This window comes from Copidosoma floridanum, unplaced genomic scaffold, assembly GCF_036245765.1.
Source record: "Copidosoma floridanum isolate Cflo_tuat_1 unplaced genomic scaffold, Cflo_Japanese_pri ptg000006l, whole genome shotgun sequence".
Classification (NCBI taxonomy): Eukaryota; Metazoa; Arthropoda; class Insecta; order Hymenoptera; family Encyrtidae; genus Copidosoma; species Copidosoma floridanum.
Window position 1 is genome coordinate 17,266,414 of NW_028321883.1, and position 72,089 is coordinate 17,338,502.

General features: G+C 30.3%; 4 protein-coding genes across 6 annotated transcripts; 3 read left to right on the forward strand and 1 right to left on the reverse strand.

Annotated features, from left to right (window-relative positions):
- The first annotated feature begins 1,094 nt into the window (after nucleotides 1-1,094).
- On the forward strand, nucleotides 1,095-13,089 carry LOC106639975 (myrosinase 1-like). The gene is made up of 13 exons (XM_089598751.1): nucleotides 1,095-1,099; nucleotides 2,652-2,755; nucleotides 2,904-3,037; nucleotides 3,196-3,543; nucleotides 3,655-3,986; nucleotides 4,137-4,287; nucleotides 4,671-4,912; nucleotides 4,986-5,123; nucleotides 10,941-11,283; nucleotides 11,354-11,486; nucleotides 11,703-11,920; nucleotides 12,701-12,788; nucleotides 12,887-13,089. The coding sequence occupies exons 1-13, from the start codon at nucleotides 1,095-1,097 to the stop codon at nucleotides 13,087-13,089; spliced, it is 2,439 nt and encodes an 812-aa protein (XP_089454877.1).
- A 1,877-nt stretch (nucleotides 13,090-14,966) lies between these two features.
- Nucleotides 14,967-17,689, forward strand: LOC106639977 (zinc carboxypeptidase-like). 2 transcript variants are annotated; one of them, XM_089598502.1, is made up of 8 exons: nucleotides 14,967-15,137; nucleotides 15,434-15,594; nucleotides 15,676-15,861; nucleotides 15,940-16,323; nucleotides 16,397-16,526; nucleotides 16,773-16,978; nucleotides 17,106-17,193; nucleotides 17,301-17,689. In XM_089598502.1, exons 2-8 carry the CDS (start codon nucleotides 15,439-15,441, stop codon nucleotides 17,510-17,512), a joined length of 1,362 nt encoding a protein of 453 aa, XP_089454628.1. In that variant the 5' UTR covers nucleotides 14,967-15,137; nucleotides 15,434-15,438; the 3' UTR covers nucleotides 17,513-17,689. The 2 variants fall into 2 exon arrangements, with proteins under 2 accessions (XP_089454628.1, XP_089454629.1); XM_089598503.1 differs by lacking the exon at nucleotides 14,967-15,137 and adding an exon at nucleotides 15,331-15,388.
- A 1,906-nt stretch (nucleotides 17,690-19,595) lies between these two features.
- On the forward strand, nucleotides 19,596-22,190 carry LOC149375561 (uncharacterized). The gene is made up of 8 exons (XM_089598752.1): nucleotides 19,596-19,827; nucleotides 20,310-20,361; nucleotides 20,520-20,568; nucleotides 20,656-20,757; nucleotides 20,934-21,035; nucleotides 21,117-21,386; nucleotides 21,564-21,728; nucleotides 21,881-22,190. Exons 1-8 carry the CDS (start codon nucleotides 19,596-19,598, stop codon nucleotides 22,109-22,111), a joined length of 1,203 nt encoding a protein of 400 aa, XP_089454878.1. The 3' UTR covers nucleotides 22,112-22,190.
- A 1,318-nt stretch (nucleotides 22,191-23,508) lies between these two features.
- Nucleotides 23,509-29,774, reverse strand: LOC106639981 (uncharacterized). 2 transcript variants are annotated; one of them, XM_089598308.1, is made up of 5 exons: nucleotides 29,114-29,774; nucleotides 26,353-26,810; nucleotides 25,233-25,676; nucleotides 24,628-25,081; nucleotides 23,509-24,532 (listed from the first exon to the last, which is right to left on the reverse strand). In XM_089598308.1, the coding sequence occupies exons 1-5, from the start codon at nucleotides 29,577-29,579 to the stop codon at nucleotides 23,538-23,540; spliced, it is 2,817 nt and encodes a 938-aa protein (XP_089454434.1). In that variant the 5' UTR covers nucleotides 29,580-29,774; the 3' UTR covers nucleotides 23,509-23,537. The 2 variants fall into 2 exon arrangements, with proteins under 2 accessions (XP_089454434.1, XP_089454435.1); XM_089598309.1 differs by lacking the exon at nucleotides 29,114-29,774 and adding an exon at nucleotides 27,240-27,297.
- Nucleotides 29,775-72,089: the final 42,315 nt, after the last annotated feature.

The window sequence follows — 72,089 nt, forward strand, 5'->3', positions numbered from 1 at the left end:
ATTGGCTTTCATAAATATTGATATATAATGCTGTACAAGATGTTCAATCAGATTATAGGAATGATCAGTTCAAGGAGCCTGCAGAGACAATTTTTTTCCTTATTCCTGTAGATTTCATACTGATTTAAGTATCCCTCTCAAAAATGTCCTTAATTTCGTCAAAAAATTTCCGAAACTGAGGGTATAAATTCTCATACTTTGTATTAAAATTATATTAAAGAATAGGTCCAAACTAGGAGAGCTGCAAGTTGTACGAAACAAAGTTATTAAAGAAAATGCACACATAAAATTTATAAAACAATGTAATTGATAAAAAAAATTAAATGTAAGCAAGGATGAATATTTTTTTAAAGATTTATTATTTATTGTACGTATGAAAAATATGAATTTTTTAAAAGTACAGAGTTAATGCAACTACAATGGAGTTGTTCTCAATGACACGACACACGAATGTCATGTAACACGTTACCGTCATTGTGAACACATGGCGTATCAATTATACGTAAGTCTAAGAATCAAATTTTAGGTCAATTGTCAATATTTATCAGATGACACGTATGATCTAAGATATTAAGATAACGAGAGGTCTCCAGTGGCTTTAACACGTGCTACCGCAATAAGTAGGGATATACAGTAAAATACTGTTCTAAGTATATTGTTTTATTCAACTTTATAGTATTCCCGTCATTTTTGATTAACCATGAAGAAACAAATAAGATATATACATCAGATTATCTGATTGTTCATACACCTAGTTTTTCATATTTTCATAGTACCTAATTATGATCTTAAGTGATAATTGTACATCACTTGACATCACTGGTGTAGAAAAGGTTCTAGAAGTAATTTAGAATGATAATTTTGGGTCGTAGGCATACCTCCACTATTATTTGTTCACATTTTTAATAACTTACAACAACTTGCTGGTTTGAAATTTCATTTGACTGCTATTCCGAGATGACTCATCAAATTTTTGGTATAATCTCTTTAATACTAGAGTTAAGTAAAAAGGATCAAAGAGTAGAATGTGATAAGCTTATCCATTTGTGAAGCCTGCAGCCTCTTCGATAATGATATTATCAACGACGAGTAAAATGCGGTGATCTGAGTAACTTTTTAATTATTTCTGGAAAATTCAGTAAACCTTCTCAGAATTTTTAACAAGTACCTTGTTGCATTGTTTAAAAATTTTGGGAATTATTTTTGGAAACCTTGTAAAGCTCACTTAAAAGTCCGTTGTAATGTGTTTACCTCATAACAAATACAAGTAAGGGTAATATTTTTAGTAAAGATATAGTAGAAACAAAGATACCTTTCAAAAATTATGAGCCCAGAATAATTAAGTGAAATAAAATATACATGGTTTTAATGAAAATCCATCGTATGAATTAAAAATAAAGTTAAAAAAAAAAAAAAATTTGACAGAATACAAATATAATCAAACGGATAAGTAAACTTTTTTATTTTGTGTTTTCAAAAATATATGACGTGTTTTATTACAGAAGCTATTTGAAATTTCACGAATATATCACGTGGGATATTAAAATGGAATTTTATTAATTTAGTTGGTTCAGGGAATCAACAAATAAAAATGTAAAATTAAAAATTGAATGATGCACAGAAGAAAAAAAATTACATAATAGTATCGTTTTTCCCTATGAGCCCTTTTTAAAATTAAATAAAATACTTATACGATCCTAAAGGACTTCTTATTTTATAAATATATTAAAAGTCTCTAAGAATTTACAAATCTAAAGAAATAGCATGTTGTAAAAATATCTCATATTTTTAAAACTTTTTCAAAAAGTTATATTTTGATTATGGGTTATCGAAACAAATGCAGGAAGCGAAAATTATTTTATTAACTTTAATCAACAGAAATGTTATTAGTATTGGTAATTCATAATCGTGAAATAAACCAGGGAAACACTGTAATTCCAAAGATTTCATAATGCAATCGATAATTTGCTAAGTGTCTCATGACGTAAGAACAGACTTGATATATTTATTATTATTTTCATCATTGTAATTGTTATTATAATCTGTTTTATCATCAAACGTCAAACTTATGATGGAGATATGTCATAAATATTGATATTATAATCAAGATATACCTTATCTATACGTCCATTTCACGTTTACATTAGTTTCAAAATTTTTGTGTTATCAATGGTAGAGTCGCTTAAAAGGGTAGGGGGCCTTTTTTAGACGTTGAACTTATAGGAGATAAAATATGATCCATAACGTATATAAACCACCTTGTAGTTGGCATACATCAGTTGCGGTATGAAAATTTTGCTCTTAAAAATAATTGTGTCTTGAAATTGTGAACTAGTTTATTAGTCAAAGATTTCTACTACTGGAAAATATTTTAATTAACAGTAGTTTTACTAGTGTACTTGAATTATGAGATCTCGTCGATCTACTAAGGCACTCAGCATTTTATTGTACATCAAGTAAGAATATTGGGTCATTTCATTACTGTATATAATTTATTTTTAAGCTGTACGATTAAAGTATACTTGAGAATAATTTTTAACCAACGCTGTTATTTTACTGTCATTTGTGCAACTAATAACCTTAAAGTACCAATTTAAAATTTTTTAAAATTACAACATTTAATAATACTAAACGTCATTTGTTGTCTTTAGTTTCGTGTCTGTATTCGCAGAAGTTGATCTATCGTTTCCAGATGGATTTTTAATTGGATGTTCAACAAGTGCCTATCAAATAGAAGGGGCATGGAATATATCAGGTACAGAGAGCTAGTGTTTACCTACTTCTAAAATTCAGAATTTTTCAATAAACGTCAAAATTAACTTAATCAAACTTTAAATCTTTAAGGGGGTAAATTTTATCGCTGGAACTAAAAAATAATTTTCAATGTATAAAAATATTTGTAGATAAAGGAGAAAATGCTTGGGATAGATTTACTCACAGTAAACCGTGGAAAATCGTAGATAATTCCAGTGGCGATGTTGCTTGTGACTCATACCATAAGTATAAAGAAGATGTCAAAGCATTAAAAAAATTAGGTGTAAGTACAAAACATTAAGTTTAAACATTTTTCAACACTATTTTTGTAGTTAAAACTATCGAGCAAAAGTAATTAAATTTAAACTATCCACCTCATTGAGTGTCAAAAAGTACATTATATTACTTGGTAGATTTTTGTAAATCTATTTTTTCGTTTAGATGGACTTTTACCGATTTTCCTTAAGCTGGACCAGAATACTACCAACTGGTCATTCAAATGTTGTCAGTGAAGATGGCATAGAATATTACAACAACTTAATTAATGAATTGTTGAAACATAACATCAAGCCATTTGTTACGATTTACCATTGGGATCACCCCCAAAAGTTTGAAGACATGGGTGGCTGGTCCAATGAAGCTATGGTCAATTGGTTTGGTGATTATGCTAGAGTTGTGTTTCGGGCGTTTGGTGATAGAGTTAAAATTTTTTCTACCATAAATGAGCCACACGATGTTTGCAGACAAGATATATTGCACAAAGGATCATTTTCACTTGGTGCGTATTTAATTATTTTATGAGAATACAATTTTGGATTACAGCTGACTTTGTAAAGTTTGCTATCTATTTTTTTTCTCTTATGAACAGCACTTGGTGCTACAAATAATAAAAATGTTTACTCTACAGAAACAGAATATCTTTGCACTCACAACATCATTAAAGCTCATGCTAGAGCATACCACATTTACAACGAAGAATTTAGGTCGAAACAAAATGGACACATAGGAATAGTGTTGAACACATTTTACTTCTATCCCGTGCACAAAAGTGACTCGATCTCTGATGAAGTAGCTTTCCAATTCGCATTCGATAGATATGCTCATCCAATTTATTCACAAGACGGTGATTATCCACCTCTTGTCAAACAAAGAGTCGCGGAAAATAGTAAATTTGAGGGATTAGAACGATCGAGGTTGCCAACTTTTTCAAAAAAATGGATTAAGTACATTAAGTGAGCATTATATTCATATACATGTATATTCAATGAGACTCTTTATTTGTCTTCATAAGAAAACAATTGATGAGTTCATACTAATTGAAACTCTTATTAATAATTCGAGGAATACATATTTATTTCGCCCTAATACGTAATTTTTACTAGAGGAACATTTGATTTCTTGGGGGTAAATCATTATACTAGTCGCTTAGTAGAGCCGGCTCCAAGAATAAATTATACTATTTACCCAAACGATGATGGAATAATATACAGTAAAGATCCTGCATGGCCTAATACCGCAAGTTCTTGGCTTCAAGTAAGTTTTTATTAATTGTATGGGTAGTACATTCAATGAAATAATAATTGGACTACGAAATATACCAGATAAACATTGACATGCTTCTCATATCATCATGAGCTTTTTTTATATTGACTATGTTAAAACTGGATTAAATAAATAATCTTATATTGATTATTGACACATAATAGTTATAATTACTAAGGGAAACAGATTTTCTTTTATGATTTAATTAAAAACTTTTTACGTTTGTTTAGCAAGAATAAATGATTAGTTTTATTGATGTATGAATAGTCATGAGGGAAAAAATTAATCTTGATGTTTATAATGACATTTATCAAGTTGGTAATGATGACTTGGTAAACATTTTTTTCAAGTACATTCTATGGAAATATTTTTAGGTTGTACCAGAAGGATTAGAAGATACTTTGATAAAAATAAAAAACAAATACGGAAATGTAGCGGTGTATGTTACTGAAAATGGAATATCTGATAATGGAATATTGGAAGATTATCAACGAATTCAATATCATTATTTGTACATGGCAAGTATGCTTAAAGCAATAAAAAATCATGGATGTAATGTTAAAGGTTACTCAGTCTGGAGTCTCTTAGATAATTTTGAATGGAAAGTTGGTTATACGTAAGTCAAAATATTCATTTTATACAATTTCCTAACCAAAAAGTTAAAAATAAGAAAAACAAAAATATTACAGTGAACGGTTTGGACTCTTCCAAGTCAATTTTACTGATCTGAACAGGACCAGAATAGCAAAAAAATCAGTGGATTGGTTCAAAGACGTGTTAAAAAATAAAAGAGTGATGCCACTGCCAATAAGCTATTCAATAATATCGTAATGGTTGACCATCACATGGCAGTATATATCTAACTAATTTAATTATGATTCATACACATATAATAGTATTTATTTTTATTTACTGTAAATGTGTCTTAAAGTGTATATGTATATGTGATAAAAATTGATTGTTTTGTAGTATTAATTTTTTTGTCTTTTTACTACAACACAAAACGATTTCATAAAGTACTCATTAAGTACTCGTTATTTTTGTATATTATGTTTTTTTATGAGAACCAGTTATTTTGGATGAAAATTAGAAATCTGTATTCAACAAGAAGCTTTTTTTAAATAAAATACATTAAAAAATCATATTCTAGACACTAACTATCTTTGACAAGATACCTGTGAGAGCACAAACAATTGGGTCTTAAAGAAATAATTTCGACTGACATATATCAAGTAGTGTGCTTATTGTTGCTATTATAATATTAGTCCTTATTAATAGTGAAATTAAAAAAAAACATTCTAAAAGTACTTTTTATTGTAAAAAGTATGAAAATTGTCTCTAATATTTTTGGATACGTTTCATGTAAAATTTACTGTAGATAAATGCAGTATTTTTGTAGCATAAAAATAATTCATCAAAAATAAAAATATATCAAAATGTGTCAAAATATATTCTAAATAAATGAATTTTATCTTTGCGCACTTATTTAAATTGCAATCGCTTAGTTTAATTAAAAAAATTTTTAATTTCAGTGCCAAAAAAATTAACTTACGTGTGCTATGTTAATTATTTTTAAGATGGTAATTTAATACAATTCTACTTAAAACGGTCGCTTGAACGGTTTAATGAAAATAGAAAAATCCTTCAAAAACTAACTGGGGGAGGAAGATAATTTTTTAGTATATTTATTTTACGAAAATAAAAATATTGGTCACGACACATTAGCTTGTACGAAAAAATTCAAAACCAAAGTCAAGCTAAACAATGTATCTTATCAAACACTTTAGATATTTTTATTTTAGATGGAAGTAATCTTTTTTTTAAAACTGCATTTTAAGTATTTTTAGACATGACAATTACACTGAATTGTTTCATGTTCACACCGAGTTAAAAATATGAGAAAATTTTTCCATAGATTCTTGGATCAATTTTACAGAGAATCGAATTTAATTTATAAAACGTCTCTTATATTTGATAATACTGGTAGCATCCCCTTTTTTAATAATTAGCCCAAAGTTGTTTTAATTAACTAATGTTTTAATTAGAAAAAAAAGTAGGGGTACGTAAGATTAATAGTTTTCAAATATCAGCTTCGTTATTTAAGAATGTGATATTCTAAAAAATTTACATATTATAACAATCATTTACCCTGTTTTTCTTCCATGTATGGAAATTGTAAAGAGTAAAAAATATTGTTAAAAGCTCTATTGCTTGCTAAAATTATGTGGGAAAAAATTCTAAGGATATGGAAAAACGAAAAATCCAAGTTAGCAAATAGTCGAAAAACAAACGTAGGGTGATATCTCTCAAATCAACCAAATCAAAGACCAATGAGTAAAATGATAGATTCGATTTTAGTCTTTATAATGAAGAATGAGATTTATTTTAAGTTCATTCGGGTGAACTTACCAAATATTTATAAAATCGCTAGATAAAATAAAAAAATATTTAGTGAAACAAAAAACACAAACTAGATTGTGTTTCGTCTCTTGGCATTTTATAAAAAGGGCTCATGATGATTTATAACCTCACGATAAATTCTGTTGTAGCGCCCTCTAACTGATGGAGCGTCTTCACCTTCACCTACTAATATATTTTTATTTACGCCCTGTAGAGCTGAAATTCACAATAAAAAATATTTATTTGATAAAAAATCTATTATTTTACTGAATCCATGTTCAGAAGGATTCAGTTAACGGATGACTTGATGACTCTAACAAAAATCATTTACGTATCCATGAGAATACATACAATTAAGTTGATTTTAAATGAGACGATTATCAGATTCATGGACTGTAAGGCTGGTATTTAAAATACAGAAGCCACATAGCATTTTTATTATATTTTCTTTGTATAAAATAAGTATCATGTAACTATCTGTTGTGTAATCAAGGGACGTCGTCTTTATGGGTCACAAAAATGCTTTTCAAACACAATTTATTTCCGCTGTTTTAGATAGTTTTTTTTTATCCTTAGCTTATTTAATGGTTCCAAACTATTGGGAAATATTATCAGCACCACTAATTTGAAATACCCAGATGAATTCGCGCAGCACATCCTGAAGAACAGTAACTGTGGAATAGCTTCTGAAAATTCTAGAAACTTTTTTGTTTGGATGGTGGGGATCGATCGTGCTCAAAATGAAGCAGAAGTGCACCTATAAAAGCCTGGGTGTTAGTTGCACCGCTTTGTCGTTCAATTTGGAGCAATCGAACAGTTTAATAGTGGTCTCTTAGCAAGCTGTTTCATTACAAGATCTTTTTTGTAAGAATTAGTTAACTATCATTCATTAATACCTTTTACATTTTATAATAATGTACTACTATAATAATAACAATTTTTTATTTACGGTATTTCTTTTCGATTGTTTACTTACCTTTTTTTTGTAGAACTAAATGTTATGTTGCTGTTTCAGTCTAATATTTTAAACTTTTAACCCTTATCATTGATTCAAGTCTATTTTTTTTAATTATTAACATTGAGGAAGTCAAAGGAAACGTTTATATAATTATGTTAAAAGCCCACAACGTTTAAAAAACATAAGAATGTAGAAAATATCCAGTGATCTTACTGACCAAAAATTACTTCTAAAATATTTATGGTTTAATTTGCATGTAATTGGTGGCAAAAATGGGCCATCTGAATGATATCACATGATTAAGTTAGGGGTTGAAATAATTTATAATAATTTTCAACAAAAATTAAATATCTTATTTATTCGCATAGTATTGAGATTACCGTAAATTAGATCAACCTCACATATGAGTTGCCGTCATTCAGATGGTAACCATAATAACGGCCAAAAATTACAAGAAAATTAATGTAAAACCAGTCTAGAAGTAATTTTTAGTTAGAAAAATCAGAGGACATTTGAAAACTATAAAACTGTAGGAATATCGTTTTTCAAATTGTCATTTACAATAATTGCACTAGGAGAACTTCTCTACAACAATTAACTTTGCGATTCAATTTTTTTAAGTGTATCGCTAAATTTCTCTAAAATTTTGATAATGTCACTTTTCCAATAACTGCGGCTTTAACCATTAACCAATGCTCATTTACAGCGTTTTCCTTGTCTCTAACATCACCATATTAGCATTCCTTAATACAATAAAATCAATTAATCAGTTTTGTTTTATCATTACCACTATTATTAACAAAAATTTTGTGGAAAACAATATGAAAATTAAATTTAGGAAGTGAATAACGAGAACTGCGGTTTTTTAGCTAATTAGAAATGACTGCATGTAGTCTAAGAACAGCAAAAAATATTTAGTTAGCTCAACCTGAAATAAATGAAAACAAGTAGTAACTTTCAATGCAGTACTAATAGGAGCTTAACTTTACATACCAAAACATTTTAACGGATTGTTTATAGTATATCGGAGTTTTTGAGAAATTTTACTCGTTTTAAATATATCAGAAACGCGATAACTAGTTAGAAGAGCGTATCAATTCAAAAAAAATTTTTTGGAAACATATTTCTTTAAATAATGTTAAAAATATACCATCTTATAATATTACTTTAAATAATTCGATTTTAAATTATTATTCCTAAAAAATATTTCAAAATTTTTTTAAACCTATTGTAAGATGATACAAAAAAAAGCGTAGATAAGTGGAAAAAATTTGTTGAATAATTTTTTTTGAACAAGTAGATCTTAAATACTTTGCTCTAAGTATTCATGCAGTACATTAATTATTATTAATTTGATGAATAAAACTAACAAACGTATGTATGTACAATGGTGTAGAAGAAACATAAAATTTCTGATATTTCAATAGTTCAAATACTATATTGTCAGGTAATAAATTGTTCCTCCATTAAAAAAAAAAAAAAAAAAAAAAAAACAATTGAAACAAAATAGAACTAGAAAATGCATATGTCAAACACTTTGTATTTTACCATATAATATTTGAAAATTTTTGACGATGTATAATGTTATGCTAAAATGTATCAATATGGCATAAAAAAACTATTTTTATAAGAACTTAGCGTTGCATGTTTAACATTGACTTTAATTGGGTTTTTTATGAACTCGTATCGCTCTGATAACTAATCGTAATGGAAATTGTATGTAAATTTTTGAGATTACGTAGTTTAAAAAAGAATTTAGAGATAGTATGCTATCATGCAGTCTTTTGTATAAGTCGAATCTTTGGTGAATACTTTACAACGTAAGCGATTGGTACGGAAGATTTTAATTTTAGTATCAGGTCTATAAAATGTGATAGTTTATGTTTAGTATATAGAAAGGTGGACTGCATTATAGTTTAAATAAGCAACTCTTACCATTATTGATCGGCCTATATATACATATGGAACAGGATTCGAGATGGGTCATTGAAACTTGAGTGATAATAGAAATGAAAAATAAGATATTTTGAATCATGAAGATCTTTTAAGAACTTGAGTACAATACAGTTATTAAAAATCTAAGATAAGGTCAAGCATTGTTTTTATTAAAATAAATAGAAAGTTGTGATATCGTAAAAAATAAATTTTGCGATAAGGAAAAAACGTGTTGTGCATTTCACAGATGTAACACATGTTTAATTTTACAAAAAATGGTCCTAATTGAGCTTATTTAATTAGATTATCTATAAAGGCATTTAAAAAAATAAAAGGAGAAGTTTTTTTTAAGTAATTTTATAGTCTAGTCTTACAGTTTAGCACCTAAATATGTTAAAATCACAAAGTGTTCTTGATTTCATAGATGAATTTTCGAGGAAGATCTAAAACCACATTTTTTTCGTTTTTTTTTTTTTTGTTTTTTTTTTTCAATATCTCGAAAACAAAGAATTAATATATTTTGCAAAGATACTTTTTCACAAAGAATCGAATTTTCCATAGAAATACGCTTTGAAAACAGTTTATTTTTTATTATTAGTGAGTAATATTTAGGAAAAGGTATTAACATGGAAAATTCCATCCTCTTCAAAAAAAGTATCCTTTCAATGTACCTTAATTTTGCTTTGTTTTCAAGTTATTTTGAAAAAGCTGAAAAAGAAGTCATTTTGGAAGATATCATCTTATGTGATAGCTCTTTAAATTGGCGATGACAACGTACAAACCTTAAAAACTGTGAAACTCTTGCTCAATAATTATTTTAAAATAAAAAAAGGTTGTAGTATAAAGCGACTAATCACAATAATTTAGTATGTTTATAAAATATATTATAAAATATGAAATTACTCACACATTTGACAAACTATATGAGAATAAACTATGTATAAATTTTACTCTTATGTCATGTTGATAATTTTTTATTCTAGTTGAGTGAACATGACGTCAACGGGTTTTTTATATCTGTGTCTCATAGTTATCTTCACAGGAGTAGTAAATAGCTCAAGTGACAATTCTGCACAAGTGTATCAAATTCATCCGAGGACCAATATTAGTCAACACGGAAATGTGCGTATGAAAAACTACTTTTAATTATTTTTCAGATTTTTAGAAGATTCAATAATCAAAATAAAAATAAATATTGTTCCACTGATATTTATTATTTTATAAGCTAAATAAAATAAGGGATTCTAGTCAAAGAATTTTATAATATTAACAACAAGAATAATTAACAATACTCACTTACATGAGATAAATTTTTTCCGCAATTCTACAATTTATTATTTCAAAAGCAGAGCAAATTTGGATGGTTGAGATTCCATACTCTGGACGAAATTTATGATTGGTTGGACGGATTGCAAAAAAAATTCCCTAAAAATGTACAAGTTATCGTTGCTGGTGTTTCCACGGAAAACCGCCCCATCAAAGGCGTCCATCTAAAATTTAGTGAAAATAAAAAGGCCGTTTTCATCGAGGGAGGAATCCACGCCCGAGAATGGCTATCGCATTCAACATCCACGTACCTAATAAATAAGCTTTTGACGAGCGAAAGACCAGACATTCGCCAACTCGCTGCATCATACGAGTGGTATATCTTCCCTAGTGTCAATCCGGATGGTTATGTTTATACGCATAAAAGTGTAAGTATCATAATTTATTATCAGAATGTTTTTAGAATAATTAATAAACCAAGATTAATGTTGTTTTTAGCCATTAATTTCATATCGATGGTGGGTAAAAAATAGATCAAAACAAACAAAGCACCTTTGCCCTGGATATTCCTGTCAACGAAATGATTGTGATGGAGTGAACCTTAATCGCAATTGGAACATTCAATGGGGAGGTATTGTTTTTGTTGAATCGATTTAATAAATTTTATTTACATAAAGTTTTTTAAATTTTAATTCTTACCAATGAAAAAATAAATTCAAGTCACGCAGTATGGAGCTCAAAGGCATCGTAGAAACAGCATTTTTTTCATTTTTATCATCTGTTTATATAAAAATATTGTTCAGTTTAAGCTATTCACTAAATTAAATAGTTTTGATTATTTTTGCAGGAAAATCAGAGAAGTTCAATGATCCATGTAGTCCATATTACGCTGGAGACTTTGCATTTTCCGAAGTTGAAACAAAGTCATTATCAGAATATATTGATACTATTGCACACGATCTTCTTGCTTATATAAGTTTCAATAGTCACAGTAAGAAGCTAATGTATCCATACGATTATCTCATACAAGATCAAAAAGAAATTTTAAAAAGAAAAAACGAACAGGTATTTTTTTCTAATGTACAGACTGAGATAAAATTGTTTTAAGTTTTAAGGTGGCTCCAGTGGCCTCAATGTTAAAATTATAAACAACCCAACCGAGGTTAATAAAATTGAATTATATTCTTTGGATTCCCATCTTTCTATTCGTATAAAAAAAAATTAAGGTTGACGATGAAAATTGTAAGAAATCATGCTTAGAAAATCGTAGTTTTAAGACGGGTTAGATATGAAATGCAAGCTTACGCGATATACAACCTACTGCTGCACTTATATAAATAACCCGTAAGGTGCAAAAAACATACTATCTTGCATATATTATTACGCAGTTTTCGATGACATGAGAAAAGTGTCTTGTTATGGAACAAAATCTTTAAATAATCGGAGACTAAGTATACAGGTGCGAGTGCAAGTCAGCTCTCAGCTGTTTGCATTCTGCAGAGTACATATATATAGGTATAACTACTCTTGAACTTACGAGCGTACCGTAACAGTTCATCAATTAGGGCACCATAAAACTTTTTTGTTTTTTTATATTTACTCACTAAAGTAACAGATAAAATGTAGAATATGGCTTACAACAGTCTCTACGATAATTTTATACCATATTTTAAAGAAAATAATGATTAATTTTTAGTCTCCCCATTTTGATACGGCACTAGGCGCTGGAGCCACCTTAAACACTATTTTTCAACAATTTATTATTGAATTCTTTTTCTAATGCTTGGATATTTTCACACAATCATGTTCATTTGGAAAAAAATTAATTTAAATTTTATTGTATAGCATTTTGCTGCTTTGGCTGCTGTAAAAAGTCTTTCAAAAGAATATGGCACTGAATTTCAAGTTGGAAGTATCGAAAAACTTATGAAAGGTTTGTGTAACAAATGTCGTATTTGGTTCTTTGAGTATACAATAAATAATAATAATATACTGAAAAATATAGCAATTTTTTTATTTCATATGTTTAAGATGCAAATGGAAGCTCCGTTTATTGGGTGAAGAATAAACATCATGTACCTTTCGTATACCTGTACCCAACACTTGACAACGCAACCGCACACAGTAAAGGATATGGCCTGGAAGTTTTACCAAGTGAAATCATTTCCGTCGGCAAAAGAGTCGTTAATTCGATTATTGCTCTTTTTAGTAGGGCAAACAAGAGGCATAGTTGATAACCAAAACAATAGTTCAGATTGACATAGTATATAAATATAAGCTCTACATAGAGATACAAAATAATGTGCAAAGTAAGAGATACACGTGTATTCATTTGAATATGTGAACGTTGAATTGAAATACAAATCTTGTTTATTAAAATCTGAAACCAAACTCGATGAGCTTTCACAAAGACGTTGAACAGTCATTCATAAATAAAATATATACGTTCATAGCGTATTTTCTATACCTATTTAAGCATTGTCAACCAAAAATATTGGTAGAATTAATAAATAAAAAAGTAAATGTTCAATCAAAATTTTTTTAGTTTACACGCTATGCAGTTATTTATAATAAAATTATGAATTAGCAGTTTGTCTTGTAAATTATCAACGAATCTCCGATAGTCACTTAAACTATAACAAATATAAATTTTAACTCCAAGAATTATCTGTGGCTTAATTTTATACAAGTGTAAAAAACCGATATTTATAAAAATCATAAAAATAGTTAAAAAAAAACAATTCTCAGATTTATTAAACGTTTCTTTGGTTTTCCATGTTTACAGCCGAGTGTAATGAATATTATGTCAAACAATAAAAAAGTAAAAAAGTTTTATGACTATGTCCTTAAAACCCACAACGCAGCAGAAGCATCTAGAACTTTTCGTATTTGGGTTAAATTTTCATCAACTATTCATCGTAAAATAAATAACCACGAGTCATTTCATTTATATCTCAATAGCATGTTTTGTACATCCAATCTAAACATATTCCAATTCGTAGAAACACTGAAAGTAGTTCAAGGATTGGTGTGTATTCAAACCCGTAGTATACCAAAATAAAGCTTAGGATCAATAGAGAAAAAGAATTTTTTTTTTTACAACGTGCAGTGATGGACAAAAATGGGTTTTCTACTAAATATAGACGTAAAATTTCGGATAAAAAAAATATTTTTTATCACCCTAATTTTCGTTATTTTTTGAGAATTTTGTTTTACTTATATTTTTTAAAATTATACTTATTTGACTTTCGATGACATATTTTATTTTCTCAAACACACCTAAGGTACTTTTACTTCCAATCTATAGCCTGGATAAAGTGTGATGAAAAAAAAATTTGTCGTTGGAAATATCGATATAGGGAAGCATTGTTTTTAAGAGCACACATTTACTATAATTCAATGTTTTGATTCTGATATTTATCGTCTATCGAGCATTGTTTTTTTACGTTTGGGAGGATAGTTGCATAATTAAACAGTACTGGAAGTCATGCGAACGAAAATATCATGACCGTACACTTTAATGATTCAACAGCAAATGTGTCATTTTTTTGTCGTGAAAGCAAATGTGACACCTCTCTTTTATTTTCTACGATCAATGAGTAATACGGAAAATTTTTTTCTAAATACTTAGCACAGTTTTTGTACTAATTCTGTAACTGTTTTGCATTTGCTTTTAAGTTTGAAACATGATAGAAACCTTAAAAATTTGTTGAAAAAATTATGCTCTTTCACTCAGTTAATAAATTTGTTGTTACGGTATATATCTAACACTAGACAATTTTAACCGAGGTTTTAACGTATTCGATATATATATATATATAACTTATTCAGAAAGTATGGATTAAAGAAAAGGGAAATCAGTTATATAACATTATATTTTTGACATTGAAGTTTATCAGATTGTGTAAACACGTGTAGTTTATTTACATGAGTATACCTTTCAACTTTAGAGCACCAACTAAATGATGATTGGGTACGTATCCTTCATCGGAATTATGTGTATTGACTTACGATAATTTAATGTGATTGTTTACCTCAGTCGCCAATGTCTTGTTACGGCAGAGTGAAACTTACTTCAATAATCATTCTGTTCAAGAAGATGCAAGGTTGATAAGAAATTATCCGACTAACTGTAAATGTGCGCGTTACTTGAAAATCAAAATCAAACGCTTGATTATACAAGGTCAAGAATTCTACATAACAAGTCTCTGCTGCAGCATTCTTGAAAACAGTGTATAGTTGTGGTTTTTTTGAATTGGTCACATTTTTTTTAGTCATAGTGGTAAGATAAAATTTGTTTGGAGTAATTTCAGTAACTCAAATTTTAACAACAATGATTTTAATAGTACAATAAAAAGTGTAAATAACGTAGTTTAGTTCGGCAATGTCAGTAATAAAAATATCAGTCATTCGCTTATTTTAATAATTTGAATAAAACCTTTTTTTTAAATAAAGCCAAAGTTATTGATGTAAATTATTATACCAGACAAAAAAAAAGGATTTAAATTTAATAAAGAATTTACAAAAGTTTGAGTATGAATGCAACACGAACTAATCCAAAAATTTTTATTTGTGTAGTCAAAATGTTATCACCCGTTTTTACAAGCCTATGCTTCATAGTCATCTTTATCGGAGTTAAAGATGTATCATGTAAAAATTCTGCATCGGTGTACCGAATCATACCTAGGACGAGTAAGCAACTGGACGTCTTATTTGAATTAGATGGAAAATTAGAAAATGTAAGTAGAAAATAAACTCTTAACGTTTATGATAGTTTTAAGATTTAAATAAAATAATTTTCTTATTTTAATATCTGACAGATTTCATTTTGGTCGCATCCTAAAAGAGTGAACGAAACAGTTGATTTGTTGGTTCATCAAAATGGGAATGAAGCATTCACGAAGTTAATGAGGGTTAATAGTCTACAATATCAAGTAAAGGTGCCAGATGTTGAGCGATTCTTGAACGATACGGAGAAAATTGATTTGAAATCAAAAGTGCATAGGGTACTGTAAAAAAAAAATTCTCACATCTTACCCACATGATTTGTAACATATGCTAAAATAAATTACATTTTTTAATAGCTCCCCTACTCACTATATTACTCACTATTTTGGATGCAGAAGACATTTGGGTGGACGAGGTTCCATACTCTGGACGAAATTTATGATTGGTTGGACGGATTGCAAAAAAAATTCCCTAAAAATGTACAAGTTATCGTTGCTGGTGTTTCCACGGAAAACCGCCCCATCAAAGGCGTCCATCTAAAATTTAGTGAAAATAAAAAGGCCGTTTTCATCGAGGGAGGAATCCACGCCCGAGAATGGCTATCGCATTCAACATCCACGTACCTTATAAATGAGCTCTTGACGAGCGAAAGACCAGACATTCGCCAACTCGCTGCATCATACGAGTGGTATATCTTCCCTAGTGTCAATCCCGATGGTTATGTTTATACGCATATACAGGTAGGTATTCTAAATTTAATCTAAAATTTTTTTAATTTGTAACATAGTAATTCGCAAATTTTACTATTTTTAGCCGACTTCGATGAATTATCGGTTGTGGCGTAAAAATCGATCAAAATCGTCAAGCTTAAGCTGTTATCAAGGTTTTTGTGGTTATTGCAACGGCGTGGATCTGAATCGTAACTGGGACTTCTACTGGGGAGGTGAGTTATAGACATTTATTCATCCTCTACTAGAAAAAAAACTTTTAAACGATAAAGTCCTCAAAATCCATGTAACATAATAATAAGCGTTAAATAATTACGATTCATATGCTATGATAAAAAAAAATTGTGTTACTTCAATTAAATGAGATTTGAATCGACGATATGCCGATGATTTGTTGTTTAAGTTATTCTAAAACTTTTTGCTCAGTGAAATAAAACTAAATATTTTTAATACTTGTTTAGGTAAACCGGGGACGTTTCATGATACGTGTAGTGAAATTTATCCAGGAACATCTGCTTTTTCAGAATCGGAAACAAAGTCACTATCTAAATATATTAATGGCATCGCACCCAATCTCTTTGCTTACATTAGTTTCCACAGTTACTCTCAGAAACTCATATTCCCTTATGGACACACCATAAATCGTGTGAATAACTATGATGAACAGGTAACCACTAAATTATTGAAAACCAAAAAAATTAAAGAAAAAAAAAAAAATCACATAGCAAAGTTCAAACTTATATATTTTTCATGAAACAACTAAATGTTTTATACATTTCACGTTTTCTGCTCAGTATTCTGTTGCTCTTGATGCTGTAAAAGCGCTTTCAAAGAGGCACCAAACTCAGTACGAAGTAGGAAGCATTGGAGAACTTATGGGAGGTTCGTTGAAATTGTGAAATTCGTCTATTACTTATAATATTAATTAAATAATGTTTCACACAAAAAAAAAGACATACATTGATTTTTTTCACTTTTTATTTTTTTAGAAGCTACTGGTAGCTCGTTGGACTGGTTGAAGAATAAGTACAACATACCGTTCGCGTATTGCTACGAGTTACGAGGTCAAACGAGCAGCGGTAGATTTTACGGCTTCGTCGCTCCGCCAAGTGAAATTATTCCCGTGGCTGAAGAAGTCATGGATTCATTGCTTGCTCTTTTCCTCAGTGCTACTAAACGTAAGCGTTACTCACAATCATAGTTTGTTCATCAAGAGATTAAACCTTGTTATTCCGAGATTAGTTGTGCGACCTTACCTTGTGAGTAACTGTAAATGTGACGAGTCTTGTTGTTATTGACTGATGATTTAGATTTAGTTTTTTCCAAGTGATATGACGATGCAAGTACTAAAACTTTCATGAAAATATTGTTTTTTATGACGTATATATACTATATTTGTTATATACTTAAAGTTAATAAAGAATTTTTTTTAACAATTGCAGTTTATTTTACTCTTATTATTCACGTTTTAGTATACAATTTTTAATCACACGTATGCACAGAATCTTTGGATGGTACAGTGGTTCATTACATATTATAGGCTTTTTTTAAACTAATTGTTTTTCATGCTATGTCTGTTTTGATGAGTAATTTCCATTTAGATAACGGAACTTTTTCATTCCGGCTTTCGAGGTTAGCAGTAGAATTATTTTCATTTCACGATTTCCAACAAACAATGTACCATTCAATTAATTATAAAACAACAACGTTCTAAAATTTCTTTAGATAACTTCTAAATCTCTTACAGTAGTTGTCATTAACAGCGCAATCACTGATACTCATGACAAAATTGGCTATCCATCATACACGATATAATTTTCATTGTTTTAAGTTTTCAGAGGTACATATTTTTTCGACAGCTCCTTGTTTCTTCTTTTGTACCTAAAAAAGTGCACAAATATGTAATTTATTAATAGTTGTCACCTGAATTAAGCGAATACTTTTTTAATTCACACTAAAAAAATTTATTTCACTGCTTGTAAAGTTTAACACAGAACTGAAACAATTTTTTCCCACAAAAAAATGCATTACAGTTTGAATGAAAGAACAATTGAAAACAGAGAGTAAAAGTGTTGTAATGGTAAGCTAATATTTTATATTCAGAATAAACTTCAACATCTAAAATGTATAATTGTACTTATCTTTAAAAAATTCTTCCTAAAAATTGTATATGAAAAAAAAACTTTAAAGTTTTATTAATAAGAAAAATCCATTTATCCTAGAAAAAACAATTTTTTTCCAAGTTTTAAGAAATCTTTCGTATTATTATTATTATTATTATTATTATTATTATTATTATTATTATTAATATTACAATTATTATTATTGTTATTACTATTGTTATTATTATTATTACTATTATTATTATTGTTATTTTAATAATTATTATAATAATTTTTACTATTATTATCACTATTATTATTATTATAATTAATATGACTAGTATTATAAATATTAGATTTGTAATAATTATTATTTTAAATTATTCATTAATTACTGCGAGTATTGGGTACTACTGTTATTTATTAGGCTAAAAAGTTTTTTTAAGTATGTACTGTTGAATTATGTTAGAAGAAACAACTTAGTAATGATTCTACATGTTACTATTTTTAAATCAAAGTTCTTCCTAGAATGGTAAAAAAAAATTACGTTGTAGCAGAAAATAAAATATTGTTATTATAAATATTACACTACATTGTATTCTGTTTGAAATGAAGGTTTTGAAAATTGAACATTTGAAAAGCTTCCAGTTAAATGTATATAAGATGATTCTAACTCATAGAGTTGATACTAAAATCATGTACTTTGTTTTTGTTTTTGTTTAAACATCATATTTCAATGAACTTCTTTTTTCAAATCAAGTAAAAATTTTTGTGTTCATACAGCAATACAATTGTCACATTCGAACGCCTTCTAAAAACTCACATGTACACAGTTTATTTACAAAAACCTGATCGTTTGTACTTACAAACGAAAGTTGATTTTCCAAAATAGTTATACAACGAAGAATAGTCTACAACGGCTAGCAAATGTTATCTATTGTATTTCTTGAGCTTATAGATAAATACAAACACGCACATACACATGGACACACCCACACACACACACACACACACACACACACAACCAACGAGAAAGTTTGTTTCATGGTGCTCATCCATAACAAGTCGAATCGTCACATTGTCTCTTGTACTCAGTAACAAATACAACAAAACCAACCCACGTCTTCCGTATCTTCCATAAACACATTTGGAGTTCCCATCCGTGGTAAAAACCCATCAAGTATGCAAAAAAACAACGATCCGCTGACTACTCCAGTAACCCGCAGCCAGTTGAGATCTTTCACATTGACGCCAACACCCATGACCGGCAGTGCCGGTCCTCGTTTTGACGACAAGCGCAAAGGGTGTGGGTGGCTGCAGCAGCACCTGTCAGGACTCGAAATCTGCGAGACGCCGATCGCTGCTGACGTCCAACGACGGTTCAAAATCGATTTGACCACTGTACCAGATTTTGGTAAGTGCTACTTTCAAATAATTGTTGTTTTGGTGCTGTATACGTTAGATCTATGTGTTGGTGGTATGGATACATATGTAGATAGTAGTGTTTGTAGCAGTGTGATTTAGTGAAAAAGTTGTGGACATACGTTGTCAGCTAGTCTTGTATTGGTATCTTGTTGCTTGAGAAATAATGAAAGTAATTGTTGAGGTGTTCTTTTAGCGTTGATAACACCAACATTTTCATAATATTGGTAGAATGTAGGTAAGAACCAATAGCTTGGAAATTTTTTTATTTTTTAAAGTTATAAAGTCTAATATTTTAAACTTATCTAACGGATTTCAATGTTTTTGCTTATAAAGTACTGTATTTGATAGTTTCATTGTATTATTATTCATTACTGTTTGCATAGCAGAATTTAAGAACTTTAATTATACCTTTCTATTACTAAACAGTGATTTTATAATATTTACCTTGAAATTTTTTATTATTTTTCGTAGACATTAGAGAACCCATGGAAAATTGTCGAAACAGCGACACGTTTGTTTCATCGTACGTACAAAATTCATATTTCTTATTTTATCTTTACCGATCGTTTATCACTTAAAGTTCAAATATTTTGCAAGAAGTTTAGAGTTTATTTGAAATTAAAATCCTTTTTAAAGTCATATAATACGCTAGCTTACACAACGATGGTTTTCGTTTTCAAGGTCAGTGGGAGAGATGTACATCGGTACTGACAGTAACGATCACGATGGGGTAATAAAATATTGTTGTTATGAATAATTATTAACATTTTATCTAAAATATTTACTTGGCCTTGAATGAAAACCAATTTATTTCTAGATGCTAAATTGGACAGAAGTTAAAATTGGAAGTGAAGAACTAGAAACGAGTACTTACGGACAGTTTGAAGAACATACGGAAGAAAATAAAAATAATAAATTGGTAATACTTTATTTTGTTCACTATAGAGAGACATTGGTTTCAAAGATGATAATAATTATAAGAATTTAGTAGTAATAAATAATTATTATTAATCAATCAATTTGATTGTCACTGTAGTAGATAATTATTAATTATTTTTTATTTAGTTTGTTATTAATAACTAATTATTAATAAAGGTGAATCTTCATAAAAATAAGGCAAAAAAAGTAACACAAAGAGTTACCACCTTCAGTGAAACAAAGAAAACAACACCGTCTAGGATACCAAAACAAAATATTGTAATGACATTGTTTATACACTTCTATTATAAACTTTAATTTCAATTTAAATAATCAACATTCAGTTTTGTTTTTACGCAGAAATCTTCAATAAATACTAATCCACGAACTCCCAAGACTCCAAAAAAATCTCCAAAGCAAAAAAGTATAAAGACCTTTGACGCCATACATGAATCATCAAAAAATAAAAGTCCTAAGATAACTATAATCCAGCACGAAGTGACAGAGGACAAAAGTCAAGAAGCTCTTGAATCCAATCTAAAGCGTACACAAGTTACTTTCGTTAATTCTACGAATGGAAATGATGTCAGTAACAATAAGGTGTCTTCTAGTACGGCTGATAAAACTTTGGTAATTTATATTTTAATTTATTAATCTTAAAGAATAATTGGAATTTTTTTTCGTTATTTATAGAACTGTTTGTATTTTTTATAGTATTTATATGAAAACAATCTTTGAAATAAAAACAACTGAATCCCACTAAGAAATACTTTATAAGGATGTAATCGATATGGTGTTTTATCACAGATCAGGGAATGCCAAGCCAATGGTGAAAGTCAATTAAGTTCTACAAAAATACCGAAATACCCGTATTCACCGAAATTGCACACCAAAGCTAGAGCTGCTCTCAAACAGTTTCGTCGAGAAATGAGACATCAAAAAGACAAGCAACTGGAGGCATTGAAGCAACAAGTATATTATTATTATTTTTATAAATATATTATAATTACACCCTATTAGTTATACAAAAAAAATAAATATCCTAAATTAATAAATACAACTATAAATAAATAATAGACAGTAAAAAAGATTTTTATGAATTTTATGTTTATTTTTTTCAACAGGATCTGGAAGAGAAGAAGCGTGAGGAAGAAAAATTAATTCAGGAGCTGCGCCAGCAAACGGTTTTTATAGCCAAACCCATACGTAAGTATCTACCACTGCCCGTCAAAAATAAACGACCCTTGACAGATCCCATCTCGCCAAACATTAGCAAGCGGCAACGTCTACAAAACTGCTCTGGTTCTTCTGCGATTGGTAATTCCATCAGTAAAACTTTGAATGATAAAAGTTAAATATTTTTATTACTATTGACAATTATTAATTACTTATTCGTTTGGATTTCTACAAGCTATTTATTTTACTTTCACTGAGCAACCCAGTTCTTTGAATAAAAAAAAAATCTCTGTACTATCATTCCGCTAAAAATTTTTTTTAATTGAAAAAAATTGAGTCGATCCAAAAAAATATTTCATACAATTAAATAAGAAATTCGTAGTTAAAAAAAAAAATTAATTAAATAAAATATTATTTTTAATATACTTACATTTCTTTAACTAAAAGAAAATATTTAACGAAATGAGGGTGAAGAAATTTTCTTTGATCCAAGAAATTAGGTTGCTCAGTGTTTTTATTCGTTGATTTTATGTACATTTATAAGTGCATAATTTTTTTTTCATGTACTTGATTCTCGTTGCAACCGATTTGCATGATAAATGTGCTGTTGTTCTGAGGAACATTGCTAGTTTTTAAAACTTTTTTGTTAATATTGCACACTAAAATTTTTAATGTAAATAGTTCAAATATTATTATATGCTTTAATGTTGTATAATTATTTTACGTCAACCATTAATTTATGTATGGTCAGTGTTTAATTCATTAGATATCTGTCCACTTTAAATTGATTTTAAACGATAAAATTTATTTGATACATCATATGTTTTAAATATGCCTGAAAAAAATTTATGAACAAAGTATATGTTATTTTTTAGTCACATTCTCCTTATTATAGTCTAAAACAAAAATCTCCTAACTATAAAACTCGAATAAATTATTAAAAATCATTACCAATCTTATATTATTTGAACAGAAAATTAAAATGTATCTGCGCCACGTGTTGGTTTAATTTTTATTCGAATTTTAAATGAGAATTTTATTTTGATGCTTTGGTCTTTGCGAAATGCCAATAAAAAAATTTCAATGAACTAAAAAGTAATGACAATTTTTTAAAATGTTAACTATAAATTTTTTAGACTTTTTTAATGAGAAGGTAGGCATATGAGAGCATCTGATTGATCAGATGAAACAATAGGTGTGTTGAAAAATTATTTCGAACTAGTCAATTTAGTTGAAAAATGAATTGATTTTGCATACCCATCTACTTGAATGTGAAGAAAATTAAAAACTCATTTAAACAATTGAAGAAAACAAATTTTAAAAAAAGTAAACAAATCATTATAGCAAGTAATTAAGAGAAGGAAAGTTTTACAATTTTTATTAAAACAAGTTAACGTAGACAAAGCTGATTTATTTGTTTTTATTAAGATTGAAAAGAATGATACATTTAGGGATACAATTTTTAGATATTCTTTTGGCATCAGAGTTGAGCCAAAATATGAGTGTAGAACTTATTTTTGTTGTAAACTAACATTAGGTTTTAAAATAAAATATGAAATTGATAACAAAATCCGAACAAAAAAAAAATTTTTATAAGCAACGAATTTATTTTTTTTGTGAATTTTCCAGTTTCAATTGTTCACTGGAGAAACGGTCACTCAGCATTTCAGAGTAATTTGGAAAAGATAGAGTGATGTGATTGATATTAAAAACTTTTAAAATATTTTCGTCCTGCACGTAAGCGCTGACGTCTTTATCCGTAAGAAAGTCAAATAACGACACCGTTCCCTCGATTATCATCATTTTCATAAAAAGTAGTTCTTTCTTACAATGAGCGTATAATTCCTGCTGTTGCTTGTTCAACTTATCCAAACTGAAATTCAGCAGCATGTCTTTACGACACTGCACGTCATACAGAGCCGCATGTTTTATTAACAAACGCGAAGACTCCGAAATCTCTTTTTGTTTTATCGTTTTTTGGATCATTATGCTGTCAAAGTCAATGATCGACCCACACCTCAGCAGGAAAGACACAATTTTGGAGTGGCAATTGTTGAAAAGAGCCAAGTACAGCGTCGAAAAGCCATGTTTGTTTATGCGGTTGATATCCGATCCGTTGTCTATGAGGAGTCTTATGGCATTCAGAGACTCGCCCAGTTTTTTTTTCGGCATGTTGTACTTGCAGTTATCTATCACGTAAGACATAGCGTCCAAGTCATGATAGTCATAAATATTGGCCAATGCGCCGTTTTTGAGCAAAATTTCCAGCATCTTTGGCGAAAGGTGGGTGGCCAGTTGGTGCAAGGGGGTTTTTCCGTAACAATTCGCTACATTTGTTTCACTTCCAGCTTTGACTAGTCGTTGAAGTGTATTCGTACTGACTTGCTTGTTTGACACAAGATGAAGTGGCGAATTGTCCTTGTTGTTTTTACTGTTAACTTCAGCACCTGCGGTCAACAACAAATCGATTACATCGTTTAAACAATTTTTCGATACCAGGTGCAAAGGTGTGTTCTCATATAGGTCTTTTGCGTTGACGTCTGCCCCAGCTTTAATTAGCTCTTTGACGATCTCGATGTAATTGGCGTTCTTTAGAGTCCCTGAAAAATAGAGTTTTGTTGTAAATTATGTCATTGCTTTTAGTTTATAAAGAGTGTATTGTATGGTAAGGTATTGAAAAATTTTTTTTTCTTACCTAGAGAACATACAACGTGCAACGGAGTTCGAAATGATCGGTCGAAAGCATTGACATTTACATGGTGATCTATGAGAAGTTTTACCATCTCTAAGTGGCCCTTTTCGACAGCCAAGTGTAATGGTCCCTTGTAGTTGTTAAAAAAACCTATGTCGTGAATAGCTCCACCATCCAGTAGAGCTTTTGCCACTTCTAAATTATTGCGTTCAACTGCTATAGCAAGCGGTGGATTTTTTTCGTTATTTAATGTATTAACGTTGCATTCGAATACAATACAAATTTTTATGATGAAAGAATTTTTTATTCTCGTCAAGTAGTGCAACACATTATTTCCTTGGTGGTCGTACAGTTCCGGTAGAGTATCCGTCATTGTAAGGTGCTTTATTATTTTTTGTTGCATAGAGTTTTCGTCGATGTAGAACTTGTTTATTAGCTCTTCTAATGTGTTCCAGAACTGAAAATTTTTTTTTGCAATTGAAAACGCATGTATGTATATCAATGTAAGAGTTAAAAAATTTATTGATTTTGTCAAACTATTCGATTGAAGGAAGATATATACTTGAAACATTATCATTGAAATTTTATAAGTATGGTAAAAAGAGTACCGAAGAGTTGACTGTCTTGCGATTTTTAAACTCTGCTTCTGTTTTACATGAATCCATGGAAAAGCTAGAGCCCAACAGGCTACTATCAGTTGACGAGCATTCATTAAGTCTGCGTATTTCATCGAGGCAATTTAAATAAAAGTCTTGCAGTTCTTGACCTATACCTGATTTATCGAAATTCAAACGTTTTTGCGGATTATGCATAGCCATGTGTCTCAGTAGTATCCTTGAAGTTTTTTGGTTTCTGTTTCCTCTAATGGTTGTCTGTACTATGCTGTTGTCATAATCAAACGTAGCTCCACGATCCAACAATAAAGATATGATTTTGCTATCGTGACCATTTTGCAGAGCGACGTACAACGGCGTCCAACCATTTTTGTTCATACGGTTCAGGTCTAGTTTGTTATCCAATAGCGTTATGATACATATTATGTATTCGTCAAGCTGAAATTTGTGCATTATAATTTACTATCGGTACATTAAATGAACAAATCAACAGTTAATATTATGTCTTATAATAATTAAAATACTACAAAAACATTGATTTTTTCTACTTTTGTTTCCAATGATAACAAGAACCTTATAAAAAACAAAACCAAAACTTGATGATAAAGGTAAACTTTGTTTTTGAGATAGATGTGATCGATATTTCGAAGCTAATATGTCCAGGACCATTGCTAATGCCACCGTTTAATACACTGCAACCTTAGTCTCCAATAAAAAGTCAAACAACGAAATTAGAAATATGGTCTTTCGTTTATTGGGTAAAATATGAATAGCCGTTGTTGGCGTTTGCAAAGAGAATAAGGGATAAAGTGGCATGTAAAACCGTGGAATTTGCAATAGCTCTGGAAATAAAGATAGACTGCATTTAAAGTTTCGATCAAGTGCAGCAAATCAATAAAGATTTCGCTCTTATATTCACACTCCAATTTTATTTTATGATTATATAGTCGTCAAAACTGGATTTACAGTATAGGAAGAACACTTTTCTTATCCAGATTAGCTTTTTTAGTTCCAAAAATTGTAAATAGATACTCTGAAACAGAATTATATAATGAAATAAGGCATTTCAAAATGAAAAAAAGACCAATGTGATTAAAAAAAGGCGTATTACCACTATGTCCCCTCGAATACGCTCGTTAGAGTTGAAGCAAACCCTCGTGAAAAAACTGTAGCTGAGAGGATCAAAATCCATGCGATTTACAACATTGACTGATGCACCTTTGCTAAGTAAGAGTTTCACTGCGCTTAACGACATCGACGCAACAGCGTAGTGCAACGCAGTGTTCCCAAAAATGTCGGCTCCCTCAATTTTACTTCCAACCTCAATCAGGCGCTCGACAGGTCCAACGCGCATCATTTCCGAGAGTTGAAAATTTTGCAGTGGTATGCGTTTGTAAACATTTTCAACATTGACTTGGGCATTTGCTTTTAACAAGAACTCGATTGCATCATCGCAACCCGCGCCAACAGCTAAGTGGAGAGGAGTGTTTCCATTATCATCTTCTGCATTAATGTTTGCTCCAGCCTTGATAAGTAATTCCATGATTTCGTAGAGGCCATTGTTGGACTTCCCTGAAAAGTAAAAAAATTTTTTGATATTCGTATTTGGAGTGACAAGCGATGAGTAACCTGGTACGTAAAAGACCAGTGTCAGACGTTTGAGTCACAAATTTGAAGGAAACTTTAGGATTTGTATTTTTTTCTAATATATATAATGAAATAAGGCACTCTCATACATTAGTCGTGAGTAAAAACTATACTCTAACAATCTGCCGTTATAAAGTTATGGTTAAACATTTAGAAACATCGCAAGTACGTCTCATGCCATTTACATTTTTTGAAGCAATATTTTAATAAATTCAATAACACTATTATAACCTACAAGTTACGCAATATGAATAAAACCTCTAACTATCTGTGATATAATAGAGACCTACTGTAATTTAATAATGTTTCAAAAGATACAAAGGGTTTTGGGTATACTTTGACAGTTGTACATACAGTTGACGGACATCTATTCTCGTTCTCGAATTTGCCAATCCTCCAATGAATACCGTCGACTTATTGAACCATCCAATAGAATATAACTTGTATACGTACTCAAAAACAAGATTTAATGTCCATCAAGTGTGCACACTCGAGGCAATTTATATTATCTATCGAAGATATTTGTCAATATACGTGTAGTCAATGACGTTGAATATCATAAAGGCTAGTTTTCATTAATTAACAAGGCACATTTTTAAATTTTCTAACAGATAAAAAATACCTCAGGTATACCAAACTCAATATAATAAAGTAGCTTACTGTTATAACCAGGAGTTCATAAAGTATGAAATGGAACTATAAAAGTAGTACAATCTTTTAGATTTTAAAGCTTTCATTCAAAAGTTTGGGTTTTTGGAATTAAAAATGCAAATTTAAGAATATATATGATCAAAGTACATATTTACGTAGATTTTCAAGCTTATGGAATTATTACTTTCAACAAGGGAAAATGAGAATTTACCAAGGTTTTTATTATGTTTTAGTTCGAATTTGTAAACCAAATATGCAACATTTTTTTTGTTAGAGAAAACGGAACTCAAACCTATCGTACTAATAGCATTGAAACTTTTTTGTGACTAAGTATAGTTAAATGATAATGGTTTTTGTCAATATCTCATACAACTTATTTTTTTACAATTTTAACTTTGAATCATAATGAGTTAAGAAATATCTTACTCAAAAAAGACATTGAATTAACAAATAAAAAAATATAATTTGGGAACCAAACAAAAACATTTTGTGACTATAAGTTGTACTAGTTTTATTCTCTTATACGGTAACAGAGTTTGAACTATTTATATATCTATCTCAAATCGTGTAAAATAGGCTCATGAGTCTGAGGATAAAATACTTCGACATTGATTTTTCTTTCTTGAAAAACTATTACATGCGAACTTTTAGAACTCAAGATTTTTTAAAGAATTGAAATAACTACGGCAAATTGAGACTGAAATAGTACGACGATCGTTAAAACCCAAATTATTCCACGTTATCCTACATTATCCTATGATAGTTATAATAATAACAATGATAATAATAGTAATAATAACAATAATACTAATAATAATTTTGTCTTTAAATTAGGAATACAATTCTTCAGTATTTTACATTTTCCATGTTGTATTATTTTGGCAAAGGGTTATCCTATTTGTATAGAATAAAAAATAATATAGATTAATTTATATTTTGCTATTAAATTAAAAAAAAATAACCATGGAGCTTTTATAATTTATACTTAAATCTTGACGTTAAAAATTCAAGTGATGATCAAAGACCCTATTAACGTTTCCCGTGATGTTCTTATAAATTACATCTGCTTTCTAATTATTATAATTAAGTGAGAATGAGATAGTAGGTGCATACCACGTACCGATAATCATATTGTAATATAAACGTGACGCATCACTTTTAAACATTGTTTCCCAATTATCTACTAGATCAAGGAATAATTATTAAGAAAATACTTAGTAAAGGAAGCTTGCTTATAATTATGACATGCACCATTTTCAATTTAACAGTTTTTTATTTTTTAATCACTAAGTATTTATAGGTTAGGTTGGGTATCCACTTTATCTAGCAACAGAAGTCGCTAAGCTTATTTATAATTATGACATGCACCATTTTCAATTCAACAGTTTTTTATTTTTTAATCAGTAAGTATTCATGGGTTAGGTTTGGGATCTATTGTATCTAGCAATATAAGTCACCAATTGTTCAATCAAGTAGCACGTGTTTTATTCTTGATTGGAATAAATTTGACCGAATAGGTCGGTCATGATTGTAGAAATTAAACAGACTGTTACTTAGTATCATGGATAATATTTTACCTGATATGAGTAAATTGACACAGTGAAGAAATGCAGAAGTCTTTGTGTGGTCGTCCACACCATCATTCAGTAGCAATTTAATCATATCACGATGTCCCTTTTCAATTGCAGTGAACAATGGTCCTGAGTTTTTTCTATAATAATAACTATTGCGAATTGCTCCAGCTTCCAAAAGAGTTTTTACCGTATCCACATTACTGTGATCAATAGCAATGATAATTGGTGTTATTCCCAGGTCACTAAATTCATTCACATCGCAGCCTGCATCAATGCAAAATTGCGTTATCGACGAACTATTAATCTCTGCTATGTAGTGTAGCAATTTCTTCCCGTTATGTCCTAGTTCTGACAAGAGCAAATCTTTTTTTGTGAGATGAGTCTTGATTTCGTTTTCCGTTTCCAATTCGTTGACGTTAGTAAACGTGGCTGATAATTGTTTCAACTTATGCCACCACTGAGCCGTCATTTTTGAATAAGTTAAAATACATTAGTCAAGTGGAAGAATACACGTGCGCAGGTGTTTTGCTACCATGACTTTATTCTTATTTGTCAATATGCCGCGCAATTTAAGCACGACGAGCACTAATTTTTAATCGAAATCACAAACTTTTCTTCACTTTCATACACATGAAGTAAAAACTTTATCCGGTGTCACTTGCTTCCCGTCATTGTATTGCTTCTAATATTTTAGATCTTCGTTGAAACTCAATCGTCATTTAGTAATTAACTCCACTACAATGACAAATTGTATATTACGAGTTTCTCAGAATATCGAATGTAATGGAAATTCTGATGTTCTTCATACAAGACAATGAACACGTATAAGGAAAAAAAAGCTACGTACAACTGTTACCGACGTAAGTCATCTTATCCTCCTTTTTCATGATTTTGTTAAACTTGTTCTGTTAATGCTTTTGTTCATTAAAGTGCGTTCAAGCATCGAGTGTAGATACGTCCGATACCTATGTCTGATAATTTTTTTAAACTTAGTTCGCGTTTCGTGTGTTATCAGTTGAGGTAGCGTCGCTGTAACTAATACAAAGAAATTTTTAATAGATAATGTTTCGAAGAAAATAGCAGACAGTTCACTGATTTCGGAAGGATAAAACGATGGTAGAACAAAAATGCAGATTTTCAAAATTACCGTCTATAACGTTTTTATAAACGTATATAGATGTTCATCACGTGGCACGTTGAGATTAATTGGCTATCATATGCATTAAGAGGTCTGCCATGAGATCACAAATTTTTTAATTCAATGCATTGTATACAGTATTTCCTTACTGTTTTCAACCTAACAACTTAATTTTTTTAATTGACGATACGTGCAAAATTCCATATGTTATAAATTTTTTTTTATTCCCTCCAAAGAAGCAAAAACGAGGCGAAAGGCAACTATTTTTGGGAGTACTTTCACTACAGCTGTACCTTTCTTTTTCGTTTCATTTTTATTTATTTACTGATTCTAACATCGACTAACAGCCCCTCACCCCATCTTTCATTACTCAACTAATAAAACCGTAATCCCTGCCGCCGGTCACTCAACCCTCTCGCCAACAAATTTTATCTCAGAAAAATTGTGCAAAATTGTTTTTTTTTTTTTTTTTTTTTTTTTTTAATTTAAATTATGAATTTTTTTAGTATACAGTACGTTAAGATTGTTTTACCTATTTTTTGGGGAATTTTCTACTTTAGAAGTTAACGATAATTAGCAAATGCTTACTATCAGTTCAGAAGCTTACTTCACATAAGTCATTAAACCTCCATTAAATACATTTCTAGTAAAATAATATGTTTGTTATTTATTAAATCTCATATTAATTATTAGTTACCTTTATCATCTTAGAAGAAACATTTCGTGAAAACCAATCAAACCAATTATAAAATACACAAAACGAAAAAAATAAATTATTTCACAATTAATGTTATAAGGCAGTTTATTTCAACTGCATTATTTTTGGAGCATAAAAAACTTATTATCAGATACTGTACGAAACTCATGCAATATTGGAGCACAGAACATAGGGTTTTAAGGATTTTGTGATCATTTTATCTCTGACGTCAAAGGATACAACGTCTCATTATAGTGTACATAGCTTTCAATATTTTTTATTCCGTAACGTTTACAAGATTTTTTAAATTTAATTTAGATAATTAATTAGTATTGTCTACTATCTTTGTTTTACGAAACTATACGTTTAGTTGAATTTATAAATTACCAGTACACCCTTCACATATTTATCTAGCTTAGCTAACCATGGAAAAATAGCAAGGTATATTATATTTGGAGTAAAATTTTCCTCAGCCTCTTGATGTGACGTCATCTCTCAATAAATTTACCGACCAAGTATACAACGCAATGAAATACAATTAAGTAATTACAGAATAAGGTATACACAATATTTGAGGTACATTATATATTTTTAAGGAAATTTCGGCTTAACAACTTGTATAATCTTTGATGAGAACTATTGTTACATTTCTTGTTTCATGGAGATTGTGTATTTAACAACCAACTTTAGATTCGTCAAGCCCCGCCCACTTTGTTGTATATATTCCATGAATGTATTGTTATCCAGATGGTATAGCAAAGATATTTTAGATGGGCTCGTAAAAAAAATCTCACGAAGCCTTGTCAGAGTCTAAGTCGCTTAAAACTGGGACATTTTTCTTGTTACGATCGAATTTCGGGTGACTGAAAGCCATGTGGTTACGGAGCTTCCACTCGGTGTCGTAGGAGAGTTGGGAGCACAGTTTGCAGTGCCATCGTTGATCCATCAGACATGGGTGCCAAAAGCATTGCGATTGCGTGGGAAAACTTTTGTAACACTTTGGACATTGGTGAGTACTCGACGATGAACTGTCGTCCCTGTTACTTGAACCTTGCCTGCGACCTCGGGCCATATCTGTGACCAACGGTACAGCGGCAGTTCTAGTGGCTTGCAGTTGTGTCCGATGTTTCAAATGTCAAAGTTATTGCTGTGCTTTTCAAATCTACAAATTATGTTTCATAAGATTTCTAAAAAAGGTTTAACAGAAGACATGTGATATGACGTACGAGCAAATTATTATACGGATAGCTGTTATTCAAAAACAACATTTTTTTAATACGTCAAAGTAAAAAGATTTGCTCAAAGTGTATGAGCACCTTTTCATGTGTTACAAACCGAGTATTCTTATAACATTTTTTTCAGCTTACCTAAGCGTTAATAGTTATTCACTTATCAAATACTTTCTAACACCAAAATGTCCAAAAGAAAAAAAACTGATGTTTTCTGTAGTTTGATGAACCACGAAATTTGCAAATATGTGATGTACTGGGTATCTTAGAAACAAACTTTAAAAAAATACTCTTGAAACTATTGTGAATAAAGGGAAAATTTCGACACGTAAAGTTGAACGTTCAAAAAACCAATGCATTAACAATATCGATAACTTCCCTATTTATAGCCTACAGTAAATGAGCTTGAGTTCTTAATAGGTGTTTGCTGAACGTATTAAATGGAGACGATGGTGAAGCATTGATTTTTTTAAATTTAGTATAAGTTAGGTCTTTATTCAAATAATTTTTTTTTTTTTTTACAGAAGGTGATAATTTTTTCTTTTTCTTATCGGGTGTTACACACCTATGTCTAGAAAAAATACAAATTAGAAATTGACAAAGTATTTCTCTAGGTTTGAAAAAAAGTTCGATCAAAAATCAAAGATTCGTAAAATTCCATCACTTGTGGGAAGAAAAATGCTCAAAATAACTCTTTCTCGAGTAAGAAAAAGTTTGGTCTTACCGTCAAAAAAGGTATCACAGTTTTAATGTTTTTTAACATAATATAGCGTCGATGTTAAATCTAAGTTGATTTTTTGTCGTCAGTTCCAAATTTATTACCAAACAAAAATGGTTCAGAAGCTTCATAAATTATTGCAATCATCAAATTAAATTATTAACTTACTTATAAAGAAAAGCGAATTTTTTCATAAATCTAAAAAACTTGAACTACTTACTGGCTGTGGTAGCAAAATTCTTGAAAAAATTGCTAACAAATATCCTTTGTGCCCATAAAAGGCTGGAAATTCAGTTTTTATTATTTTTGCCTGTGTTTCGCTATTTATTGATACTTGAAAATTTTTTTTGAGGAAACTCTACATAAAATATACGATAAACTGCTTTTTCATTACAGCCTTTTTTTTATTCTCGTATAGTAAACACATTATAACTGGCATTCCAATTATATACATATAACTGACAAAATTTCAATTGCAGAGGTATGGTACATGGTAACTACTTTTTTACATATTCGATTTTATGCGCACGTCAACAGGCATCAAAGCCCTTAACTCTTAATATACTTCGGCATATACCTGTAAGTAAAATATGGTGTTAATACTTATAATGCCAATAGGTCTAAAATGGAAGTCCAGGACAAAGAAGAAGATAGGTGGGTTAAGGCGAATGCAATCAAGTCATTAATAATTAATCAGTAGTATTCGTTATGATAATACTTTTTCCAACAATGACGAACGAATAATTTAGTTATTAACTGTTTATGCGTATTATCATGGTAGCATTCGAATTTTTTTCTATTTAGTGTACGCACGTGACATTATCTATCGTTGCAATTGGTTGTGTACATGCCACTTTAATACCTCGTAGGCGTGGCGTGGTGCAGGTGGAAGGAATAGCTCATCCTTCACTTTCTTTTCTGTTGTATGTAATTTCTTTTCAGTTGTATGTAATTGAAAACTTAGATGCTCATAGTGTTTACATAGAGGCAACAATCTCTTTATCTGTGGATAACTAGTTAATAGGTAGTCATAAAAAATAAGTTTTCAAATTTATTTCGGATCCATGACTTTAATCAATCAATAGCTTGTGAATACATATATATATATATATATATATATATATATATGTATGCCTTGATCGAATTTCTCAGGTAGTACATTTTTGTTCACTGCACTGTCATTTCACATATCAATTTAGTTACTATTATGTTGAAAGCTTAACAAGATAATGCAACGGATTCAAATCAAGCATACGTTATACTTTCGATTAGTAAAGTTTTTGCTTTTATCGTGTTGTTGTGTACCGTGTGATAATATATACGAGAAAAAAATCATAGTTGCGTTAACTTGATTAAACCTATACACTAGATAAATAGTTATCTATGGTTATTTTTCTGTCCTAAAGTCAATGAGACACATTAAACAGTCAATAAATCATGTCATATTTTAAGAAATTATGAGTTAAGAAAAATCTAAATTTTAGAAAATACTTTCCTTAACGTATTATATTACTTGTTAGACATTAAGATCCTTCGTACGCAGTTCGTTGTCATCTACTCACCAAATTGCTGCAAAAACTTTTCTCTTAAAGGGGAATAATGAAACACTATTTTAGGCTTCTGTTATATAAAAAAGTTTCTTCAAATTAAAGCAATGAAATTCCGTTAGCTGTGAGTGGAAAAGATAGTATTTTCACGTACTATCTATTGGAATCATTTAAGTATTCAATGCGCTTAAAATAGTTTAATGGTCATGTATACGACTGGTTATTTACTTGATAATGTCATTTAAAACACTAAGGCTTCAGTCCAGAAGTGTAACGAAAAAAATTTTCTCCAATTTTATTAACTACCCATATTTTCATCACAATCTATCAGTAGCTCTCGGTCAAAGGTGCCAAAAAATAAAATTTTTTTTTCCTTTGTCGTTCGTAATACATTCGGCATGCTCTCATCGAAGCTCAGTTTTTATACGCTGAAAAAAAAAAAAAAAACTCGCGCACCGATCGATAACTGGCTCGTCTTTTTCTAGCAACAATCACAGTACTGCGTGCGATCGATAACCCGAAATTCAAAAGACACCAGGACACCATTCGACGAGAAAAAAAATGAACCAAACACATGCAGACCCCAAACTAATAACTAAATATATTATTTGTATGTATATAGTATAAGAAAAGGGTGACAAAATTGAAACGTCATCCTCAATTTCCGCAGTATTTACACAGAACGGTTAGGGGAAGTCCCGTTGTCTTTCTAAGCTCAACTGCCTAGTGCTGATTACAGGTCTCCCAAAAAGATGGGCATCGAGATTAGAAATTAGTCATCAGGAATCGAGGGTGTAGTAGTGGAGCCTCACAAAAATACAAGTGCTTGCGTGTGTCATTCACTCGAGTCGATATCACAGGAAAAAAGGGGAGTTTATGTTAAAGAGTATTCTCTTTTATTGATTGTCTCTATGTATTTAGAGAAAAAGCCTTGTTTTAAGAGCTTTTATTGCATATGATGCAGTTTCAGATATCAATGCGCATAAAGAACATGTAACAAAATTTAAAGCGTTTTTTTCGATGAGTAAGTACTAAATTCCATGTATAGCAACTGCCAGGGTTAGACATACAGTACACTTTCTGATACACAAGATGAATAGTTGGCTACAGTTATTTTCCTATCCTAAACTCTACGAGATACATTAAACAGTCGATGGATTCATGTCATATTTTCAGAAATTATGAGTTACAAATGAGAATTAAATTTTAGAATTAAACTTGTACTGTATAAGTAACAGCTGTTGGTTAATTTATCACCTTTTGGAACGACAATCAAACGTCTCACGTGGAAATACTAGATTCTTTAGCGTTACGAGTTTAAAAAAAACTAGCTTTACAGGATTTTATTAATCAGTTAAAAAATCGGGATTGTAACGCACCAAACGAAAATTAAACTGTACTAGTGCATTCGTATAAAATGTAAGACAGCTATATTTTAACCCACTACCTTCTCAGTCGATAACTGAACGCTTTGAAAAGTTTTACGGCATTTCTTAGCGTTATGGGCTCTTAGTTTTTATTTTGGGGACGGAAGCTTTAAATTCGCGAGCCTGTAGCACTGGCTCATTGAAATAAAAAAATCGGTAAAAATTGCTGCATTATCTTTGATTTTTGTATGGTATATAAAATACTTTTAGGAGAATGCCCAAATTTAGTTGCATACATTTGTCGTAGTATTTTCCGTTGTAATGTTAAATTTATAAGACATCAGTCCCACAACTTCAACATCGTCCAAGTCTTGGTGGATTAAATTTTTTTTTTGCCATCTGAAGTAAGTGAAAACGTTGTTTGCGTCAAAAACTATAAGATTCCATGCAACAAAAAAATTAAAAACTTCGTATTTTTATTCCGGGTATCGTCGAAACTGTAATTTGCGAGTGAGTTTTGTAAATTATTTACCATTGTCATGCGTATATGCGAAACTAAAGCATTTTACAGAAAAAGTCAGACATATTTTATATAAACTAAGCCAAATAGCTTATGTAATCTTTTTTTTGAAAACTGCAAAATTTTTTAACCTATTAATTCAATTTTCAATTTGTAATAAAAATTCTACATAACAATTAAATCGTAACTTTTTTGAGCTCACACTTGAACAAATCGGGTGTATGAGGTCGAAATACGTTGTATAAACTTTAGTACAGCCATGAATGTATAAGAGGCTACGAAAACATACCTGACTTCCACGCATTAAAAAAGTTTTTCAAACTTAGACAAGCAAAATTCCATTGACTTATCATCAAAAGGGTTTTATTTTCCACTACTACCAATAGTCGAATATCGTAAAGAAAATTCCTCAAAATAATTTGAGAGAACATGTCCTCAGCCTCGAGTCATCGATATTCGAGTTATATACATTGATATCAAGCTTATGTTTATTACATCTACAACGTCACTCAATATTAGAAATGCTTTTCACGATGAAATAGTTGTGTCGTACTTTGTGATGAATATCACCAGGTTGAAAGTGTAAACTCTATTTTTAACTTTCCCCAAGCGAGCATTTAATACTTAAAAGTAAAATAAAATTATTTAGTGGAAAAAAATATTTTTTATTTCAAATTTATTAATAGCGTGCATACCCACGTAATGATGCAATGCCTTAATGATTGATCATGCTTTCCACAGAAACGCAAACTTGTACTTCTGATCGATGCAATGCCTTAAAGTGCGAAGTAGATACTGGTTAATTTGAAAAGCCGCTAATACATAAGTTTTCACATAAAAAATGGCAACAGTAAATGAACGTAAAAGAAAAACATATGTATCTATGAATAATTGAATGTGAATATTTTACAAGCACTGCTTTGTAGTAGAACGTAGAAAAAATGGGACGGTCGTGCAGAGTGTGCGTAGAATTTTTACGCATGACAAAAAAAAAAGAGAATTTAGTTTTTCACCTAAACTCAGTATTATCATTTACACTAAACTTTATGCAGAAAGGTAGCTATAGATGAAATATTAGAGATCAAGGATATGAGAAGTATTGGAAATGTATGGGTACTTTCACTTTTGTCCTGATCTGCAAAAGAACAGAGAGAGTATATCAATTGGAATGGCATTTCATTTTTTGTTTCTATTTTCTCCATCTGTATGTATATTTTATTTAATATAAGTTGTCATAAACAATTGTTAAAATGTGTAATGAACCAATAAAAAAAGAATAGTTAGTAGGTAATTGTCATATTTAGAGTTTGTTTTGAAACTCACTTGTGTATGTATGCAAGTAAACGATGATCATATCCTAATATACATATTATGTTCCGGATAAATTGAGTATATATTTTAAAGTGAAATATGTGAAAGTGTTTCTGACATGTACATGTAGTGAAATAAGAAAAATGTGTTCGAATGTAAATGACGAGCACTGTCATCTTAAAAAAATGTTGTTGATTTTGGTTAAAAAAGACGTTCAGGTTTGCGACCAACTACAATGACTGAGAGTCACATTTTGTTGGTCAGCAATAAATATTTTTCAAATTCGATAATTTTTCAAAGATGTTTTTTTCTTTGCACGAAGTTGATTTTGTCAGATACAATATGAGTTCTCAAAAATTATCCCCATGGAGCTTCGACTTAAGCTTGTGCACATTCTTGAACAAAAAATCTCTAACTTAATTCTAGTGAGTAAACACTAGCATCTTATCTGAAATTCTTTGTGTACTAGTCTATGTCGTGTACAAAATATCTTTTACGTATCTAGATAAATAGTTTTGGAAATTCTGAAGACATCCAATAGTATTCATTAATTCATCACTTTTATATTAATGTAGTACTAGTTTTAAGTCAACACAAAGAGCTTAGTCTCAATTAGATACGTTCCATAGTTAATAATAAAGAGTTAACTATCGTAATATCTGTTATATTTGGACTTTTAAGCAATTTTCACCAAAAACCTTAATTGTAATGACGTGTAATAAAAATGTCATATTTTAATCAAGAAACGTATAGAAAATGGTTCATAAATTTGATGTTTTTACTATTACTTTTTTTTCAAATCTTACGCTAGAAGTATTGTAAAACAATCATTTAACAATATTTAATGCATATCTTGAATTAAAAAGCTTTGTAAGGACAGTTTTCCGACATAAATAGAGGAAAGTCATTTTTCAATACCTTTTAAGTATCTAAATTTATATCTTCGTAAATCTCGAAGACATTGAATAGTTTTCCTATGTTTACTACTGTTATACAAAAAAAGGATTCGTTTTAAATGAACAGAAAGAGCTTATATTAGTCTGAGCTATATACATTTTATAGTTATCATGTAAGAGACGTATTTTTGATGTCTCTAATAATTTTTTACCGTCCCCACGCCAAAAGTTCGCGTGTACTCCCACATATCAGGAAGTAAAGCAATTAATTATCTCCCTATTATTTGGATGCGTAGAGCATACTTCGTACGTTTTCCGATATGTACAACTTTAAAGTATAAATATAGTTATGTACTATATACGCACACATATGAAAATATGTACCCATGTACACTCAATTTACAATAAATTAGTACAATAAATTAATACTTCCTTGTAAGGAACGAATTAGCTATATGAACCTGTATCATAAGACTTTGTTTTTTTTTCTTTAAAAACATTACAGTATTAAACTTCACTTTATTGTAATATTACACTACCATAATACTGAATACAGTTTAAAAAAATAGTTCATAAGACAAATAAATTACTTATTAATAAAAATGAAATTGTTAACTTATGAAAATTTCAAGTACTCAACAACATTAAAAGACGACTACTATTATAAGCTTCATAATGATTAGAACAATTAGAAAAGTAACTATTGATCGTTATCAGATGAATTTCACAATTATGAAATCCAGTGAATGGATCTGAACGAAGCGTATCAATCTTAATAATATAAGAATTTCCATCACTGGATACTGGTTGGTGATTGACTGTCACCTTACTTTTTTTAAAAGAGGGATTTTGAGGTGATCCAACATTCTCAGCAGTCTTTTGTTTCGACTTGTCTTCAGGCTCTCCATCATCCATCAAACTAAAAAAATTTTGTTCGATCACTTCGATACTTGACTCAACTGATGTATTCTGATGTAATGATCGATTAACACTATTATTATTAACTGATTTCATAATATTGTCAGTTGTAAGTTTACTGGAGCCTTTGACAGATTTCGAACGTGTACCATCAGCTGATGAGTAATTTTTTCCTAATATACCATCAAAAATTTTTCTCTTATTCGCCAAAGAATTCTCTATATAACCTTGATCAACAGAATCTGACTTCCAGCCATCAAATGACTTGACTGCAACCCAATTAACACCTGAATTTAAAAGTAAAGTTGCGGCTGTTCTTCGAAATGCATGCCCAGTATACTTTTCTGGGTCTTCCAGATTAGGATATAATGCTATAGTTTTCGGCACTTTTTCAATCTTGTTTTTGTGAATATTTTGATTTAAGCACTTGCCATTGCGATAAGTAATAAAAAATTTGGATGTAGACACATGAGTTGGTCTTAATGAAGCATATTGATGGACTTTTTGATAAAATTCTGGTCCAATCACAAAATATCTCGGATAGCTGGTCTTCGAATCTTTAACTGTCACATTAAAATATTCCCCAGTATCCTCAATATCGGCTATGTCAAGTTTACAAAACTCCTGACATCTGAGAGCATCACTGAGTCAAAAAATCAGTATAACCTGAAATAAGTAATACTTATACATTTAAATCAAGCAGGTGTATATACTTTATGTAAATGTATAATTCAAAAAATCTGAAATACCTTTATGGCAAGATAGATCATATCATCACTACTTTCTAAAAATTGAATCACTTGGTCATAAGTAAAAACTTTTGATTTTTTTGGCCTATAACCTTTTGTAAAGTTTAAAAAAAAGACTTTAAGTTATGAAAATCATCTAAATTAACATTCTCTCTTAATCTTGGAGTTGTCTTGAGCATAGACCATCTGTTTCACAAAGTTGACGGTTTGAATTTACTGGACAGTTCATTGAAATAAACAAGCAATACCTTTTCAGTATATGAATTGACGTGTAATTTAAATTCACGGCACCAATTCATGTAAGCGTTATACACCAGCTTATATTTCGCACATGACTTTAAAGGTAGCAAGTTATTGATGATCTGCTGCATTTCCTCTTCAAAATCTCTTAATAATGTTTTCTCCTTGTCACTATCGTAATCAGAGTCAGAGTCATACAACTCCTCAGATGACATTTTAAACACTAAAAAAGACCAATTATTTCAGAAACTTGTCGTTCATTTTCAATGTGTTATAAAAATGTGGTATATGATAGACAACTATTCATGAGTCCAAAAATCGCTTTTTTTAGGTTAGTAATACCTGTAATTTAAAACTCATCCAACGTCCTTCTCACAGAACGAACACGCGAAGCGGGACGAAAGTTCCTACTTTCGGCGCAGTATAATGAAAAAAAGTATACGCTCCACGGGAACAAATGCATACCACTCACTTCCAACTACACACTAGAAGAACATGGCATACTTTGTTCCCTTGGAGCGTAATATGCTATTTTTTCTTCCTTCGGAATTTTTCCATACTGATTTCAAAAACGTCAAAAGCATGGATCAACGTGCGAAAAAGAGGTTATAACCTGCAAGTCTACTCGCAGCTACACTGCGACGAAAAGATGACTTACGAACATGAACATACACAAGTAATAGAATTTTTGAATTCATAGAGCACTCCTGACAAGCTGAGGTTCTATCAATGTGCATGAAAATTTGCAGTTTGAGACATTCAAACGTATTTATGTCATCCACACATGCGCAGAAGTCAAAGTTTGTTATGTGCACATGCGCAGAAGTAAATAATACGTCCCAAAGTGCAAACTTTTATGTGCAAAAAGCAAGATTGGGAAACTTTAAATAACGATGACGTTACACGCAATGCGCGCACAGGCACGTAGAAATGTAAGATCACTGCAAACTACGTCAGTTGCACCTTGGGCTTTGTTGAAGCATTGAGGCACTGATCAAAATTTTATTGAAATTGCTGAATTTAAGTAAGTGCATTCGAAAAAATTACCCTTCTACGTACACGCAGTCAGTCACTGGACCACGAGATAGGTTCGTCAGATACTGGGTATCCTAGGGATGTCGCTAATGAGGAAAGCAGTCCATCCATTACTTCCCGCAACTCATTGAGTCAGCCTGTATTTCTTGCTGTTGAAAATAGTGATTTTAGTACTACATTGGACGAGGCTAGTGAGGTATGATCTTTGATAAGTTCTATTAATTTTTAATTAGGGGAAATTTTGTAAAATGCTATTTTTATAGAAAGAATATGTGCGGCACCTGGACTGCACGAAGTACAACCGAGAGGAAATCATTGTAAAGGTGAGTACTTATTTTATTTTTATTTTTCCATTAAATAAGCACTAAGTATCGAAGAATGGGTTAATAAACTTCATTAAAATTTAATAATTAATTATGTCAAGTGTATCTAAAAAATAACAAAATTATTATTCATTAAGTTCTTTTAACCCAAAAGCATTGAATTTCTTAATAAAACTTTATGACATTTGTAGGTTGTAGGTAGGGACATTATAGTTGAGGCAACACCAGAGGAACAACACGAAAAGGGCTTGTATAAGAAGTTGAGTGTCCCCGACCCATTCGATTTGGAAAAGGCCGAGGCATCATTCAGTTCAGATAAAGCGTTAACTTTGTATGTTCCTAAGAATAAAAGGGCAGTTGACGACGAAAGTTCTAGCAACATCGAAGAAATTGGTAAATCACTTAACAAAGAAGGAAAGGAAATCCAAAAAAGAGATTCCAATTATAGAATGTTAATATCTTTTGATGTCAATAATTATTTGATGTACTGATAATTAAAAACAAACTTTTTAAACAATCAAAAGTGTCTTTGAAAACTCAAATGCCAAATAAAATATAAGCCACCTCCAGCTGACGAAAATTAGTTAGTTGATTTATAAGTTTTCGTATGCTGTTGTTTTCAAATTTAAACAGATAGTTAATGTTTTTCTAACGACTAAATTAATTTTTTTGTATAGAAATAAATGTATTTCGTGTTAATTCATGCAAAATGTTTAAGTAGTTCTGATATTCCATGCTTTAGTGGAGAATAAAAAAATTTGTGTAAATAAACACAAAAAAAGGATTTTATTAACAAAAAAAGTTTAAAACTGTCAAGATTCAATTTAAATTGAACAGGTTATGACATAATCAAAAGAGAAAAACTGCTAAACTTTTAAAGTAACAATGAGCAGCAGATATTCGTTGCTTTAAAATGTCGTTTTATGTGTTGATAAATGAAATATTAGTTAAAAGTACAATAATTTTTTCGATCTAGTGAATAACATGGGAAGTAACAGTGCCAGACAGAAAGACGATTATTTTATTTTTTCATCAATCGCCTTAATTTCGCCATAAAAATAAGAAAAGATTTAAAATATCGTAAAACAACGATGTTCTGTCATGTGATCGTCATCTGATTCGCGTCTTTGCTTATGTTTTGTATTTATAAGTTTGTTAATCTTACTTTATGTACCTTAATTTTCAGTAGCCAATTTTTTGGTGTGTTAGTTTAAAAAAGGGCCAGGAAAATCTTTATCGAGATGTATAATAAAACTTCCTTGCAACTTTCACTCATAGAGCTTAGCTTGTACTGTTGGATTGATTCATGTGTACTATATAAAAAGAATTTTTTGTAAAATACTTACAATCTAGGAATATAATCTGAAAAAAAAATCTGAAAGAACTTCATGATTGTTTTTGTTATAGGCTCGTGTCCCTACTTTTATTACAAATGATCAGCGGCGTTTTTCCTAAAATATAGACGCCGTACATTAATACCTATGAAATTTGTAGTAGTATTTTCAAAAACTAACTATACTATGATTTAACTTTTTCGGGCACTGTTTGGATTTCTTACCTTATGAAATAATATTAAGAATGTCAATATACGTAAGCTGAGAATTTAGAACTTATAAAAAACAATATTCAAAGTTTGGTGGAGAATAACGATTGTCTTACGACAATTTACAAATTTTTTTGACTCCTTTTCTGCTTTGCTGTGTAATAACAGAACTTTGCATTTTTTTGCCTGATTTATTTAATTTGTTTTTGACAAAATATTAAATTATTTTGTTTTTTGTTTTAATTGCTCATTTTTAATATAAAGTTGCTCACAGCAGTTAACTTTTGACGTTTTCAAATTCCCATTAAAAAAATTATGTAGATAAAGTCAAAATGGTTGGTGATCTTTTTTTACATCCAAATTCTTCCTGGACATTTTCAATCCATTTTATTCTTATAAAATTTATCATAAGCCACTAAAAAGTTGATTTCATAATTTACTTATTTTTTAATTTTGTTTAAAATATTGTCTGTGCAAACTAATGTTCAGTGAAAAAATGAGCTAGTTCTGGTCAAAATATTTAAATTTAGTTGATGTGTGGCCGTGGATATACTATAACAGGCTACATAAATTTATCAGCACATCGAAACAGTTTATCAAACTTGGAAAAGCAGAATTCCATATAACGATAGATTAAAAAAATAATATTTTTAAGAACCGACAGTAGTTCATCATCTTAAATTTTGGAGGACATTTCTTTCGGAACAAACCATCAATATTATAAAATAAATACATGGATATCAAGACAATGTTCATTCCATCAATGCCACCTAATAACATAAATACTTTTTATGCCATCCCGAGCTTTGTCCTCTTTGTACATGAATATTAGTATTTCCTTTTTTAAGCTTGAAGGCAAAAATTATCAAAAAATAAATCAGATTGTACTATGTTGTTTTTCGTATATTACGTACTTATCAAAGCATCACCTGATACACATCATGCAGATTGTACGTAAAATTTATTGAGCATGAGAAAAGCAAATTCAGTTTTTTCCCCAACCCAATATTAACATTTTTATATATTTTATATAACAAGGTTGGTACAGATTATATATCAGAGAGCAAGAACATGTGAAAAAAAGGTTCATACAAATGTGGGTACCAATATATGTTTTTTGTCTGCAGAAGATATCAGAGAGAGAGTATAATTACGGGGATCCCAATTTTGTATTTTTTTCTTCTATCTTTATATGCGTGTAGAGGAAAAAGGGTTGTTTGCCTAGATTTTTCTCTTTATTAACTAAATTGGTAAAAAATGCATGTTTTACGGGATAACGTAAAATTTTAGAGTTTTTTTTGGATTTTATACACTATTTGACATATTTATGGTAAGCTGAATAAAAAATATTTTGTCAAAGTAAAACATAAGTATTAATTATTAAATAAAAAATTTAAGTGGCTAGTGGTACTTTTGAAATCAGTGTTTGACCTTAAACCATTTGTATAAGATAATTGTACATGTTCATCAAATCCTAAAATAGATAATTTTCTCAAAAATTATTTACAATTGAGTTTAACTTAGGCTAATGCACATTCCTTTATTCCTTAAAGAAATTAACATCAAAGCAGTTGTGTCTTTGCCAGCATTTCTTCTAAAAATCTATACGTAGAAACTAATTTTTATATGTACAAAATACTTATTTTCATGATGGCTTGCTGGTATAGGCTTGAATAAAGAGTTAAAACCATCTCGTCAAAAATTGTATCTATTTAATACATACTTGTGTTCTTTACTCACGGTACTTAGTCAGGAATTTTATTACGAGAGAAATTATTTTCTGATAGAATATTATAACCTTTTTTCAGAAATTCTCTGAAAAAAAAAAGGAATTCTGAAAGTGAGTCTTATCTGTCACTGTTACAGTGTTCTAATTGTTTGCATAAATATGGTCTATGTTGTACTTATTTATTAAAAATATAACATTATTTTTTAGACACTTATCGTTTTAAAAGATAACAAGATAATAGTTGAAATTTAAATGAGTCTATACAATAAGTAAACAAAATGTAATTTGTGCAGAGTAATTTTACTGTGAGCTACATTGATGAGACGAAGTTAGCATAATACATTATTCTTGAATGATATAATATCTTTAGTTTCTTTTAAACAGTATTTCATATTAGACTTAATTTTGTTTTTGATTTTAGATGTATAAAAAAATTAGATGAAAAGAATAGACAGGATTTAGTCGTTCATAGGTGCGTCCTCATAGAATTCGATTTTCTCCCCCTCGATGACAACGAAATTTTGGTATAGGAAATAGAATCGTGGGGCTTGAAAGGGTAGCGCAACATGACGTGGGTTCAGTCGACTACGGTACTTCAGCTAAACAACTTGTCAGCCCCAATTGATCAGTTTAATTGAGTACGACAATACATCGCCTGACTTACAAAGGGACTCAGTGTTTGTTTTACCAGTGATTGTTGGTGAAGTACATATTTTTCGATTTGAGACAGTTTAAATTACATCTTTCATCTACAACCGTTTTATCCAGTGGAGAACGGCTAAGTTAAGAGAACTTTCATCTGTTTTTATCTTACCAAGAGTTATGGGCTATTAAGTAAGTGTCAATATATATTTCTTCTTTTTGAAAATAAAGTAAAAAAATAATTAAAGTTTTGAAATGTATACCCAATCGCTATTACTAATTATATCTTGTAGTTTAGTGCAGTATCTTCGCTGTTTGTTAAAGCTTATATTTTTAGTTAAAAATGACTCAAAACAAAAAGAATAATTTTGGATTTTAGCGGACGGGACATTCCCAAAAAGTCACTTAGAAATAGATGGATGTGACCATGCAATAGTAATGGCTTATTTCAGTTGTGTCTTTTATTATTGAGATAGCTTTATAGGAATCCAGTTTTATTATATTTTTTCCAAAACAATGGGGCGACCATGTTTAAAATCGATTTTAAGTAGGAAAATCTTGATAACGAATTTTGTGCTTTTTCACATTTAATCCGACGTTACTCCAACGATTTTCAATATTACTTTTTTACACTCATTTTACTTATTCTTGAGGGTATCAACTTGATAAAATATCATGTGGGCAGTCTCCACAAGATTTATTGATTAGGTACCGAATTTTCAAAGTAAAGTCGCTAGATTTCTTGATTCTCGACGTATATTTGCAGAAGTTGAGTGACAAAGTTATGGAGTTTTTATAACTGATAATTTTATATTAAAATCTAATACATAAGTAAGTTTTCTAACAAGTTTAAGAGTTACGTATTGAGTATAAACAAAAATACGCATGTTTAAAATCCACTAGTATGTATGGGCACGCTTGCTCGATGTGCGTTTAATCTGGAAAATGCATGAACAAACTTAAGATATATTGTCATTTTCAGGAAATTTTGATAAAATTATTCAATTGATATGTAAATGTAATATAATCTTTTAACATTACAATCTTTGTGTAACTAAGGTTAAGTATCCAGTAGTTCGACACTTTCGATGATTGAATTTTATTTCGCTGAATTATAAAAAACTAACGAAAAAAGATGTTAAAAAAAATACTGCATTAATCATTGAAATTTTTTTTTATTTATTGGAAAAAAAATTAAAAATATCAGCTTAGTAAACAAAGAAAAATGAATATCAAAGAAAAATCATTAAGACCCTGTAACTGGTCACCAGTGTCCAGGTACTGGGACCAACATGAGACTTGGGATCAATAGTTGGATACCCCATGTTAATTTAAGGGACAAAAGATTAGGGTGGACCTAATTTCAAAATGCTTTCTCACATTTCTCAAGTACTCAATGATTATAATCTTTTTTACTACATGGTATAGTTTGTGGTCATCATTTAACTTCATTTTGGTTTTTAACACTAACATTAGCATATTATATTTAGTAATAATCAGTAATTTTAAGTGTTTTTTACTGTCGAAGTACCAGGTATAGGAAAAATCTTATATTATCAAATGAAAGCTATTCTTGGACCGAGTTCTTTATATTTTTCGATGTGTTTAACTCTGATAAACATCAATAAAAAATTATAATATCCATTTTGCAACGTAACTGTAGTTAAAAAATAACTTAAACGTTCTATGCCCAACTATAAATTATAATTTTTAGCGATTTGTTCCGTGTCCAAGTACTGAGCTTAGGAACACTCCTATTTTATTCAAGGGATCTATTACTGGACAGCAAGTTTACATGCTTCGCATTTAAAACATATTTTTTCACTTAAAAACGGCGTTTTCTGGCTCTGCAGCGCGAGGGCGCGTGACATAGAGCCGTCTCGATCGCCTCTCACAAAGAAAAACCACGCGCTCGTTCTCCACCTCTTGGCCGCCTCGGTGCCACCTTGCACAACTCAGCTCTGCTGTCCCTACACCTGAAATCTGCATGCAAAAGGGGGTTCTGTCGCAGGTGGCTGGTCGGGAGCCAGCCGATCCTAGGAAAAGGAAACAACTCGCGGGAAAATCAGATAACACGCACACAAGAAAATTGACACAACGTATGGTTTACTATTTTTTTACACAACACTGGTACACTCACTGTAGTTTGCTGGGTGCCACCCGAGGCTGCGCCCTCACTGGTCCGCCGGCCCACGCACACCCGGACGATTTGGGAAGATCTCCGCCCTGGTGACTCGACCCCCTCGGACGAAGGAAACCCTTGAGGCCCCCACGTTCCTCTCACTCTTGTGCCGGGCAAGCTCCCACACCGTCACACGCGCTCGCTCTCTCTCTCTCTCTCTCGTTACGGCACCAAGGAACCTCCCGGACACCCTCCCCACGAATCCCCCGGAGATCCTCACTCTCTAGGCCTTGGCTTCGTGCCTCACTCACTCGCGCTATCCGGCACAGCTCGGCGCCCCTTACTTACTCTACGCGTTTCGCGGGTTTACCTCGATACGGGCCATCTATCCTGCGTCCTGAACCTTCCTCTCCCGCTCTCGTGATTCGGTGCGTCCTCTTGTCCACCCTGGTCGTGCGGGATCGTCAGATGGTGGAGTGGTGCCGGAGGAAGATGTGGGCCTGGAGAAGGTCGCCTCGTTCACAGCAGTTTCTTGCGGGAAGATACGTGTATTCAAGCGCGCGCGTACTCAACAGTCTTTATTGCTCGAGAGCTAGCGAAGAAGTGGCCCACTGCCAATAAAATAAATTTTATCTCTTACGTTTAAATTAACTATTTACTCCAAATATTTATTAACTTCCTAAAACTTGAGCATATAGTAACCTTATTCTACTCAAGTCGGTAAATACACTTTTTCGACTATTTTCGATATAATATTCGCCATTTTGCAAATACAATTAAAAATTTTATTAAAATAAACCAAGAAAATTTTTTTTTTCTGCAAATGAAGTTTTAACTGTGGCTTGTGGTTTCATGAATTGAAAGTAGGTTGAATACCAATTTTTTTTTTTAATTATCATAGGAAGCGTTATGCATTTTCATTTAGCTATATTAATATTAAGAACTTTGCAGTAAACAGAGACACGTGAAATTCTTCACTATTTCCTGCAAAGTATTAATGGCGATATAATACGCAGACATGAAGTCTGATTTATATAATCTACTGTATGATTTCTAGTTAAAAATTTCTAATTTAAAATTACAATTTCACATTTCATGATATTAAATCATTTTAGATTTTACTTCTAGGAGCAGCGCTAAGATACTTTTTTTGTCAAATCATACCACAAACAGCTTGATTCAGTCTTGATTTTCTCTGATCAGTATTTTTTTTTACAGGTTCTATTTTTCATTCGAAAGGTATTTTATTTTAATGTGAATTTTGTACTTGGTACTTTTTGTGTAATATTTTTTGCACAATAAATGTGTTCACATTTTTTAAAAGCACTGAACAAAGCCCGACTTTGAAATTTAAAAAAATATTTTGCAAAATAAATAATAAATGATAGCAGAAAAATGTAGTTAAAATTAACTATTTATGTAATTGAGTTTTGACGTGATAAATTTAAAATTATTAACTGTTTGAAAAAGACATGGATTTCTTATGTTTAATTTTAAGTTATAACAACTAGCTAGATGTTTTGATAAACAAAGTTCTCCCTTAAAATGCATTTATCATTAAAAGTAATTAATTAAATTCTTGGAGACGAGAACAATTTTTCAATAATTTAAAACATCTTCATCAAAAATCACATACATTTTAAATTTCCCGTCCTTTTTACAGAAAGCTTCTTAAAATGTGTGTCACTGTGTCTACATGTCAACTTTAATGCTGATTTCCCTTATAAATTACTAATAATATCCTAAACTCTAAATAAAATCAGTGCAAGTGAGTTTATAAGCAAATTCAATTGTAATTAAGTATAAACATATTGAGTTAAAAATAAAAAGCTTAAAAAAGAATAAAACTGGTTTTAATCCACAAGAAATTTTTATAACCACTCAGGCCCTCACAGGGTACGTGCAGTACACATACTTAGCTTGTGCACGTTACGTAATGCATATGTGTGGCATAAACTTTTCATTCATACGCTTAAAAGACGACTACTTATGATAAGCAAATCATTTATTAATAAAAATTCGGAAATTTGAACTGACTATGAACTAATATTCGTTGACAGTAAAGTTTAATTGATACTAGTTATTTAGCAGGTGATTTTTTGCAACTATCTATTTTCTGATCGCTAGTACTTAAAATAAACACTTCATTCATTTCATATTATGTACTGATTCAGTGGTTGCTCTTAATTTCATATAACCATTGAAAATAATTGAGTGCAAGTAGAAGTTGAAAAAAAAAATATTTTTATCAGTGTAGACACGTTGTATCGTTCACTATTGCCATTGGTTGGTGTAACGGGCCACTACGGCACCAGATGGACGTGGCGTGGTGGTAGTCAAGGAGATGACTCAATTCGATTGATTTTTACTCATGTATTCTTCAACGATAAACTATGTTTTACAGCTTAAACCTACACTCATTTATGTTTATGTTTTAAGTTCAGACAAGTACAGAGTACAGAGTATTAATTATATACAACCAGTACACTCACGCTTCTTTACATACTATTGCAGCCATAATTTTGTTCCTCATTGTGTAATGACGTTACGAACAAGAAAAAAAATTGGAGTTCCATTGACTTTACGAAACCAACGTAGACAAATACGAATCTATTGTTATTTACATGTCATGACATCAATTAAAACTATTAAATAGTCGATTTATATATTTTAGGTCATTCCAAAAATCACAAACCAGCCAAAACCAAATTTTGTTTACTAGCCATATTCCTGATAAAAATCTCTTGTAATAAATAAAGCTGAATCCTCTGCTTACAGTTAATAACGTTACTTTGACCTACAGACGTACAATTTAATTTTTAATTTTGATAGTTATTTGGATGGTTCTTTCATGGCAAAGGGTTACATTTCTGAGTACTATCCACAGTCAAAATCCAAATTCCACAAAGTAGGTGCAATCAGTTGTAGATCATACTGACTAACGAAAATACACGTGTAAAAAAAAGTTCTTTTAGTATTGTTTGTTTTGAGCTTCCTGACAAAAACGCTATGTATTCGAACTTCGATTTTTATGTTTATTTAGGGAAGTAATAACTACGTGTCACGTTCTGACAAAATTGTCCCCAGCTAAATGTTGAACAGAAAAATATACATGGACTAACGAAAAGCGAATTCACGATTTTCTATACGAACGAAAAAGCATACATTCGATCGATGCCCTAAAAAAATAAACTGCTTGATTCAACGTTAATAAATAAACGTCAAACAACAAAAAAACATTCAGGCCATAAAAAAATCTAATATGAATATATTAGAGGCACAACTCTGTAGTGGAAGGTAGATAAACTGGGTTGGTCATTCTGAATGTACGCAGCATTTACTCGCGACAAAAAGGAAAAATCAATTCAGTTTTTCCCTCGCCCCAATATTAACGTTTATTCCATATTTTGTGCTGGGAGGAAGAAAAAGACATTACGTCAGAGATCAAGGACATGGTGACGAAAAGCTTCAAACAAGTGTGGGTATCTCCATTTTCTCCTTTCTGCAGAAGAACAGTGAGAGAATATTGATGGCAATGTTAATGCATTGATGAAGAGTGCACTAAAATCAATTAAAAGTAAGGTAATGTTACAGAGAAAGTATCCTTACTCTTCTTATGATACTTTCATAAAAATCAACGGAAGTTTTTTTTTTTTCCTGATTTAAATATCCTATGTACGCGCATGCAGTAGCATGATTATTTATTGTCAAACTAAGCAGGATAATAAACAAGCGTGGATAGCTAACTTATGATCTAATTAAATATATCTCATGCTAACTGATTAGTTCATGTGTTCATTTAATTCTTTTATTCAATGTATAAAATAAAAAAATTATTTCTTCAGCTACGTATACATCGTTATACATTGTAATACTATTGATTTAAAAAATTTTTCTTGTCAATCTCTTGTCAGTACTAAGATCTTAAGGTCAAATTGAACATTAATCAAGACACTAACGATTTCATCTATTTCAAGATAAATTCAAGAACAATGCGATAATGAAATTTTTATGTTTTTTAAAAACGAGACAATATTTTAAAAATTTTCGTATCTTTTCTACTTGCAGCCACTTAAATGATTCAAATATTTAATACACTTTAAAAATTGTCTAGATCGTAAATAAGATTACACTAATCGATAATTGGCTCGTCTTTTTCTACCAACACAGTAGGTACTGCGTGCGATCGATGATTCGAAATTCAAAAGAGTCACTACGACACTACGCGGATGATACCACTTGAGGAAAAAAAAAAAAAAAAAATTGAACCAAACACACGTAGATTCTAAGCTAATGAAACTGAATATATCATTTGTACATAGTACTGAAAAGGGTGAAAATTGAAGAAACGTCATCCTCAATTTCCGCAGTATTCACACGAAACGGTTAGGGGAAGTCCCGTTGTCTTCCTAAGCTCAACTGCCTAGTGCTGATTACAGGTCTCCCAAAAAGATGGGCATCGAGATTAGAAATTAGTCATCAGGAATCGAGGGCGTAGTAGTGGAGCTCAACAAAAATATAAGTGCCTATGTGTGTCACTAACTCGAGTTGATATTACACAAAAAATGGAGAGCTTGTGTTATAGAGTATTCTTTTTTATTGATTGTCTTTTTGTATTTAGAGAAAAAGCGTTGTTTCAAGAGCTTTTACTGCATATGATGCAGTTTCAGATATCAATTCGCATAAAAAACATGTAACAAAATTTAAAGAGTTTTTTTTTAAAGAGTAGGTACTAAATTCAACGTATACTTATTGCCACGGTTTTCACGTATCCTAATATACCTTATCATTATTTTTTTTTCTCCTGTAATTATATTTTTCTCTCAAGTATGCGAGAGTCTTTCGTGATTACCTCTTGCAAAGTTCCCCTCAGACTGCTTGGTCATCCGGTGAGTAAGTCAAAAACTGTAGGTATCGGTTGGAGATTTACAAGATTTCTTAAATTCATTGCAATATATTTTAAATGAAATGTTTGTAATATAGGTAATCTTCGCTTCGTATTGGGACGTGTTCAGATAAAGTTTATATAATTTATAAATATACCTTATCTTACGTATTTATATAGCTTAGACAACAATAAAAAAACTGTGTTATTCTTGAAGTAAATGTTTTCTCAGTCTCTAGATATGATGTCGTTTTTAAATAAATCTACTACCTAAGTATACAAAGCGATGAAACACAACTAAGCAATAACAACAAAATATGCAAGATATCTAGGATGTTTACGTACAAGATCTTTTTTTTTTAAATATTCTATTGTAATATTTATCCTAGATGTAGAAAAGTGTATTGTACAATAGATTGGAATAAGACATATAGTATACTTTCGTTTATTAACATTTTTTCTCTTCCTCTAATGTTACGTACTATGTGATAAAATGCATGAGAAAAAAAATCATAGTGACGTTGGCTTAATTCAAACTATACATTAGGTAAATAGTTGTACATAGTTATTTTTCTGTCCTAAACTCTACGAGATACATTAATTTTTTTTTTTTTTTTTTTTTTTTTTTTTTTTTTTTTTTTTTTAGGTAAATAGTTGTACATAGTTATTTTTCTGTCCTAAACTCTACGAGATACATTAAACAGCCAATAGATTCATGTCATATTTTAAGAAATTTTGAGTTACAAATGAGAATTAAATTAAAGAATTAAACTTGTACTACATAAGTAACATCTGTTGGTGAATTTATCACCTTTTGGAACGACAATCAAACGCCTCACATAGAAATACTAGGTTCTGTAATGTTACAAGTTTTTAATAAACTAACGATACAGGATCTTAATAATCAGTCAAAAAATCTACATTGAAACGTTCTAAATGAAAATTGAATTTGTATATTAGTACATAATACAGTTATATTAAATCTCATCACCTTTTTAGTCGACAACCAAATGCTTCGTAGAGTTACATGACATTTCTTAGCGTTATGGGCTTTTATAGTTCTTGTTTTGGGAAGACAGCATCTTGAAATTCGCGAGCTTGTAGAATTCTCTAAAAAAAAAGAATTGATTATTATCAGCTTACAAATACTATATTTTCTGGGTTTTAAACCTCAACTAACCCTCGTCAGGTCATCTTGCCCTATCTTGAACTAGAAAGCTTTAATACCAGGACAGTTTTAATACGTTAATACAGAAAAGTCATTTTTTAAAATTTCCTGCCTATCTAAATTAATATTTTCAGAAATCTTGAAGACATTCAATAGTTTTTTTATGTTCACTAATGTTAAACAAAAGTAGGATTTGTTTGAAATAAACACAAAGAGCCTAGTCGAAGCTACATACATTTCATACGTCTTTTCTTTACGATTTATTTTTGATGTCTTAATTAATTTTTTTTTTCCTCAGAAATTTATTCAAACTGATTTAAAAAACGTCAGTCAAAAGCATGGAGCAACGTGCATCTTAAAAGAGATTTTTCACCTGCAAGTCGCTCGTAGCTACACTGCAACGGAAACATGACTCACAAACATAAACGCTGTTCTATTCTGATAGAAAATGATTCTTTCTAATACATAAAAATAAAATTACTTTAGAACGACTACTAATGCAAAAGTTAAGCTGGTACTGACCATTCTAAGAATTAAATTGACACTATAAGCAAACTTAGGGTAAAATACATATCTCTAAATGAAATTAAAAATGTGACATGATTAAAACATAAAAGTGTCCACCACAATGAATTTAGCGAAGTTATATGATTAACTTTTGAAGAAACAATGATTTATTAAGTTATCTGTTATTATCACCTTTTTGATCTTATAATTTGTCTACAATAGCTCAAATTGCTTCTTTTTTAAAATGTAAAGGGGCCCGAAAATTAAAAGTAAGCTATGGCCCTTTCCTTTCATCCTGACTCAGAAACGTCAAGCGAGAGAGAAAGAGAAAAAAAAAGATACTGTACTGCTGCCCCTGACACAAGTAATGGAATTTTCAAGTTTCTAGAGTACTCTTGATTACCTACCTAGGGGTCTATTAATGTGCATCAAAGTTTGCAGGTTAAGACGTATTTCACGTATTATCTATTATAGTCATCCACGCATGCGCAGAAGTCAAAGTTTGTCATAAGTACATGTGCAGAAGTTAATAATACGTCTCAAAGTGTGAACTTCTATGTGCATAAAGCAAGATTGCTAAAATTTGAAGGACTCTCGTACTTCATTTAACTAGGTTAATATGATCTTTGATAATAAGTGCAATTTTCATTTCGTACTTTATTTACAGTTAAATTTAAATTTCTAAAATGGAATTTTTATAGGAGAAATTTGTGTGCCGCCTGGACTGCACGATGTACAACCAAGATAAAATATTAGTTAAGGTAAGTAATTGTTTAATTGTTATTCTTTCCATGCAATAATCACGTGGTATATATGAACAGTAGAATAAGTATTATCTAAGTATAATAATTAATCATGTGAAGTGTATCTAAAAAACTAGCTAAACTAATATTCATTAGTGATTTGTTAGTATATATCAGTGCCCTCCGGTGAATTTGGAAATTCAAAGTGATCAGTGATCCGTTGGGGGCGAAATGTAAGAAAATAAATAAATACAAGTAAAGTGTATTTAAATTTTCCTGCGTTGATTTATTGATGCGCAACGTTTCGCTGATAATATGCGTCAGCCTCATCAGGCGCAGGTACGCGAAAATTCGTAAGTTTGGTTGACTTACTCGTCACCTGTCGTGCTGTCAACTGACGACAGGTCAGTCGACAAACTTACGAATTTTCGCGTACCTGCGCCTGATGAGGCTGACGCATATTGTCAGCGAAACGTTGCGCATCAATAAATCAACGCAGGAAAATTTAAATACACTTTACTTGTATTTATTTATTTTCTTACATTTTGCCCCCAACGGATCACTGATCACTTTGAATTTCTAACATTCATTAGGTTTTTTTTAACACAAAAGCATTAAATCTTTTAATAAATCTTTATTTCATTCGTTTGTAGGTTGTTGGTAGAGACATTATAGTTTAGGAACCACCAGAAAAACAGCACAAAAATGTCTTGTTTAAGGAGTTGAGTGTTCGTGACTCATTCGATTTGGAAAAGGCCGAGGCATTGTTTAGTTCAGATAAAGCTTTAACTGTATATGTTCCTCGCAAGAATAAAATGGCAGTTGAAGATAGAAGTTCTAAAAACATCGAAAAAACTGATAAATCAGTCAACATAGAAGAAAAGGAAATCCAAGAAGAGAATTCATGGAAGAATGTTAATACATCATTTGATGTACTGATAATTAAAAACAAATTTTTCAAACAATGAAAAGTGTCTTGAAAAACTTATATACCCATTAAAATATATATCACTTTTAGCTCATAAAATTCAGTCAATTAATTTATAAGTTATCGTATGCTTTTGGTTTAAATTTAAAAAGATAGTTGGTGTTTTTTCTAATGGCTATCGATTAATTTTTAGTACGGAAATGAATTGACTTTGTGTTTACTCGTGCAAAATATATAAGTAGTTTTGGTATTTTTTACTTTAGTCAAAAATTGGTATTAGAAAATTTTGTATAAATATACACGTAAAAAAAAGGTTTTCATTGACAAAAAAAGTGTGAAACTGTCAAGATTCAATTTTAAATGAACAGGTTATGACATAATCAAAAAAGAAAAACTTGGTAATCTTACTTTATGTACCTTAATTTTCAGTAGCCAATTTTTTGGTGTGTTAGTTTAAAAAAGGACCAGGGAAATCATTATCGAGATGTTTAATAAAACTCCCTTGCAACTTTTACTTATGGAGCTTAGCTTGTACTGTTGGATTGATTTTTGTGTACTATGTACAAAGAATTTTTTGTAAAATACTTACAATCTGGGAGTATAATCTGAAGAGAAGATCTGAAGGAACTTTATGTTTTTTTTTGTTATTAGCTCTTGTCTCTACTTTTATTACAAATGATCTGTGTTTTTTCTTAAATATGAAGGTCGTAAACTTGTTTTAACAAAATATTTAATTATTTAGTTTTTTGTTTAATTGCTTATTTTTGATATAAAGTTGCTTACAGCAGTTAACTTTTGACGTTTATAAATTCCCATTGAAAAAATTATGTGGTCAAAGTAAAAATGGTTGGTAATCTTTTTTTACATCAAATTTCTTCCTGGACATTTTCGATTCATTTTTTTCTTATAAAATTTATCACAAGCCAAAAAAAGTCGATTTCATAATTTATTAATTTTCTTATTCTGTTTAAAATATTGTCTGTGCAAACGCATGTTTAGTGGAAAAATAAGCTGGTTCTGGTCAAAATATTGAAATTCAGTTGAGGTGTGGCCCTGGATATACTATAACAGGCTACATAAATTCATCCGCACATCGAAACAGTTTATCAAACTTGAAGATTCTATATAACCATGGATTAAAAAAGTAATACTTTTAAGAACTGACAGTAGTTCATCATTTTTTTGTTTCTTAACAAACCATCAATATTATGAAATTAATACATAAATATCAAGGAAATGTTTATTTCATAAATCCTTTCAATAATATGAATACTTTTCATGCCATCCCGAGCGTTGTCCTCTATGTACGTGAATATTAGTATTTCCATTTTTAAGCTTTAAGGCAACAATTATCAAAAAATAAATAAGATTATTTTATGTTGTTTTTTGTATATTACGTGATTATTAAAGCATCACCTGATGCACATCATGCAGATGGTCCGTAAAATTTATTGAGCATAAGAAAAGCAAATTCAATTTTTTCCCCAACTCAATATTAACTTTTTTATATATTTTATATAACAAGGTTGGTACAGATTGTATTTAAAAGAGCAAGAACATGTGAAAAAAAGGTTTATACGAGTGTGGGTACGAATTATGTTTTTTGTCTGCAGATGATATCAGAGAGGAAGTATAATGATGGGGATCCCAAATTTGTATTTTTTTTCTTCTATCTTTATATGCGTGTTGAAGAAAAAGGGTTGTTTGCCAAGATTTTTCTCTTTATTAACTTAATTGGTAAAAAATGCATGTTTTACGGTATAACGTAAAATTTTATATTTTTTTTTTGTACTTTATACGATATTCGACATTTTTTTGGTAAGCTTCATAAAAAATATTTTGTCAAAGTAGAACGTAAATATTAATTATTAAATGAAAAATGAAAGTGGCTAGTGGTACTTTTTGAATCAGTGTTCAACGTTTAACCATTTGTGTAAGATAAATGTACATGGTCATCATATCCTGACATAGATAAGTTTCTTAAAAATTATTTACAATTGAGTTTAATTTAGGCTTATGCATATTCCTTTATTTCTTAAAGAAATTAACATCAAAGCAGTTGTGACTATGCCAGCATTTATTTTAAAAATTTATACGAAGAAATCACTTTATATAGGTAAAAAATACTTATTTTATTGATGGCATGCTGGTATAGGCTTAAACATAGAGTGAATTGTAGCAAGAGTATTGCTGCCATGTTGGCTGCGTATATTTTGACAATGTCAACTGACTTGTTACTTAAAAAAAAAATTTTTGCTGAATTTATTGGAACGGAGCATGGGAATGAACTGGGTAAAATAAATTAAAAATGCACTGATTATAAGCTACGAACGAAGACATATTTCGTGGCTTAAAGGAAAATCTCCGAAGAGAAAAACCCAAGAGAAAAAAAATTAATAAAAATATAAACGAGTGAGGTTGAACAATAATTTTTAAGATAAACTTTCTGCAATGAGGAGTGTGTACTTAAGTATTGAGTGTAAAAAATGTATACGTGCGCGTCTGCACGTGTCTCGAAAAACTCACGAATCGCCAAACGTCGCACGGACGTGAAGCGGATTTTAACCGTGCTTTAGTCGCAGCACGCCAAGCTTTTTAAAGATGATGCAGATGACGATGATAATAAAAAAAGGAAAGCGTGAGAAAAATTAACCCCAAAAAGGTGACTCCCAGATACACGTGTGCGTGATAATGATGAGGAAAGATGTAGAAACCAGTAGGACGAATATAAGACCCTACTATGCCAGATACTAGAGATCGCAGTTGACAACTGTAGACCGCTCTGTATAGACAGATAGTTCGAAACTGACCCGGCGTGCTTATCAAAAGTAGTCGTAAGACCCACCCTTCCCTTTTTAATTCTCCCACCCGCTGCAGTCGTCAGGACCCATCAATCCCTTACACCTTATGTGAAAAGCCGGGAAATGAGAGAGAGAGAATGATGTAAGCAATTAAGAGAGGGGGAAAGACCCATGACCCAAGGACACTCAATGAGAGCAAAGGAGATGGAGATGTAGGTGCATGATAAAGAAGGAAAGAATTGTCTAGCTAATGAGAGTAGAGAGAGAGACATAATGAGAGTTGGCGCGAGAGCGATTAATTGTACCGACTGGAAAAAAAGGAGAAAAAGGATGAAGGTAAAAAAGAAATTGACCGGCTCTTGCATGTGTGAATATGTCATGAACTTTTGTAAAAACTCGGTATGCTGCAACATTTGGCGTGCTGCGAGGTTGATCCTCCACCACTTACGAGGAGATTCCGACTAAACGTAGAGTTAACATCCCTCGTCATAAATTCTATCTATTTAATATCTATTTAATACATATTTGTGTTCTTTACTAACAGTACTTAGTCAAGAATTTTATTACGAAAGAAATTATTTTCTGATAGAATATTATAACCTTTTTTTAGAAATTCTCTGAAAAAAAAAAAAATTCTGAAAGTGAGTTTTATCTGTCACTGTTACAGTGTTCTAATTTGCGTGCATGAATATGGTCTATGTTTTACTTATTTATTAAAAATATAACATTATTTTTTAGACACTTATCGTTTTAAAAGATAACAAGGTAATAGTTAAAATTTAAATGAGTCTATACAATAAGTAGACAAAATGCAATTTGTGCAGAGTAATTTTACTGTGAGCTACATTGATGAGACGAAGTTAGCATAATATATTATTTTTGAATCATATCTTATCTTTAGTTTCTTTTTAACAGTATTTTTTATAAGACTTAATATTGTCTTTTATTTTAGATTCATAAAAAAAATAAACGAAAAGAATAGACAGGATTTAGTTGTTTATGGGTGCGTCCTCATAGAATTCAATTTTCTCCCCCTCGATGACAACGAAATTTTGGTATAGGAAATAGAATCGTGGGGCTTGAAAGGGTAGCACAACATAACGTGGGTTCGGTCGACTACGGTACTTTAGCTAATTAACTTGTCAGCCCCAATTGATCAGTTCAATCGAGTACGATAATACATCGCCTGACTTACAAAGGGACTCAGTGTTTGTTTTACCAGTGATTGTTGGTGAAGTTCATATATTTCGATTTGAGACAGTTTAAATTACATCTTTCATCTACAACTGTATTATCCAGTCGGGTACGGCTAAATTAAGAGATTTTTTATCTGTTTTTATCTTACCAAGAGTTACGGGCTATTAAGTAAGTGCCAATACATATTTATTTTTTTTCAAAATGAAGTCTAAAATAATTAAAGTTTTGAAATGTATACGCTATCTCTTCTACTAATTATATCTTGTAGTTGAGTGCAGTATCTTTGCTGTATGTTGAAGCTTGTATTTTCAGTTAAAAATAACTCAAAATAAAAAGAAAAATTTTGGATTTTAGTGGACGGGACATTTCCAAAAAGTCACTTAGAAATAGATGGATGTGACCATGCAATAGTAATGGCTTATTTTAGTTGTGTCTTTTAATATTGAGATAGCTGAATAGGAATCCGGTTTTATTGTAGTTGTTCTGAAACAATGGAGCGTCCATGTTTGAAATCAATTTTTGGTAAAAAGATCTTGATTACGAATTTTTGTGCTTTTTTACATTTAATTCGAAGTTACTCCAACAATTTTCAATATTACTTTTTTGAACTTATTTTACTTATTCTTGAGGGTATCAACTTGATAAAAGATTATGAGGGCAGTCTTCACAAGATTTATTTATTAGGTACCGAATTTTCAAAGTAAAGTCGCTAGATTTCTCGAGTTGTAACGAATTTTCGCAGAAGTTGAGCGACAAAGATATAAAGTTTGTACAACTGATAATTTTTTTCTAAAATACAATAGATAAGTAAGTTTTCAAAAAAGTGTAAGCCTTACATATTGAGTATAAACAAAATGCCAGAGCAAGCTTAAGATATATTGTCATTTTAAGGAAATTTGGATAAAATTATTTAATTGTTACGAAAATTTAATATAATATTATACATGACAATATTTGTGTAACTTAGGTAAAGTATCCAGTAGTTGGACACTTTTGACAATTGAAATTTTCTTTGCTGATTTATAAAAAATTAACAAAAAATGATGTTCAAAAAAACACTGCATTAATCATTAAAATTTTTTTTTTATTTATTGGAAAAAAAAAAAAAAATCAGCTTCATAAACAAAAAAAAATGAATATCAAAGACAAATCATTAAGACCCAGTAACTGGTCACCAGTGTCCAGGTACTGGGACCAAGATGATACTTGGGATCAGTAGTTAGATACCCCATGTTAATTAAAGGGACAAAAGATTAGGGTGGACCTTATTTCAAAATGCTTTCTCACATTTCTCAACTACTCAATAATTATAATTTTTTTACGATATGGTATAGTTTCTGGTCATCATTCAATTTCATTTTAGTTTTTAACAGTAACATTAACATATTATATTTAGTAATAATCAATAATTTCGAATGTTTTTTACTGTTCAAGTACCAGGTATAGGAAAAATCTTATGTTATCGAATGGAAGCTATTCTTGGACAGAGTTATTTATACTTTTCGATGTGTTTAACTCTGATAAACATCAATGAAAAATAATAATATCCATTTTACAACGTTACTGTAGTTGGAAAATAACTTAAACGTTCTATGCCCAACTATAAATAATAATTTTTAGCGATTTGTTCCGTGTCCAAGTACTGAGTTTCGGAACACTCCTATTTTATTTAAGGGATCTATTACTGGACAGCAAGTTTACATGCTTCGCATTGAAAACATATTTTTTCACTTAAAAACAAAAAAAAGTTTTAAAGATAATTTTTTTCATTAGGCATTATTATGGATTCATAGATTATAAATAAATTTGTCTTTCCTATTTGAAAACGTCTTCGATTCGAAAATTTCAATAATATTAGGCTGTTAAACTACTATTGTTTTTTTTTATTTCTGTCCAACTATTAGGTACTTTACCTTACAGCAAATAAAAATGACATTTGTTTTAAAATATCTAAGAGTTCGCGATTTTTTGCATCTCACCACTCGCACTGTTTTGGCCAGCTGTCAGTTATATTTTCTTGTGTGTCGTTTTATACAATGTATTAAAAAATAGCTGCTTTGTATAAGTTGCCAGTATGAAAGTACGATGTTGCAGTAATATTAAGAAATTTTATTTTTCTGCGTATTTAAGTGAGTTCTGGTAAGTCTACTTTAATTCATGCCTTTTTAATTTAATTTGGTGCCTGCTTAATAAATTTTGTGGAGACTTTAAAAATAATTTTTCATTAAGTCAATTCTTTGCGGAATGAGTAAAAAAGTTCCAGAAAAAAGTATTAAAAATTGCTGAGGTAACAGCGAGATGTGAAAGAGCACTATCCATTATGAGCACGAAAATCAGCTATCGTGATTTTTAACTAAAAATCGATTTTAAACGTAGACACCCTATATTTAGGGAAAAATAATACTAGATTCGTATTCAGTGGCCTCGAAAACGTAAGAAATAAGTAATAAGTAGAATTAGCTATTATACTGGGTCAAAAAAGGCTGACATTTGGTTTCAACGAAACATTTTTCAGGATCAAAAACTTTTGTATTATTTTTTTTAATCTCTTTTTATCGAAAAAATATCATTTCTTAACGATCGGTGGTGGTAGTGAACTAAATCCTAAGATCTAGTGAGTTTCAAGGGAGCAAGCAGCAAAACGCGGGACAGTAGCTGATTGGCTGTCACTATACCCACAATATTAACGCAGGTTTCCACTCGTTGTTTGTTGCAAAGTACATGTATAGATGTACGCCTTGTAGATTTTGCTACACATTGCGGCGGTTCTACTGCTCACTTCCTTGAAGTTCACTACTATACTAAGATCTTGCTTACTATTGAGTGAATACAAAGTTTCGGTAGCGCCGTGCTTGTATCTTTGCTTCATTACTATACCTAGTAGATTTAGGATTTCTAACATAGAAAGTGAATTTAAAATTTTAATGTATTTTGCTTCTGCTCATTACTATAAAATTAGATGGTCAAACAGTTATGACAAGTTTCTACCTAAATTATTGTTTTTTAAAGAGGTGTTATATTGTTAAACTGATAATGCGTTTCATTTAGATAGTTAACTGTCAAAATCTTATTGTAGTAAAAAAAAGAATCGAATACAAAGATTTTTTATATTTTTATTGTAACTCTCTTTTAGTGGACGTAAAAAATATTACTAGTTTTAAATTACAATTAAAATTGCTTATTTTTTGAAACCAAAAGTTTAAAAGCACTTTTTCAACCTTTTAATCAGATATCACTTTTATTTACTCGTCAATATTATTAATTATGTAGATTATTGACACCAAAATCAAAGAATGTAATCAAGACCAGCTTTTACATGTATAGTTTTAATACTTAGGATAATATGAGTCAGTGATGATTTTAGAAAAAAAATGTTTAATTTTGTAATGGATCTTAGTTAAAGTAAAGCTAATTTGTTTAGGCTAAATTCATGGTGGTAGTTATTATTTATACGTTGTCATACGTCACGAATTTTGATATCAGAATCAGAAAATGTTTCTGTAGTATGAGGACTGAATTTATCAAGTCAACGTTTAAATATAAAATACAAAAGTATTATCAGATACGAGTATATTTAATTTTCAATTTTGACAAAAGATGTTCATTTTATTACATAATTTGCCCTCACTTGAAGACGTAAATTCAAAATCAACGGATATCCGTTTTAAACTGTAATAATAAAATCGTGATGTTATTTTAAAATTGTTACAGAAATTTCTATTTCCCAACGAAAAATATTATCTACAAACTATAAAAACATCTTTTTTTATAATTTTTTTGACGACATTACAGCATTGTTATCATTATTTTATTGGTATGAATATATACTGTCACGTACGGTATAGACCAGCACATTACTGATTGGAAATGTACAAATAGACAAAAAATTAAAAAAAAAATGTTTGTATAATACTTATTTGTTTATTATTCGGATGTTGCAAGAGTGTCTATTTTTATAAATTTTACCAGGTCCCTCAAACAAAATAGAAAGCATCGAAATAAGCCGGAAAATAACGGGAGTATTACGATTTTTCTTACAAATTTAATTTGAAACTTGCTTGATCAAAAAGTTAGGTGTCTTTTGATCTAAAGAAATGAAAGACCCTTAAGAATTGAAACTCATTAATACTTATATTTTGATCTAGGAAGTGCTCATTCTAAGTAGGATTTAAAAAATTCAAGATCTTATTAATAACCAGTTTTACTGAGGTTCACAAATGTTTATAAATAAATATTACAAATAATTATAAATTAACATTTGACGCATTAAAATTTTCAAAAATCACCTCGGCTCCTATACGTGTCAGAGCAACTTTTTTTTTTTCATTTACAGAAAAATACCCTCAACTCAAATAAAAAAGATTTATGTAGATTAGTTTATGTGTCGTACAGAAGGTTTTATTTATTTAATTGAGAAGGAATAGCAGAAATACATTTTTAGTTTATAAGTTTATAATTTTTTTTATACTTGTAGCTAACTAAAACAAACTAGTTACAAATTTATGTTTAAGTCATTTAATTCTATAGGCTTAATAGTTAAATTATGATGCATAGGCACAGAAATACAAACTTTTGGCAGCAGAAAAGAAAAGTAGTTAAATGGAAAATACGTTTCATGAACCTTACATTATAGCATTCAGTTGATTTCTTCCGAAATGTATAAATATGTTTCCATTTTTTATCTTCGGACTTTTACTGTGCCCTGAGTAGGAGAATTATATAGTTCGTACGTGGTTCTCCTCCAATCAGAAAAATCACAAAAAGTCTCTCCTTGCCCTGGTGGTATGCACTATTATGTACGAAAACTATTATTTCGTTTTATTTATGTCTTTTTTTTTTTTTTTGTTTCAGACCGTGGACAACATCCAAATTTTTTGTGAATAAATTTATAATCATAAACAAAGGCAGATTTTACTGGAGAACAATTTCAATAGATTCATCCGTGAGATCTTTTTCGGTTTTCACTGACTTTAGTAAAAAATTTATTATAATCTTTTTTGTAATTGTGCCAAAAAATCTTCATAGCTTCTAATTGTTTTTTCAGTCAGGAAAAATGAAGACAATTTGTTTAATTGCAGTTTTATTTTTTTTTCCATTTGTTTTGGGAAAATATTCCACAAGTAATGAAAGAAATCACGTTAAACTAATAACTAAATTGGGGAAGTTTTATAACATCAGGAGTACAGGGATAATTTACAATGGCTTCGAACGTAAGTAATTAATAGCATAAACGTGTAATTTTTTTTTTTTTTTTTTTTTCAATTAAAAATTTCACTTGCACTTAATCAGATGAGCACTTTGTCATGGGGATGGTGAGAAAACTCTCTCGCACGTTACACTCATCGGTTGCCGTAGAAGTTTCAGAGATGCCAGTAAAAATTCCAATAATAAAAGCAGATATGCAAACATTATTTGCTGTCCTTTTGTATTCAAACGATGACTTTGAAAAATTTGTTGGCCTTGCGAAAGAGCATGACATGTCTTTTCATGTGTGGCTGCTGCTATTCTCTCAGGAAATGCAGAACGTCTGTCACAGCCCAAAAAAGAATCTTTTGAAACTCAACTATGCCAGTCAGGTGCTGGTCAAGTGCGGTGGAGATCAAAAGATTAGAGAATGGTATGCTACAGAACCAACAACTAAATTGCATACACCGGAACTCCTCGAGTGGAAAGAAGAAACTGGTTTGGTAGTCAATACCGATCAAAATTTGTATCAGAGACGAAAAAATTTAACAGGTGTGACAGTAACAGTCAATTTTGAGGTAAAAAGTGTATCTTATTAATAATTAATTATTATCCATCCTAAACATTTTTGCATCCAAACAAAAAGCTTATTGTACAATATTGTTTATAGCCTGGACAAGAGGAAAATAGTGGGTCGGGACATGCTGAACTCATAGTAGGGGCAGCATCATACATGAATATAACTTTAAAAAAACATAATGGTTCATGGAAGACCTCCGATGTTGTTCATAGCTTACGATTGACTAAGAAAGCTCTTGAAAATTTCGATATGACAGTTACAACTGTGGAGTACCAACATGTATTGATAATTAAATATCCCTATGCAGATATTCCATGGCATGCCTATTTTGATGTAAAAAAATTGTTTAATTATCGTTATCATCTGTTAGTTTGTTTTATTAATAACTTAATAATATTATTCTTTATAACAGGTTTTCAACAGTTCAATTTGGGCCTACTTGATTTTTCTGGCAACTGTCACACCCACATTTTTTACTGTCATCGCAATTTCACACAATCGTGCAAATAACTATAGAGTATCGCTGGTCGACAGTTACATGCACGTCTGGCGAATTTTGGTGCATCAGGAACATCCAGGTAATTGGTTTATAAGATTATCTTTTGTTTTATAAATATGCCATAGAATGATAAGGAATAAAGACTACACAATATGTAGTAAAAATCAAAAAACGATGCACAAGTGATAACTAATATTTATAAGTACTCAGAAACCAAACTAAACAAAAAACATATGATAAGATGAAAAAAAAGAATCAAGTAAACAAAGAAAAAATGAAAGTTTAAAAAAAAAGAAAAAAAGAAATGAAATAAAAAAAAGTTTAAAAAATGAAAAAGAATGAAAAGAAACAAACCAGGGGATGTAACTGGGTGATGGGACTCACGGTAAAAACAAAGTTCTTTAAACATGAGATGAGTATAAAGACACACAATTTCTCAGGTAACACGGGGGTCACTGAACCGTAGAAAGAACAAAGCTCTATAAGAATAAGTACTGCAATTATGTAGGTCAGTTAAATAAAAACTTGAGAAACAAAGATAAAAAAAAAAAAAATAGTTGAGTATTCACGATGGCTGAACTAATTTCTTTCATTTTATTTTTTTTAATTTGTTTTGCAAGTTTTTATTTTACTGAACCACATGAATGCAGTACTTGTTTTTATAGAGCTTCCTTCTTCCTATGGGTCTCGCGACCCCCTTGTTACTTGAGAAATTGTGTTTCTTTATTTTATGATGTTTTTTGACACACACCTTATGTTAATTTATTTTTTGGCACTCTCTTTATCTTTAAAGAACTTCGTTCTTACCGTGGGTCCCATGACCCATTTATACCCCCTTATTTTTACACAGTTATAATAAAGATTAAGTATCAAAACTGTGAAACACTGCTCTGTAACAAGAGCTTCACAATTTTTTTCTGAAGTATTTTATTTAAGTACCATGCTCTATAGGTTTTACTCTTAAGTCATAATAAAATACTATTTTATGATAAATTTACTTAAAAAAAAATTCACTGAATGACGTGTTGATTATATCTTTTATTTTAACAAAATTTACAGAGTTACATCTAAGCTGCACATCGTTCAAATTGGCACAACTGTCACTGTTATTATCATCCTTTATTTTTGTCTCGGCATACTCGGGATGTTTTACGAGCTTTAATACAGTTTTTTCACCAACAATACCTTTCAAAGATATTCATGGCTTTATCAAGGATGGAACGTACAAACTGATTGCTGATAAAGATAAAAATCTGACAAACCTGTTCCCGGTAATTTAAAACTTTTTTTAATGTCCTCTTTAAAAATTGAAGAATAAGAAATAAAATACATAAAAATGATATTTTTTTAGGGCTTGAGCAAAGACATGCTTCAAAACATAAGCTTACATTTAAAACCTGATGACGAGTTACCAACAACTCTGGAGGAAATTTATGAACAGGTATTAATCAGTAAAAGTTATAGCAAGTGCATATCTATTTGGTAAAATATACTTAATTATACGTGGTTTTTCACAATAGTTTCGAAAAAATTGAATTTCTATTCCGGTAAATGCAAGAAATCTGTGTTTCCAACCACGACACCTTAAAAAGACTTTTATCAAAATTTTGTATTACTCTACGCGATGCAATACACGCGTTTTGCTTTAGAGAGAAATTTTATAAATATCTATTATAAAACGTTGCAAAGTTTAAAGAAAAATACAGTTTATTGCTGTCATGGCTCGTATAAAAACATTACCGTAAGAGAAGTCAACAAAAACCTTAGGCATCATTGTGCAATGGTTATTATTTCGAGAAAAGTTCAGGCTATTCAGGTGATTTCTGAAACTATTTTATTTATTGTTTATAGTATAATACTAACTTTTCTAATGTTTTTGACGTAACTTTTAAATGAAAATTTATCAAGAACTAGATCTTCTTCAACCTTTTGAACCACTTTAAAAGAAAGATGCTAAATTTGTAGCGCTTAACACAGTAACGACGCGAACGGCTCTTAAGATTTTTACTGCAATATATCAAAAATTTCTTACGGTAAACTTACGAATCAACATTATTAAATGGCATTACATTGACTAACAATAAATTATTTGAAATTTTTTTCTATTTCTCTAGAAAGCAAATAATACTACAAAACAAAAATATTCTAAAGAGACTATTAGGATACTGATATTCAATTGTATTGGTCCCTATTATTATAATCATGTATGAGTTGTTGCATATAATGCTTTGATCCTTACGGTCTCTACCGTGATCAGTTTTTTTTTTTTTTAAATGTTATAGATTAAAATTTATTGATGGTGACTTATTCAAAGATTTTTCAACTTAGGTATGCAATGAGAGAGTTGCTTACTACGGAGAGGCTATGTTTCGACATCTCACAATAATTGGAAAACCATGCAAACACATAGTATTTCCGCAACATAGACTGCAACAATTGGGTATTGCTGTTAGAAAGGGCCATCCTGTCTATGGATTTTTCAATTATTTGTAAGTGTATTTGAATGAGAATTATCGGTGACCAGAAATTAAAATAAAGTTTTCTTTCAGCATAAGAAAAAGTATTGAAAGTGGAGCACTAGCTAGGTTGAGCGATATGCATTATTTCAAGGAAAATATTGAAAAAAAAAATACATTTATATCTTTTGGTTTAAGAGAGGTTATACCACTTTTTGTAATCATATTTGTCGGATGCGTCTTGGGTTTAATTATACTTTTTTTCGAAAAGTTGTACCAAATATTAAAACCAAAAATATCGAGAAAAATTGTAAGCAAGAATAAAAGAAGAATTCGACCCCTTCATGATCGTCAAGGGGAGCCTTCTCAAGGAATGGAGCTAAGAAAACGAAATGTATCTGTAATCGAGGATGAAATCGAAAGTGCACCTCCTCTTGGTGAAGAAGACGAAGACGAGATAACATCGGAGCCACGAGATCGACGGGAACCTCCTTTTTTGCCCTTCATTCTCTAAACTTTAAATAACGTATTTTTAGTTGAAACTTTGCCTGGCTTCACAGGTACCTCGCCCGTTGTACTTGTCCTAGTACTACCATGTACAAAAACTACTACTACTAAATTTTTCGGAAGGTGTATATACTTTTTTTAACTGCGTGCCTATCAATGTGTGTTACCTGTGTGTTGCCAAATTTAGGATTTAGAAATTAATTGTCAAAAAGGTTACTGAACTTTAAGACTTTAAGGGTTTTTAAGACTTTAAGGGATTCTTTTTTATGTCAGAGTATAATTGAGTGTTACTGAAAGATATTGATTAAGTGTTTACAAGAAATGCTTTAAAACAAAAACCTATTAGGATATTTATTTACAACTAAGTAATCAAGTATATACCAAAAGTTTTTAAAATAGAATTACAAAAAATTTTTGTGTACATTTAAAATATCTTAATCAAGTGAACAAAAATAGATTATTAGCAAGAGTATATGGCTTTCTGAAAATTGACGAAGAATATGTTTCAAAATAAAAAATTAAAAAAATAATATTTAAGAGAGTTATGTATTAGTGTGCCTTAGATATTACTCCAATCCATACAAATGCGCGATTTTGTTGTAAATAGATTTGAAGGACGTATAAGTCACGTCAGTTAAGTATCGAAAATTTGGGTAGATAATATTATTGTTTTATCTAAGTTTTTGCTATAAAGAAGATTTACAAATTTTTTTTATTGCTTGCCGGCTTGTGACGTGAATGCGAAAAAGTTCACGAAATTATAATTTAATTGTATTGAAAACTAATTGAGAATTTAATAAATACGGCTATACATTAGCCTTATAGTTCTTATCATAAAAAAATCAAAATTTTTTTAGACTAATACAGGTAAAAAGATGATTCAGTTAGATTTATTTACGAATACGTTTTAAAACGATATTATACAATTGAGAATTAGAATGCGTTAAAATAATTAAAAAACACCAATTAATACTGTTAATATAAGTTCACCACATTTTTGTATACATTATGAAGAAATAACAATAAGTCTGACAACAATGTGATCCCTAAAGTGAATAACAAAAATCATGTAATTGGGGAAAAAGCCAGATATATTAGACAATACTAATGTGACTATAAATTACAATTAACGTTTAATCTCAGAAATGCTGTATATTATATTCAAAGGTCAAAATATAAATCAGGAAAAAGATGTATGCGACTTATGTAATACTTGAAAATTTTTTATATATGTACGCGTTTACTCAAGTGTGAGTGCCAACGCGCGACCGTTTGTGTGTTATTGTACTATGTGTCTATTTGTATAAAATTACTAGTCTTTGCTTAAATTTGACTAACCCTCTTGGTTGGACACCTTTTTTAGTCTAACGTGCTTGTGTTCTCCAATTTAGTGGTATCTTGTGAAAACCACATTTCTGAATTCTCATAGTAACTTTTTTCTTTTTTTTTCTCGTGGACCGCGGTACACTTAGGTTTTTTGATAAAACTTGAAAAGATCGGCACATTAGTCGACGAAGTGTTACTGGAACTATAGTGTGTTTCACTTTATCATTTGTCTTAAGAAACAATTAATTTTTTATATATTTTATTTATTTAATAACTGTACGTTTTGTCATAAGCTTTAATAAAAATTTATAATAACCAGACAGTTAAAAAAAAAAATTAAGTGAATGAAATTTTACCAAAAATCATGTATGGGCAGCGTGTCACCATTTAAATTATCAACGAAAATAAACTGAGTGAAAAAAGTAATAGATTACTGATTTAGTTATACCTCCATTATTTTATTAACTTAATAAATAAAAAATGACTATTTCATTAATCTCAGGCTTTTCAACTATGACACAATATAGTTTGACTACTTACTCCTTTGTTATGATAGATGTTTGGCATAATGTTCTGAGGATACATGATAGCTAAGAATCAACCATCGCAATCAACTGATATCTTTTTAATTATTTTTAAGAGGTATCGAATGTCATCATTATAAACACACTTTTATGTCAAACAATTGTATATAATTTTTCAATGGATTCAAAACATCTATTTAATTAGCACAATGAGCTATTTTAAAAAATTAATCTACATACTCAGATGCGTCATCAACTGTTTTTCTAATTATTTTATTTTAAAGAATATTCAATGCTTAGTTAAACTTAACTAACTGGTCTACGTCAATATTTGTATGAGCAGTCATTGATACTTAAATAAAATTAGGTACGTATGATTTCGTACCTCTTTGTAAACAAAAAAAAATAATAATCAACGTACAGAGATTTAGCATCAAGTGTATCAAACTGTTCTTATAAACCAAGTTATGATAAGCAAAAATGATGAAAGACCGTTTATGTATAACTGTTACAAAATGTATAAGATTAAAATTATGAGCCATACATAACAATGATAAGATTAAAGTCAATAATAATAATAATAAAAAAAAATAATAATAATCATGTTAACAATAATATTTATAAGTACAAATAAATCATGGTACATTGACTATTTTTGTCTTCCTATCAACTGGCTGTTTATTTCAGAATGATGACGTCTTGACGTTATTATAACATTAGAATCTATAGGTAATTCATAAGTGAGATATGAAATGTTAATTCTTTATTCTGCTGTCTCATAAATAATTATTAAAAGGGCTTCCAGATTATGTGATTATTTGAATCGTAAATTCAATGAATAAGTCACCAATTTCAAGATAAACTCATCAATAGTTGTTTCAAAATTGTATTATGTGTTCCATCCACGTTTTAAAGTATTTAAATTTAAAAATTTCTGCTTATCATTTTCT

Excerpts from the sequence above, each read along its gene's own strand:
- LOC106639975 (XM_089598751.1), top strand. Across the intron at positions 4,288-4,670 it reads CCGCAAGTTCTTGGCTTCAA|GTTGTACCAGAAGGATTAGA; the intron begins GTAAGTTTTTAT and ends AAATATTTTTAG. Across the intron at positions 11,921-12,700 it reads TAAAAAGAAAAAACGAACAG|CATTTTGCTGCTTTGGCTGC; the intron begins GTATTTTTTTCT and ends TTTATTGTATAG.
- LOC106639977 (XM_089598502.1), top strand. The coding sequence starts at position 15,439 with ATGTTATCACCCGTTTTTACAAGCCTATGCTTCATAGTCATCTTTATC. Across the intron at positions 15,595-15,675 it reads TAGATGGAAAATTAGAAAAT|ATTTCATTTTGGTCGCATCC; the intron begins GTAAGTAGAAAA and ends AATATCTGACAG. Across the intron at positions 15,862-15,939 it reads TGAAATCAAAAGTGCATAGG|CTCCCCTACTCACTATATTA; the intron begins GTACTGTAAAAA and ends ATTTTTTAATAG.
- LOC149375561 (XM_089598752.1), top strand. The coding sequence starts at position 19,596 with ATGCAAAAAAACAACGATCCGCTGACTACTCCAGTAACCCGCAGCCAG. Across the intron at positions 20,758-20,933 it reads AAAATAAAAATAATAAATTG|GTGAATCTTCATAAAAATAA; the intron begins GTAATACTTTAT and ends TTATTAATAAAG. Across the intron at positions 21,387-21,563 it reads GTACGGCTGATAAAACTTTG|ATCAGGGAATGCCAAGCCAA; the intron begins GTAATTTATATT and ends GTTTTATCACAG.
- LOC106639981 (XM_089598308.1), bottom strand. The coding sequence starts at position 29,579 with ATGACGGCTCAGTGGTGGCATAAGTTGAAACAATTATCAGCCACGTTT. Across the intron at positions 25,677-26,352 it reads AGCGTATTCGAGGGGACATA|CTTGACGAATACATAATATG; the intron begins GTGGTAATACGC and ends CACAAATTTCAG. Across the intron at positions 24,533-24,627 it reads GCACGTTGTATGTTCTCTAG|GGACTCTAAAGAACGCCAAT; the intron begins GTAAGAAAAAAA and ends TCTATTTTTCAG.